Here is a 71,810-nt window from a genome sequence, read left to right as displayed (position 1 = left end):
TGTCTTCATGTTGATCAGGTGCTGAGATGATAAGTTCTTCTTCAGGATGAGCTTCAGAAGGTATAATCTTTCCAGTTCCCATAAGCTTGATTGATTCACTAGCTGGAACTTCATCTAGCACATTTGGCAGTTGCTCTCTTTGTGAACCATTTGTCTCATCAAACCACACATCCACTGTTTCAACCACTTTGTAATGGAAGAGATTGAAGACTCTGTAGGAGTGTGAATCCTTTCCATAACCAAGCATAAAGCCCTCATGTGCTTTTGGTGCAAACTTTGAGGTGTGGTGTGGGTCTTTGATCCAGCACCTTGCTCCAAATACTCTGAAGTAACTGACATTTGGCTTCTTGCCAGTTAGGAGTTCATAAGATGTCTTGTTCAGAAGCTTGTGAAGATAAACACGATTGATTGTATGGCATGCAGTATCAATGGCTTCAGTCCAGAATTTTCTTGGAGTCTTGTATTCATCTAGCATCGTTCTGGCCATCTCAATGAGTGTTCTATTCTTGCGTTCGACGACGCCATTCTGCTGTGGCGTGTACGGTGCTGAGAATTCATGTGTGATGCCCAAGGTATCAAGATATGTATCAAGGCCAGTGTTCTTGAATTCAGTGCCATTGTCACTTCTGATGTGCTTTATCTTGGCGCCAAAATTGTTCATAGCTCGATTGGCGAAGCGTCTGAAGACATCCTGCACTTCAGTCTTGTAAAGGATTATGTGCACCCAAGTATATCTAGAGTAATCATCAACAATCACGAAGCCATAGAGGCAAGCAGAAGTAGTAAAAGTTGAGTAGTGAGTGGCACCAAAAATATCCATGTGGAGCAGTTCGAAGGGTTGTGTAGTAGTCATGATTGTCTTCGAAGGATGTTTTGCCCTAGTCATCTTCCCTGCTTCACAGGCACCGCATAAGTGATCTTTCTTGAACTTGACGCCCTCGATGCCTATGACATGCTTCTTCTTCGCAAGGGTATGGAGGTTCCTCATGCCAGCATGCCCAAGCCTCTGATGCCAAAGCCAGCATTCTGAAGCTTTTGCAAGAAGACATACTGCAAGTTGTGGTCCTGTTGAGAAATCTACCACGTACAAATCACCTTTCCGATACCCTTCAAACACTAGAGACTTGTCAGATTCCATCAGTACCAGGCAACGATATTTTCCAAACATTACGATCATATTCAAATCGCACAGCATTGAGACAGACATTAAGTTGAAGCCAAGGGATTCAACAAGCATGACTTTATCCATGTGTTGATCCTTAGAGATTGCAACTCTACCTAGACCCAATACCTTACTTTTACCAGTGTCAGCAAATGTGATGTGGCTCTTGTCGGATGGACGTAAGGTTGAGTCCATAAGAAGGCTTCTTTTGCCAGTCATGTGATTTGTACACCCACTGTCAATAATCCATTCTGAAGACTTTGAAGTCGCTGGTGTCGTACCCTACAGTGCAGTTAGGGGGATAGGCTTCACGAAGAGAATTGTGAAGCATAAACATTTGACGAACCAGTGGGTTATGAAAACTTCGATCCAAATTAGGACTAATAGGGAGAGTAGCATGCGATTCAGGAACGAAGTACATAATGATGCCATTCGGGCATTTTATCTTGCGCCCTACAAGATTTTTAAGGTCCCCAGCAATAGCATCAGAAGATTTTGTTTTTCTGCTGGAGACCTTTCCCTGCAAAAGAGAGTTAAGCTTTCTTAACCACCCACATCTTCAAGGGTGGCTTAGAAGCGATAAGTCTAAGTGTAGCATCTGAGAATTTTGGCTTTGAAGCCTTAGCAAACAGTCTAGCAGGTGGACAATAATACTCATAGGAATAAGAAGAAATTTTTTTGCTCATATGAACATGACGATTCGAAGAACTACTCTCATATTCATATGCCTGAGTATGGTTTCCCTGCAAAACATTTGCGTTAGTGTGACTCAGGTGAGTCCTCTGTTTGTATGAAGCCTTTGGACCATATGAAGCCTTTGGTCTGAGGTTTGTCTTCTTCAAGTGAGGTGTCATGAAGACATTCACAGGAAGATTTTCCAGACATTTTTTCGGAACCCAGATCTTCTTCATAGGCGGTCCATTCCTGCAGTTAGTACCAATGTACCTGGCAAACACTTCACCGTTCTGATTCTTAAACAGTTTATAGTTTGCATCAAAGGATTCATCAATGATAATGGGGTTAGCACAAGTGAAGCCAGATAAATTGGATGGATCTGCTGAAAGTTCCTTTGCAGCAACCCATGTGGTTTTGGGGTACTGCTCAGGTTTCCAGTAAGAGCCATCTGCATTTATTTTCCTTACGAACCCAACACCCTCTTTCCTAGGGTTTCGGTTCAGAATCTGCTTCTTGAGGACATCACATAATGTCTGATGTCCTTTAAGACTTTTGTACATCCCTGTTTCAAGCAATGTCTTCAACCTAGCATTCTCATCAGCAATAGCAGTGGTATCCTCAGCTGAGGGGTTAGTTACCACATCAACAGTTGAAGATATTGGAACAGCAGTAGCAGTGGAACATTCAGCAACAGAAGTAGCATTATCATGCTCAATGCATTTAAGACATGGTGGTTCAAATCCTTCCTGAGCGGAACTGATCTGTTCGGTGCGAAGTGACTCGTTTTCCTTTTGAAGATCTTCATGAGCCGCTCTCAATTTCTCAAGTTCTTGCTTTCTTTGAAGATAATCATAGGAAAGCTTCTCATGAGTTGTTGAGAGAGTATCAAGACGATATTCAAGTTCCTGATACTTAACATGAAGATTTTTTATGTCTTCAATTAAGGATTCAGATCGAGTCATTTCAGCACCCAACAGATCATCGCTTCTGTCTAATAGTTTTTGAATATGTTCCATAGCCTTCTGTTGTTCAGTTGCAATTTTAGCAAGTGTTTTGTAGCTGGGTTTTGAATCACGGTCAGAGTCATCGTCACTAGATGTTTGATAGCGAGTAGTGCGTGTGTTTACCTTGGCACCGCGTGCCATGAAGCAGTAGGTAGGAGTGGAGTCGTTCTTGTCACTTGCATTGGTGTCGGTGATGAAGTCATTGTCTTCAGTGTTGAAGATGGACTTGGCGACGTATGCTGTAGCTAGACTCGCAATGCCAGAATCAGACTCCTCCTCAGACTCCACCTCTGCCTCCTCAGAAGCGGACTCCTCCTCTGAATCTATTTACTTGCCAACAAACGCACGTGCCTTGCCAGATGAGCTCTTCTTGTGTGATGAAGACTTTGAGGAAGACTTGGAAGAAGACTTTGAGTATTTCTCCTTCTTTTTGTCGTCAGAATCATATTCCTTGCTCTTCTTCTTCCTTCTGTTCTCATTGTCCCACTGTGGACACTCAGAGATGAAGTGTCCAGTTTTCTTGCACTTGTGACATGTTTTCTTCTTGTAGTCATGAGCAGAAGCTTCATCATTCCTTGAGCTTGATCGTGAAGATCTTCTGAAGCCTTTCTTCTTGGTGAATTTTTGGAACTTCTTCACTAGCATTGCAAGTTCCCTTCCAATGTCTTCAGGATCATCAGAACTGCTGTCAGATTCTTCTTCAAATGAGGAAACAGCTTTTGCCTTCAAGGCACGAGTTCGCCCATAGTTTGGACCGTAGATATCTCTTTTTTCAGAAAGCTGAAACTCATGTGTGTTGAGCCTCTCAAGTATGTCAGATGGATCGAGTGTCTTGAAATCAGGACGTTCTTGAATCATCAGGGCTAGGATGTCAAATGAACTATCAAGTGATCTCAGCAGCGTCTTGACGATTTCATGTTTGGTGATCTCAGTGGCGCCGAGGGCTTGAAGCTCATTTGTGATGTCAGTGAGCCGATCAAATGTGTGCTGGACATTCTCATTGTCATTTCGCTTGAAGCGGTTGAAGAGGTTGCGAAGGACACTGATTCTTTGATCTCTCTGGGTTGAGACGCCTTCATTGACCTTGGAGAGCCAGTCCCAGACCAGTTTGGATGTCTTCAAAGCACTCACACGGCCATATTGTCCTTTTGTCAGATGACCACAAATGATATTTTTGGCAGTAGAGTCCAGTTGAGTGAACTTCTTGACATCAGCAGCAGTGACACCTTCTCCAGCCTTGGGAACGCCGTTCTCGACGACATACCATAGGTCGACGTCAATGGCTTCAAGATGCATGCGCATCTTATTCTTCCAGTAGGGATATTCAGTTCCATCGAAGACGGGGCACGCAGCGAAGACCTTGATTATCCCTGCAGTCGACATAGCTAAAACTCCAGGTGGTTAAACCGAATCACACAGAACAAGGGAGCACCTTGCTCTGATACCAATTGAAAGTGCGTTATATCGACTAGAGGGGGGGTGAATAGGCGATTTTTATGAAAGTCTTCAAAACGTGAGAGTTATGAAGACAAACAGTGAAGATTATGCCTTTTTCTATGCAGCGGAAGTTAGATTACACTAGGCCAGCCATGGTCATGTATTCAAGTGAAAGTACAATGACAAACAACTGCAGTGTAATAAAGATCAGGTAGGAAGAAGTTATGAAGCCAAACAGTTCAAACATACACGTTGTGAAGACAAGAGATAAAGCAAGCATGCAATGGCTTCACAATGTGTAACAGTAAGAAAAGGAAGTGAAGATGAAACCAGTGACTCGTTGAAGACAATGATATGTTGGACCAGTTCCAGTTGCTGTGACAACTGTACGTCTGGTTGGAGCGGCTAGGTATTTAAACCTTAGGACACACAGTCCCGGACACCCAGTCCTGAACACACAGTCCAGGACACCAAGTCGTCACCGTATTCTCCTTGAGCTAAGGTCACTTAGTCCTCGCCCAATCACTCTGGTAAGTCTTCAAGGTAGACCCCCAAACCTTCACAAACTTCGTTCACTGGCAATCCACAATGTCTCTTGGATGCTCTGAACGCGACGCCTAACCGTCTGGAGGATTCACAGTCCTCAAGTGTAATAAGTCTTCAGATCACACAGACAAGAAGACTCAAGTGATGCCCAATTTGCTCTGGCTCTAGGTGGTTAGGGGTTTTCTCCTCACTAGGAATTTTCTCTCAAAGGCTTCAAGGTGGGTTGCTCTCAAACGACAAAAACCGTGCACTGAAATCTGAGCAGCCAACCATTTATGGTTGTAGGGGTGGGCTATTTATAGCCACTTGGCAACCCGACCTGATTTGTCCGAAATGACCCTGGGTCACTAAGGAACTGACACGTGTCTCAACGGTCAGATTCCGAACTCTCATGGCGACTTTACTTGGCCTACAGGCAAAGCTGACATGTCCGGCTCTGGACAAGATTCGCTCTCATTGTCTTCGCTCGAAGACATAGGTTTTTGATTTAGGCATCGCTTCAGTCATTCTGACTAGTTCTCCTGGACCCCACTTAACAGTACGGTGGTTCCTATGACTCAACACAAAAGAAAAAGGACTACGAAAGATCTAAATCTTCGAGCTCCATAGGCTTCATAACGTGTCTTCTTTTGTCATAGTCTTCAATGTGAATATCTTCATAAACCACTTTTGTCTTCAATGTCTTCATACATTTTTAGGGGTCATCTCTGGTAGTAAAACCGAATCAATGAGGGACTTCTACCTGTGTTTTCCTGCAATTCTCACAAACACATTAGTCCCTCAACTAGGTTTGTCGTCAATACTCCAAAACTAACTAGGGGTGGCACTAGATGCACTTACACTACTGCTATACCTTCTCCGGATATAACGTGTCCGAGAAATCCAACTTCCTTCAACCAAAACTCAGATTTGCTAAACATGGCATATAATTGATGTTCTCTGAGCTTTCCAAGAACCAAACGCAAATGCTTCATCAATGAACACTACGACGAACTTATCCAAAAACTCCATAAACACTTTGTTCGTCATGTTCATAAAATATGCAGGTGCGTTAGTCAGACCAAATGACATAACGGTATACTCGTACAGCCCATACCTTGTGGTAAAAGCCGTCTTAGGTATATCCTGTTCTCGAATCTTCAACTGGTGGTATCCTAATCGCAGATCAATCTTGGAAAACACCTTAGCTCCTTGCAATCGATCAAACAGATCATTGATCATCGGTAGTGGGTACTTGTTCTTGATGGTTACTTCATTCAAACCTCGATAATCAACAACCATCCTTAACGATCCATCCTTCTTTTCCACTAGAAGTACTGGCGATCCCCAAGGCGATGAACTTGGGCGAATATATCCCTTATCCAGTAACTCCTTAATCTGCTTCTTGATTTCCACCAAATCCTTTGCGGGCATCCTATATGGTCTCTTTGATATTGGCCCTGTTCCTGGCAAAAGCTCAATCAAAAACTCAATATCTCTATTCGGTGGCATTCCTGGCAATTCTTCTGGAAATACTTCGGGGAAATCCTTCACTACTGGTACTTCCTCCTGCACAACTCATGTTAAACAATTTACTTGAGTCCTCTTCGGCACATGCCGGGATACATACTTGATCCTTCTCCCTTCTGGGGTGGTAAGCAAGATTGACTTACTGGTGCAATCGATGTTTCCTCCATATATCGACAACCAATCCATACCCAGAATTGCATCCAAACCTTGTGATTCCAATATTATCAAATCTAAGGGAAACACATGCCTACCTATATTTAGTGGCACTTGAAAACATCCTTGACTAGCCATATACTCCGCTCCTGGTGAGCTTACTAACATAGGTGTTCTAAGAACTTTGGTGGGCAGGTTATACTTATCCACAAATCCCCTTGATATGTATGAATGCGATGCACCAGTATCAAAAAGAACGAGTGCAGTAAATGACTTAACCAAAAACTTACCGATTACTGCATCCGGCTGCTCTTCAACCTCCTCCACGTTAACGTGGTTCACCTGTCCCCTGTTGAAAGGGTTCGGCTTCTTCCCAGAGCTTCCATTGCCATTTCCATTCTATGATTCAGGACATTCATTGGCATAATGTCATGTCTTCTGGCACTTAAAACAAGTGACTTGGCTCAGGTCTCTCTTGGCTGGGGTCGATGGGTTGGTGTGGTTCTGGCCGTTACTTCCTCCATTCCCATTACCATTCTTGGTGCCATTGTGATTGTGCGAGCTACCTCCTCCATAGGTATGCTGAAAATGTCCTCCCGGTCTAGGGGTAAAACGTGGCTTCTGCTGAGCTCCTGAATTGTGCTTCCCTTGTCCATACTTCCTCTTGCGATTCTCAATCTGCTGTTGCTTCCCTTCAATCATGAGAGCACGATCTACCAACTCCTGGTAGTTGTTGAAGGTTGCCACCATCAACTGCATGCTCAACTCATCATTCAGTCCTTCCAGAAACTTCTCCTGCTTAGCTGCATCCTTAGCAACGTCATCTGGGGCATAATGTGCTAATTTAGTAAAGTTCTCCACATACTGGCCAACAGTCCGTCCTCCTTGGCACAAGTTGCGAAACTCTCGCTTCTTCATGGCCATAGCTCCTGCTGAAACATGGGCAGTTCAAAAAGCCTGCTGAAACTGGTCCCACGTGACAGTGTCGACAGGGAAAGTGGCTGTGAAATTCTCCCACCATGATGTTGCGTGTCCTTCAAGATGATGTGTGGCAAACTTCACCTTTTCCGCATCTGTGCATCCTGTCGTGGTCAACTCTCTAGCTATCTTGCGGAGCCAATCATCTGCTACTATCGGCTCCGTGCTACTGGAAAACACCGGCGGATTCAGCCTAAGAAAACGGGCTAAGTGATCAACAGGTGGTGGTGGTGGTGGGTTGTTGTTGTTGTTCCCCTGATTCTGATTCTGGACTAGCAACTGCATCAATGTGTTTTGCTGCTGGATCAAGTGGGTGAGCTCCGGCGGGAAGGTAAATCCAGGGTCACGTCTCGAAGGCATCTGAGGGTTTCAGAAAAGATGAGATTTAAGAATAGAGGGGGTCTAAAGAGAAAACACTACCCATATGCACATGAGGCAAAAGCAAACAATTCACTTCATTCAATCAATCAAACAAGGGCATACAATCGATCTAACTATCGCAAAAGTGCTCGGACTACTATTTTTACATGATGGACTACTACTACTGATGAGGTGGTCTACTAAAAATATTCTTTGGTTGCAGACTCCATGATATCTGCTCCAGCTTCATCAACATAGTCATCATCGCTATCATCTGGATCCGAGTCGGTGTCGTCAATGATGATGTAGTCTTCCGGGCAAATCTCCTTGGGTTCTTCGTCTTCTTCTACCGGTGTAGGGCCTCCCATAAATATTCCAATCTTCTTGATCAGATCGTCATTCTTCTCCACTAATACTTCAATTTCCTCTTCATAATCTTCACGAGTAGCCTTGAGTTCTTCCTCCAGTTCCTTGATTCTTGTCCTCGCCTTCTTCAGATCTATCATGTCGGCGCACATCTGGTTCTCCTGATGTCAAATGTGTTGGTTTAACTCCTGGATAAAAGCTGCAACTGATCTATCCTTCCTGGTGCTGATCATCTCCCAGTGCTCATCTCGGCGCCCACAAATCTGGTAGATAGTATCCTTAAGATCATTGCGGTAGACTTCTCCAATACGTCCCATGGCGATGTGAGCTGCCATGCTCTTTCCTAGACTCCAAGTTGGTGCATCAAAACAAAACTCTATGGGCTCGGTGACTATCATGAACGTTCTTCCTGGAACTTGAACTTGAATCATCTAGCGCTCTTCTTCAGGTAAAGTGGCGTTGTAGGTTCCGGTGAATCTTGGTACTCCTATGTTCAGGTATCTAGTGACTTCCTTCAAGTGATGTCCAAAGGGTGTATCTTCATCCGGTTGCGTGAACTTGTTCCTTGTATCTGCCATCCTAAAAGAGTAGAAAAGATGAGGAGTCAGAAAGAGAAGAGAGTGAGTAGTGATCTAGGTCTTTTAGCTTAGTGGTCGTGTCCTACAGTCAGTGTGTGCTCTAATATCATCTTGTAGCGACCAGACCTTAAACGGTCCAATCTCTGTGCTCAGGTGTCATCCCTGGATCAGTAATGCTGACACCACACAGTACTTGAAGGATTTATAACAGAGTAGCAATCACACACTTATTACATAGAGGGTCTCAAAAGAGAACTTATTACAATAAATATGGCTTAAGGCCATCTAATAACGATAACAGCGGAAGGCTTGGAAGATAAGTGAGTCCATCAACTCCAACGGCATCACTGAGTATAGAACCACGACCTAGAAACTCCTTAATCGTCGTTTGAAAAGTCTGCAACATTAACGTTGCAGCCCGAAAACGGGTCAGCACCTGGAATATGCTGGCAAAGTAACACATAGAGAGTAATGGAATGAAACAGGCTATTCTATATGCATATTTGGCTGGTGGAAAGGTCTATGGTTACAGTTTTGCGTAAAGCCAATTTTTCCCTACTGCAAAGGAATAAATTTTATTTAACTATCTTGGTAGTTGTTAAACATTTAGAATGGTTGACAGCATTCTCAATCCCAATTAAGCATCATCATTAAACAAAACCCAACAAAATTTATTTTTAGAGTAACATGTTGAGATTCACATGATAATCCAGGTACTAGATACTCAAGATGTCCATAACCGGGGACACGGCTAATCATGATTAGTTTATACACTCTGCAGAGGTTTGCGCACTTTTCCCCACAAGACTCGATCGCCTCTGTTTGGTTTCTCGCACTGCATGGTGTTTGAGAAGACGGATGACCGAGACATAGTCTTTCAGAAGCACTAGCACCTTACGATTGGGTAGACCGTTACACCTACTTTCCCCTACATCTGCTAATCTACCACTGTAAGAGTTCGCACAACTTAATCAACTATGCTAGATCCCATAATAGCTTGTGGCTGCACACGGAAGTTTCTAGCATGAATAATCTCATGATCCCTTTGAGCCTGGGTGGTGGTCCATAAAAAAACAGGCAATCCTGGAATACCCAGGTGCCTCAATCCACCCAGATGTGTGTTTAAGTTGCCACCTTAAATAAACCATTAATTAACAATCTCACATCTGTCATGAAATACTCTCAAACCCAATCCACGTCTACTAGCATAGCATGGCATAATAAGCAAACGTAGAAGTAACTCCCAAAGGTTTGATAATAAACAGGTAATAGGTACTACCTCAACTACTTCCCAAACCCACAATTTAATTAGATCCTAATCATGCAATGTGTGAGGATTGATCTAATGCAATAAAACTGGGTAGTGGGAAAACATGATCAAAGTGTTACTTGCCTTGCTGATGATCCGGGAAACCTAGCAATTCGAAGTAGCAAGCGGCGCACTCCGGGTACTCTATCGCAAACAAACAAGCATACAATAAGTACTCAACTAATGCATGGGTAAAACTCAAATAAGAGATGTAACCAGAAATTTCAACTTAAGAACTCCGGTTGGCAAAAAGAATCAAATCGAACGAAGCAACGGAAGACAAACGGCAAAAGAAACAGGTTTCGTTTACTATTCTGGATCTAGGGAAATTTTTACAATGGCAAAAACTTGTTTGAGTTGGTTAAACGGAAAGAGGGTCTCGAGACGAAACTCCAGGCGCTTGAATCGCCTGATTCGGATAAACGAGCGAAAAGTTAGACAAACGAAAATCGGATCAGAAATCGCGATCTGAAAAATCGCGGATTTAATCCGAGAAAAATAAAAACGACGAACGTTCGTTAAAACGAATGAACGGACGAACGCTCGCTAATTAAATAAACCAGAAAAACCGATCTATTTAAAAAACCGAAACTAAAAAATGAACAAAACCGTCAGAAAAACCGAACGGTTTTTCGAGAAAAACCAGAGGCAAAAAAAACTACCTCCGGCAACTCCGGCGAACGGCGGCGGCGGTCCGGCGGGGCGGCGGTGCTCCGGCGGCGGCGGCGCGGGCGGGTGGCGGCGCGGCGTCGGGGCGGCGGCGGCGGGGGCCAGCTAGGGTTAGGGTTTTCGGGTGGGGTGGCTTGGGCTTCGGCCGGGGCCTCGTGGCGCTATAAAAAGGCCCGGCCAGGAGGAGTCCTGGCCGGTTACGGCCCAAGGTCGGTTCAGACTTTTAAAAAAAATAATTACGCTCGAAAAAACAAAAGAAATACTAAACGGACTCCAAAAATCCCGAAATAAATTTTCCCTGGCTTCTAAAATTAAGCCGCACAGGATGAACATTTATTTGGGTCCTAAGTGCAATTTTGAAAAACGCGCATTTTTCCTAAATTCAAATAAAATAGCAAATAAAACCAAAATAAAATCTTATTTGATTTTTTTATTAAATCCTCAATATTTCTTTATTTTGGGAAAGTCATTTTATTCCCTCCCTCATATTTTTGTAATAGAAATAATTGAAGAGAAAATAAATAAAATCAAATGATCCTATTTTCCAAATTTGAGACAACTCAAATATGAAAATAACGAAATCCCCAACTCTCTCGAGGGTCCTTGAGTTGCGTGAAATTTCTAGGATCAACCAAAATGCAATAGAATATGATATGCAAAGATGATCTAGTGTATAACATTTCAAATTGAAAATTTGGGATGTTACAGGAAGAGAAGATTCACATGCAAATACACTATCTTGGACATATTTTTTGATTGTGAGCCCCCATCAAATATTGTATGCCAAAAAATTTGACGTTGGACAAGGAAGACAATGTAGTGATTTATGTTTGTTCATATTCACATAGAAGTTCTATTGTCATAGATCCTTTAACATGTGGTGCTTGCCTCCCATCTTTGCTAGCCAAAAAATTCCGCACTAAGTAGAGATACGACTTGTGCATCCAAAACCCTCAACCCAAATCTTATTTTGAGAGCCCATCATACCTACCTATGGATTGAATAAGATCCTTCAAGTAAGTTGTCATCGGTGCAATAAGGCAATAAAAATTGCTTCTAAATTTGTTAGATCATTTAGTGTAAGAGAAAATTGAGCGTTGTACAAACTTGTGATGGCAAAATAATAAAGGCGACAGACTGTATAATAATGGTTGCTATCATAAGGGGCAATATAACATGGCGTTCTTTTGCACTAAGGGATTGAGCATACAACCAAAAAAGCGCATGGAAACCTCTGCTCCCTCTATGAAGGGCCTATCTTTTACTTTTATGTATTTACTTTTATGCAAGAGTCAAAGTATTTATCTCTATTCATTTTTATTTTCTCTTTTGGCAAGCACCATATGATAAGGAAAGATCTAGGCACATATATCCAGTTGGATATGGGTGGGCATGAGTTATTATTGTTGACATCACCCTTGAGGTGAATATGTTGGGAGGCGAAACTATAAGCCCCTATCTTTTTATGTGTCCGGTTTAAACTTTTTGCTCATGTGTATGCGGTGAGTGTTAGCAATCATAGAAAACTATATGATGGTTGAGTATGTGGAGTTGCCAAAAGGCTCCGATACGTGACCCTTCCTGAAAAGATGATGAATTGTAGTTGCAAAATTGACTGAGAACATAGTTTGTTGATTTTCAATAGAGTTTATGCTTTGTACTTGGATGTTGTGATGAATTGTTACTTATTCATAAGAAGTCTGTGATAAAAGTTCTATGCTAAAGTTTGTTGATGTTATAATAATATATTTGATGTTTCTATGTCCGTATTTTGTTTTTATCGACACCTCTCTCTGTAAGCATGTGGACATGTTATTCGATTTCGGTTTTCGCTTGAGGACAAGCGAGGTCTAAGCTTGGGAGAGTTGATACGTCCATTTTGCGTCATGTTTTCCTACTGTTATTTATGATGTTTTCATGCATGGAATAATTCTAATGCCTTTTCTCTCATAATATGCAAGGTTCACACAAAGAGAGAGAATACCGACAGCTGGAATTTTGGACCTGAAGAAGCTATGTCAGGCCACCTATTCTGCACATCTCCAAATGAGCTGAAACTTCACGGAGTTTTATGGAATATATAAGAATTATTGGAGCAAATAACTACCAGAGGGGGCCCACCAAGTGGGCACAACCCACTTGGGCATGCCAGGGAGCCCAGGCGCGCCCTGGTGGGTTGTGCCCTCCTCGGCCCACCTCCGGTGCCCCTCTTCTGGTATATAAGTCATTTTGACCTAAAAAAAATGAGGAGAGGACTTTCGGGACGAAGCGCCGCCGTCTCGAGGCGGAACTTGGGAAGGAGCACTTTTGCCCTCCGGCGAAGCGATTCCGCCGAGGGAACATCCCTCCCGGTGGGGAAAATCATCGTTATCATCGTCACCAACAACTATCCCATCTTGGGGAGGGCAATCTCCATCAACATCTTCAATAGCACCATCTCCTCTCAAACCCTAGTTCATCTCTTGTATTCAATCTTTGCACAGGAACCTTAGATTGGTGCTTGTGGGTGAATGGTAGTGTTGATTACATCTTGTAGTTGATTATTATATGGTTTATTTGGTTGAAGATTATAAGTTCAGATCCATTATGCTATTTAATACCCCTCTGATCTTGATCATGAATATCATTTGTGAGTAGTTACTTTTGTTCTTGAGGTCACGGGAGAAATCTTGTTGCAAGTAATCATGTGAACTTGATATGTGTTCGATATTTTGATGGTATGTATGTTATGATTCCCTTAGTGGTGTCATGTGAAAGTTGACTACATGGCACTTCACCATATTTGGGCCTAAGGGAATGCATTGTGGAGTAGTTATTAGATGATGGGTCGCGAGAGTGACAGAATCTTAAACCCTAGTTTATGCGCTACTTCGCAAGGGACTGATTTGGATCCAAAAGTTTAATGCTATGGTTAGATTTTATCTTAATACTTTTCTCGTAGTTGCGGATGCTTGCGAGGGGGTTAATCATAAGTAGGAGGTTTGTTCAAGTAAGAACAACACCTAAGCACCGGTCCACCCACATATCAAATTATCAAAGTAGCGAACATAAATCAAACCAACATGATGAAAGTGACTAGATGAAATTCCCGTGTCCCCTCAAGAACGCTTTGCTTATTATAAGAAACTGTTTTGGCTTGTCCTTCGCCACAAAAAGATTGGGCTACCTTGCTGCACTTTATTTACCGTTAGTGTTACTTTCTTGTTACAGAATTTCTTGCTATCGAACTATCTGTTACCAACATTTTTAGTGCTTGCAGAGAATACCTTGCTGAAAATCGCTTGTCATTTCCTTCTGCTCCCCGTTGGGTTCGACACTCTTACTTATCGAAAGACTGATTGATCCCCTATACTTATGGGTCGTCAGGGGCCCGAATGAGGTAGATTATGTGAGACTTTTTATTCGTGTTCTAGATGCACCGAAACCTAGGGTAATGTTCCCATGACTACGAATCTGTGTACTTGTTCTAGTAGTGTTGTTAGGACTCGATGAAAAAACCCTCAATAACTAGCATCGACCGTGGGGTTCTAACAATATCAGATCAGATCTATGTCTTCATTTTCATATTCATCATCAGATAATGATTCACTAAGAACAATGGCACATTGCAAGGTCACCAAGGAGAAAAGCCATGGGTCACACCAGGCAAAGACGTGGTCGATGCGCTTTTTGTTTGGTAGAAATCCAGACTCGGGGAAGGAGTACCGCGATTCATGTATCCTATGCTAACTGGAACGATAACTTTTGCAGGAGTAGAAAGCCTCCAAGATCCATGAAGGGAGGATGTTACAATCGATGAAGGTTTCTAGGGTAAATTAGAATATCCGGCTTGGAAGTTTATCAACAGTTTGGAAAAGGGAGGTCTAAAGCAGGATTTGTGCTACCACAAAGCCATACACAAATCAATTATGTTGATTAATAGTACATTGCATACTATATACATGAACTACAAATACAAAAAGTACTGAATAACTTCAATGTAGGGACTACATGCACACTAGAGTTTAACGAGTATTTTTGGAGATCTAGCTACTCGAATAATCCTTATGAAATTAGTGTAGTGCAATCAATGGGAGTTTAATCTAGTTTTTATTTATCGAAATGACCTTTATAGATGATGAAAAATCTATGGGTTCATTCCACGAACATTCTGTAAGGTGTCGGGCCCAAGTAACGGGTAGGCCCGTGAAAACAACAGGCCCATGAACACATATTTTGATCAACTAGTTTTGAAACCCTAAATTTCAGTTATATAAACCCGAACATACACCAGAACATACAATTCATCCCAGCCCCCGCCGCCGCCGCCATCGACATCCTTCACTGCTGGTATCCATTATCTTCGTCGTGTTCCTCTTCTCCAGTTGTCTTGTTGTTATCGCACCTTAACACTTACCCGGGTTCATCGAACAATGACATCTCATTGCCTTATTCAATTCTGACCATCTTTTCTTTGTGGTTACAGCCGCACATGTGGATCTGAGACTCCCCTGAACAAAAAATCGGCGCTTTCTTCCATATCCGGCAAAGCATGTCAAACATACTATACATGTTTAGTGTCGTTGTCTAGACAACTATCTAGAAAACCCCACACAACTACACCTTAGGCATCTTATCAAGGCCCCTTAGTCCAACTACTTGCTACGGCATGAGCACCCCGAACAATGAGACGCCGCTGATGGGGTCCAATGGCAAGTAAGTGGTACACGAAAAATATTTTTACTCCAAACTTTTTTTTCTTACTAAATCAAAGTAAATTTTATTTTCAGATCTATGTTATATAGTTCCTTTGGTTCTCAATCTAGTTATGGTATGTGGTTTATTGTCATTGATAACACAAATAGTTTTAGTTTATTAGGTTATTTTCAAAAAAACATTTTTTTCTTTAGTATGAGTGATTTTCCTCACAGTGGGAAATTTGTTTACTCAACTTTTTAAGTGAAGTTGAAGCAAAATCCAGGTATATCAACTTGTTGAACAATTGTTCAGTTCTGTGAAAAAGAAAGATTTGGATGTAAATCTTTTTTTTTTGCTGCGAATGGATGTAAATCCGGTTGCAGAATGCAGTAGCCCCATCTGAGTTACAGTACAAATCCAGTTGTAACCTGTGTACGTATATAATTAAATTTTTGCTATTGATATACTCGTGTCCTTATTTGCAATTTGAAAACCCAATTACTGTACTGCGTTAAAGGTTTGCCAAAAATGGAAGATGTAAATCCAAGTGTAAACTGCAGGTGCCCGATTAATTGCTTTTATTGATACAGCAAAGTTTTGTAGTATCCACTTGATTCTTTCCTAATTTGATTTTCGCAAGAAGAAAATGTAAATCTCATTTCTGTGCGGTGTTTAAACCCCAAATCTCTCAACTCTGAAGCGCGACGACAACGCCTGAGGTCGACACGCGCCGGAGGTCACAGCGCCGCCCCATCCCACCCGCCCAAGCCACCGCCGCCGCTGCCACGAAAGCGCCGGCCGAGAGGAAGGGTAGGGGGAAGGGGAAGGGGAAGGCGGCGGTGGAGGAGGAGGAGGCGCCAGAGCCCCAGCCTCTCCCGGAGCCCATGGCGAGCCTGCGCCCGGTGCAGGGTTTAGGGTGCGAGGCGGCGGTGGGGTCGCTGGTGCCCAGCGGGAGCCCGGAGTTCAAGCTCTGCAGCAAGCACACTGAGGGTAAGCATCCGCTCTACGCCATCAGCTTCAACTTCATCGACGCCCGCTACTACGACATCTTCGCCACCGCCGGCGGCAATCGTGTAAGCCTTTTGTGGTTGCCCGCTCGCTCGATCTTTGCTCTGTCTTTAGATTTGGGAATGTTCTTAATCGTGTTGATCTTGCAGGTGACGACGTACCGTGGCCTCCCCGACGGTAACTTGGCTGTTCTGCAAGCATACATTGATGCGGACGTAAGCTCCATTACAATCTCTAGAATCTTCAGTTTATTATATTAGTTGTACTTTCTCTGAGGCTGATGAGGTCTGCATCTTATCTCAGGATGCTCAGTCATTCTACACTCTGAGCTGGGTTTCTGACCTTCGCAGCACACCACTGCTAGTGGCAGCAGGAACCAATATGGTCATTCGGGTCATCAACTGTGCCACCGGGAAGTTGTTTAAGGTATAATAGTGCCAGAGTTTTCTACTTCGTTATTGTGGCCAAGATGGATGAAGTTTCACTTGCATCAATCTACTATTCAGCTGCTTATTTGATGTCCTTTCTGAAAACAGTTACTTATTTGATAATTGTTGGTTTCCCTGTATTGTCATTCGAGATGATGATTTGGAATTTTAGGAAAAGTTGTGTTTCTGCTATGCAGTAGCTTATTTTTCTCCGAAAGAGATTGTAGATGTCAAATACTTTAGTATGTCTAGCATGGTGAAAACATGTACTCCCTCCATTCCAAAATAAGTGTCTCAACTTTACAAAGTTGAGACACTTATTTTAGGACGGATGGATACAACCTAGCAGATCTATTCTTCTGAGGTAGTAATGAAATTGGGCATATATATGATGATTCAATATCCTAAACTAATGATTACGAACGTGGAGTACGTTTCTTATTTCGTCTTACAAATCATGCAGAGTTTTATTGGCCATGGTGGTTCAATAAATGAGATCAGAACTCAACCATTGAATCCTTCGCTCTTCATTTCTGCAAGCAAGGTTGGCAGATAACCTGGTGTGATGCTGGATATACCTATGCCTTTTACCTTTCTGACGCAGTTTATATGGCCTTATAGGACGAGTCTGTTAGGCTATGGAATGTCCATACAGGGATCTGCATCTTGATTTTTGCTGGAGGAGGAGGTCACCGTCATGATGTATTGAGTGTTGTAAGTTACACCTACCTCCTATAGTGACATTGTTTTATATTACCACTCACTTCACTGCCCGAAGATATGTTTGGATTGTGTCCAAAAGCTACCCTACCAATATTTTGTTCATAATCAAAAACTTGATCTTTGTTAGGATCATGGCCAATTTTCTGGCATGCCAATGCTCGTTTGGCCACCCTAGTTCAGTTTTCTTACCAATGTTGGACAAATTATGGGCTAGCAAAATCTTCACCAAAATTATAGCTAGCCAAATATTTGTCAAGGCTAGCTTGGACTAAATCCGAACACACTCTAAATATAGTTAAAACATGTCTTCCAGCTACTGGCATTATTGAGTGGATCAAATTTTAGTTAGTATCACTGGAAAATAAAACATGTTATCTCGGCACTAACTGTCCTTTCATTCATACTTCCGTCATATCAGGACTTCCACCCTTCTGATGTGCACCGAATTGCCAGTTGTGGCATGGATAATACAGTTAAAATATGGTCAATGAAAGGTTAGAGAACCATTTCATCGATCTTGCTTCCTATTTACATTTTATTACTGCTGATCACTGACATGTTTTGTTAATGTTGTCATAGAATTTTCGCCATACGTGAAGAAATCCTTTACATGGACTGACCTTCCATCAAAATTTCCAACAAAAGTTGTCCAATTTCCGGTATGTTAAGTATCTCTCATCTTTGAACCTGTTATTATGCAAACTTTTAGTATTGTTCTTAACCCTCTCAGCATCGTGCTGATCTATCCCCTTTCAGCTTATGACTTGCGTGGTGCATTCTAACTATGTTGACTGTACTAGGTGGCTTGGTGACTTCATCCTGTCGAAGGTAAATTGCTCATTTTTGTAGGAGAGACGAATTAGTGTGAACACAGTGCTAGAATGCTTACTGGTGCAAACTTTCAGACTATACCTGAAACCTGTAATATCATACTTTACAGTCTCTTTTTATATCAAAGATTAGTGCTGCCACCTGTTTCTCAATGCTGGTTTAATTATTTCCTGAAGGATGAAAACATCTGATCTGCTTTGCCTTGAACTTGCAGAGTGTTGAAAATGAAATTGTTCTGTGGGAGCCAAAAACAAAAGAGCAGGGTCACGGCGAGGTGATGCAGTTTTACTTTTAAAGAACTATAGGGCTTAACAAATTATACTTTTGTACTAATCCAAACTAGTTCTGGTTGTGCTCCTTTGTTTATAAAAATGATGCCGGCCATACTATGTGCCTTCATCTGAAGTGATTCTTCATTCCATATGCAGGATAGCATTGATGTTCTTCAGAAGTACCCTGTGCCCGATTGTGACATTTGGTGTATCAAATTCTCATGTGATTTTCACTTCAATCAATTAGCAATAGGTAACACTTTATATTGAAATTATTATTTGCGGACATATTTCTGTATTGTATTGTACTTATGTGATTGTCAACAAGTTTCTGAGGATGGCCGTACTTGTAGACGTGAAAAAATGATATTTGTAGAAAACATGCTCGTGGCTAATCGTTTGCTCGTAAACGAACTCATCTACATGCACCCGATCAGGGTTAGATGAAATTCAAAATGTATAACTCTTGTGGTTAATCGTTTGCTCGTAAACAGGCAACCGTGAAGGCAAAATCTATGTGTGGGATGTGCAGACGTGCCCTCCTGAGCTAATTACCATGTAAGTTTAACCAAGCAAGTTCAGCTATTCCCAGTTTCTCCTCCTCTGCATGTTGTGGTGGTGCTAGCTATTAACTTGTATGTTCCTGCATGTACACACTGATAATTTCCAGGCTGAGTAGTCCGCAATGCAAAATGACAATAAGGCAGACTGCAGTGTCGTTTGATGGAAGGTACATCACCATGTTCCGTTCGCCACCTCTGATCCAGTAGTACCTCTAGCATTTATTTATCCTGTACTTTTATGGATATAGCCTCTCATGTGTGCTATGTGCATCCATCATAGTTTTTCTTCTTTCAAGTCTGGTTTTGGTGTTGACGCATAAGAATTGTGTGTCACTCTTCTTCTTTTCTTCCATTCTTCAGCACGATCGTTGCCTGCAGCAAGGATGGCAGCATATACCGCTGGGACGAAGTGGAACATGAAGCTGCGAAAAATTGAAGCAACCGAAAACCACCATGCTGTGCGGCCCCATGGCAATGCCAGCCAGTTTGAGCTTGAATTGGGGGGTTGTTGTGTGCTTACTTAGTCAATGGTACCCATCAGCCTTACTTAGTCGAAAAGCTAGGGTTTATGAGCTTATAATGTTGTAAGTTAGGATGTTGTTAATTCGATGATTTGCCGGATGTTTCAGTTTATTATGTTTGCTCTATCATGTACCGAATGTGGGAACTAAACTTAAGTCCTCGTTGCTACTTGTTTGTTGTGCATTCCAATTGAGCTGCCTGAGCCTGCTGTTGCTCGCGTAACACACCCAAACGAAACACTTTGTTGGGTGAAGAAGAACTTCATCATAATCCTGATGCTGGAATGGCCTGAATTTCTCCGGTCGGCTTGTTGTGTCGTCTTCGTGGTCTATTTGGAACACGTGAATTTTACAGTAACTCTGCTTGGGATGTAAATGGCGCCGCAAGGCCCGTTTAGTAGCTCGATAATTCATTTTCCCGGTAAAAACCTTTCTTGAACTGTTAGACCAATAAGTGGGCTTATAAATGGCACATTCCCTAAGCTCCGCGGAAATTTGTCAAGAATTGTCCATTTCTGCGTCAGTCGCGGGAGATTCATTCATGGGTCTCTACCGGTTCTTCGTTCTGTTCCTCAACCCTTTCTTTTGTACCCTGATAAGTGTTGTTCGGAAGTTGACCCGTCTCTCTCTCCCCCCTCCCTCCCGCGATGCTCCCGCGAGCATCCGGGGGGAAACCCTAGCCGCAACGGTGCTTGTGGGCGGAGCCCATGGCTCGGATGCTCGCCAGCTATCATGGCCATGAGGGCGGCGTGGTGGCTGGTGATCGACGGTAGGTGGTGGTGGTATGGCTGTGCCCATACCTATTTCGGGCTTGGATCATGCGAGCTGGGGTGAAAACCCGGTAACGACGCCCGTGGGCGTCGCCTCCTTCCTAAAGGCATCATCACGGCTACTCGATCCTCTCCGGGACACTCTAGGTGAAATCCCAAATCAATTCGATCGGGCTGTGATGGCACTCTTGTGTCGTGTCCTTCCTGAAGGCGCCACTTTGTAGGCCTCGGCTCATCGATGTTCGGCTATGCTTCATTTACCTCAAGTGGTGCTTTGTTGCTTATATTTTGTTTTCTTGGTGGTATTTGGATGTAGCTGAGCTTCAACATCTATGTTTCTACCCTAGAGTGTGGTGGTATAGTGTTTGTATCCGGATGGTTGTTGTGGTCAGTGCTTTATATATAAAGCGCGGTGCGAGCCTTTTTCGTGTGATAAGTGTTGTTCCTCAAGCCTTTCTATTCCCTTGTCAAACTTTTTCCTGAACCAGTAAGCTGTCGTTATAATCACCTAGTTACATATGACATTTGAGCAACCCCAAAGTCCATTGTACGGTACGAACTGACTAAGATACTCTCATGGTCTGAGAAACTAAAACACATGCTAACGCTCTATGTTATAACAATTGATTTCAGATGACATTATCTCAAAGTATAACAAACAAGATTGGGTTGATTCAATATGATCGTTCTTCTAATGTCATACTCTCAATGTTCTTTCATGACTATCTTTACACTTAACGATATCCTGAGATCGAGAAAAGATGATCACCAACAACACTAGAGCCAGTCTTAGAGGCAAGACCCGGAACCTATATTTTACCGTTTATCATCTCACGCATGCATATGAGTTTTTCACTCGATCACATATTCCAGAATCATAGCAGTTATAGCATGAAATATAAAGTCTTAATTATGAAAATAAAAATATAATAATACAATATTATAGCCTCTACGGCATATTTCCAACGGCAGCCTGGGGTGGGGTTTTTATACTGGGACCGCGTGTTGGAGATAACATGACGCATAGTACGGATAATCACATTTCTCTCCCACATATGGGATAGATTTGGGGGAGCCTAGACTGTGTAGACGGTTGAATTTTGGGGAACCCGCTGGACACCTATTTGACGTCCGAAGTAGCCTGAACATATGAGGGAGAAATGAGTCATGGACTTGAAAACGACCTTAATCATTTATTTGATTCATTTATTTGCATTGTAGCCCATAGCAACTTCTAGTATGCTTTGGTTGTGTGTCACTAGTATGGCTTGGTTGTGTGTCACTAGTATGGCTTGGTTGTGTGTCAGCTGTCTGGTTCGAGAGGAGGTGTTGCATTGAAAGTGAACGGATGACCATCAACTCAAAACTTTAGAAGTAGGAAAGAAATAGAAGAAAAACTCTAGTTGATTAGTGCAGAAGGTTCAACACAAAAGAATTAATGAGTTTTACGTGGACATGGTCAGATGGTAATGGACCTAATGACACCATGCAACCCAGAAACCCGACTGCACGGTACGATACCCTGAGAAAGTCCATCAAAATCACCAAACCAAAAAAAACGGAAACATCAAAAACAACAACAAAAAAGGAGGCATGGTCAAGAACAGAGCACAAACTCCACTGAAACTCAGTGATAAATGGCCGACAAGGCCGCTGTGGTGCACCACCACTTCACAGAGCTGCTGGACACGGTGCGTACAAGGGGACGAACTCTAAACTGGGATGCCATTGAGCTGCCACGAATACAGAACGAAGGATTGGACAACCCTTTCTCAGAAGCGGAGGTGTGGGAGGCGATCATGGCATCGCCGATGGACAAGGTGCCGGGCCCTGACGGCTTCTGGGGCACGTTCTTCTGGGCCTGCTAGGGCACAATCAAGACCGATGTCATGGCCGTCTTCGACCACTTCTACAGGCTTGCTAGGGGGGACTTCAGCGACCTGAACCTAGTGATGATCTTCCTGCTGCCCAAGAAGGAAGGGGCCACCACTGTTGGTGACTACCGACCCATCAACCTGATACACTCCGTCGCGAAGCTGATCGCTAAAGTGCTCTCTAGGCGCCAACTGCCTTCCAGAAGAACAAGTGCATTCAGGACAACTTCATGTACGTGCATAACACTATCAGAGCTCTGCACCGCAGCAAAACCCCAGTGCTCCTTCTGAAACTAAACATAGCCAAGGCCTTTGATAGCGTCTCATGGGAGTATCTACTCGATCTGATGCAGCGGCTGGGATTCAATGCGTGCTAGAGAAACTGGATCTCTTCCCTGTTGTAAACCTCTGCATCGGCCTGCCTGCTGAGCGGCACCCCCCGCGAGATCATCTTCCACGTTGTGGGTTGCAACAGGGGGACCCCCTCTCGCCCCTCCTCTTCATCATCGTGATCGACCCGCTGCATCGGCTACTAGTACGGGCGGCGCGTGCGGGGATCCTGCAGCCAATACCGGGCAGCGCGGCAAGGCTACGGGTCAGCTTGTACGCTGACGACGCCATTATCTTCGCGAACACACCCCGGGAGGAGATCGGCGCACTGATGGAGGTTCTCAAGCTCTTCGGTGAGGCCACGGGGTGCGTGTCAGCCCGCCAAAATCCTCTGTGGTCCCCATCTGCTACGACGACGTAGACCTTGGCGACGTCCTTTTGAATTGTGGCGGGCAGACAACAGGCTTCCCAATCAGATATCTTGGCCTCCCTGTCATGATAGGCAGGACTAGGGTGGTTCATACTTGACAGAATTCGCACGTAGTTGGCTGGGTGGAAGGGCAGGCTCATGCCACTAGCCAGACGGCGTGTCTTGGTGCGATGTGTCCTCTCGGCCATGCCAACCTTCGCACTCACTGTCCGTCGGGCGCCCAAGAAACTCTTCAAAGACATCGACAAGGCGCGTCGCCGTTTCCTCTGCGCGCAAGATGAGAAGGTATCGGGAGGGAAATGCAAGGTGGCTTGGAAGCTCATTACGGAGCCGGAAAGTAGTTGTGGCCTTGGCATCCATGACCTACCGCGCTTTCCACACGCTCTGCGGCTAAGATGGCTCTGGTGGAGCTTGCGGAAGCCGGCGAGACCATGGGTGGGCACCGGCATGCCCCGCAACAACGGCGATCGCGCCCTCTTCGCGGCATCAACGACGGTCACCATCAGCAACGGTGACGCGATGACCTTCTGGCACTGCAGCTGGCTCGAGGGACGCCCGATGTGCGACGCCTACCCCCTGATGTTCAACCACTCTACCAGGAAGAATAGAACGGTGCGGGTTGCACTACAGGGGGCAGGTCGATCCTCGACCTAAGGCACAGCGACGAGGAGGGCATCATACAATAGGCCACTATGCTGGCAAGGGAGTTCCGGGCAGCGGCGCCGGTGCTGGATCAGCACACTCGAGACACCATCTCGTGGAACCTCATCGGCTCGGGCCGCTACTCCAACAGCTCGGCATACAAGGTCTAGCTGGACGGAAATAACACTTGCTGCTTCAAGAAGATCATATGGAAGGGGTGGGCGTCGGGCAAGAACAAGATATTTCTGTGGCTGCTCCACCTGAATCGGCTGTGGAGCAATGACAGGCTACAATGGTGCGGATGGCCAAACGGATATTTCTGCCATGCATGCGCAACCTCGAGAGCTCGGTGCACCTCATCTAGGACTGCCCGACGATCATGCATGTGTGGAGCATAGCGGTGACATGGGTGGGATGCTCCGCGTTGCACCCCAGCGTATGGAAGGTGTTAGGTTGATCTCTATCCCGTTCGAACCCAATGGGTCGAACGGCCCCTGACTCGCGCCCTGATCGGGGGCGCCCAACCAAACCATGGTTGGTGGGCCCCTGTGACCCGCGCTATATAACAGAGGTGGGGGTCGGGGCACGACTCACGAGGTTGATCGCTGTCACAAACCCCACCGAACACTCCCTACCGATCTAGGGTTAGCGTTGTGCTCACGGGAAGCTCCACCACCGCCGCCATCCACTCTCTGTCGACATCGCCGCCGTCACCACATCACCATGGCCAGCGCTGGATCGAGCTCGTCTGGTCAGGCAGAAGGTAGGCCTACCAGAGAATTCCTAACCCTAACCGATCCAGTGATCTATCAATGGTATCAGACAGGTTGGGTATAGGATTTTTCGGTTGATATAGGTCACAAAGAAAAAAAGTTCCCCTCCCCAAAGAACCCTAACAGCAAAAAGAGGGCAAAGAAATCTCAAAGAAAAGTTGTGCCGCCACTCCGGCCGCGTCGTTCCTCTCGATCCCGAATAGCATCGGCACGCCGAGGATCCGGGATGAAGAACACTACCCCGCAAGGGGCAAAGGGCACCACCACCGAACCGCTTGACGGCGGCGCGCTCTCCTTCGGGAGCTCGCATGCACCGGCAAGGGGGGCGGGGGAGGCGTCGTTGTATCGCACAAAGGAGCAGAGCAGGGCTCTGTTGGCGTCGCTGATCTCTCTCTCTCTCACTTGCTTCGGTGGATAGAGAGAAGAAGGAAATAAAAATAAAAGAAGGGGAAGGGGAAAAGGGTGCTCGCGCGGCGCGGTGGCGCGCTGTCGCCGCCGCCGGCCGGCGGAGCCCCGACCCCGCTGCGAGGAGACAGATCGGAGGACGGGCTCCTCTCTCTCTGCCACAGGATCACGCAAAGAGAAAAAGGGGGAGGGAGAAGAGCTTGCGGGAGCGGTGGCTATCAGCCCCGTCTCCGGTGGCCGGCGGCCGGCCTGGTACCGCGGCACGGCGGCCCGGTGAGCGGGACAGCAACACCCGGAGAGAAAAAGGGAGGAGAGCGGCGCGCACGGGGGAAGTGCACGAGGGTTTTCCCCTCCGTTGTGTCGCATGCTGGTTTTGATCCAGCGAAAGCCACGAGGCACCGTCGGATTGCGATGGACGACAAAGATCTAAACCCTAGAGCATTGCGGGCCTTCTGGGCCAAAAGTGGACGAGGCCGGTGGCAGCAGCGCGCGCTGGCGCTGGGCCGAGGCCACAGCCACGGGCGGCACGCAGGCCAGGCTGTGGGCTGGCTTTTTCCTCTTAGGGCCACGCGCGCTGGGTTATGCTGCGGCTAATTTTTTATTTTCCAGAAAAAGAAAGGTCTCTGAAAAGTAAATAGAAAAGTTTCAAATATTTTTTGATTGTTCAAAAAATAGAGCGTTTCTGAAAAGTAAAATGCAAATTCTGAAAAGAAATGTTCATGAATTTTATATAGAGAATAATAAAGTTCATGATTTTTTATTCGGTCAAAGAAAGTTTCTGTAAATAATAAAAAGTTCATAGATTTTTTTATTCATGTTTTTCCGCTGCGTAAATAATTAGTGCTCTTTTACAAAGAAAATAAAAGTTTACATAGTATTATTTTTAAGAGCATGTTAAAGTGATTATTAAAATGAATATGATTATGTTATTTTTATGACCAACCTTGTTAATAACATGATCATGTTTTATTACTGAAATTTAAAGGTGCATTTATTTCTAATATTTTGCCCAACGGTAATATATATTTAATTACATAGACAATTGTATGTTTAATTTGACCAACGTTAGATTAATGCATATGATTGTTATACTGATGTCACTTAAAATTGTGATTTCAGGAGGCTTTCACTTGATAAGTTTCCTAAAAGATGTTCCGACACTCAGAGATGACAATCACACTGAGTAGAGGAAGAAAGTTGAACTGGCCTTTGTTTTTGTTGATCTGGACTGGGTTCTGGATGAACCACAGCCGGTCAGACCTACAGAGCCAGTAAGAGAGGCCACTGATGATGATGTTGCGTGGGCTAAAAAGAGGGGAGATTATGCTCCTTTGGAGATGTCATACATCATAGAAAACCAAAAGTGGGTCAATGCAAACAAAAAGTGCATGGCATTTATAAAGAATACAATTGAGAGCACCTTTGTGGGCTCCATTGCAGAGTGCACTTCCGCAGGGGAGTTGCTTTCACAGATAAAGAGCCAGTTCACTGGCTCTTCAAAGATATATGCCACCCAGGTGTTAGAGCAACTGGTGACAGAACGCTACACAGGTGGTAGTCATGGCATAAGAGAGCACATCCTCAGGATGAGCAATATGGCATCAAAGCTAAAGCCCATGGATGAGGATCTGGAAATCAAACCAAAGCTCCTGGTCCACCTGGTCATGGCTTCACTGCCAAAGGAGTTTGAAGCTTTTGTTGTGAACTACAATATGTCACCTGGAACATGGGACATTGAAAAGACAATAGCAATGTGTGTCCAAGAAGAGGACAGACTCAAAGCCTCACATGGTGGTACACTCAACTATGTGAAGGGTCACAAGAAAAAGAATTACAATCAAAACAACAAAAGGTCTCCTTCAAAGCCACAAGGGAAAGCTCCCTATAAGCATCAGCGTCAGCAACAGCCTTTACCAGTGGACAAAGACACTTGTCTCCACTGTAAGCAGACCGGGCATTACAAGAAAGACTACCCTGTTTGGCTGAAGTCCTTAATGGCAAAGCAAGATAACAACATTGTTTCTTAGTTAATGAATCCTTGTACACACAGTTTTCAAAATCTACTTGGTGGATTGATTCAGGAGCAATTGTTCATGTTGCAAATTGTTTACAGGGATTCCATTCGACCCGGGCTATGCTAAGAAGAGAAAGAGGCATTGAGGTAGCAAATGGAATTCAAGCGGAAGTTGAAGCTGTCGGCGACATCTCCTTGGAGTTAGCTGATGGATTCAAGCTTCTACTTAGAGATGTTCTTTATGTTCCTTCATGTAATAAAAACTTAATTAGCGTTTCATGTTTGGACAAAGAAAATTATCAGTGTTATTTTGGACATGGCAAGTGTGCCATATGGTATAATAATGCTTATGTGGGTGATGCTTTACTACACGATGAGCTTTATTTGTTATCACTTCGTGAAAAAGTGCATTCTATATGCAATGTGAATGAACATGTTTCCGCGTCCAACAAAGAATTAAAGAAAAGAAAGAGAACATTCGACTCATCGAAATTATGGCACTGTCACTTGGGCCATATTTCGAAGGGAGAATAGAAAGATTAGTCAAAAGTGAAATTCTTCCTGCGTTAGAATTCTCAGACTTAGAACAATGCATAGATTGCATTAAAGGAAAGTACATAAAACAAATCAAAAAAGGTGCAATCCATAGCACAAGAACACTAGAAATCATCCACACTGACATTTGTGGACCATTTCCGGTGAAAAGTGTGGAAGGATATGACTCGTTCATAACATTCATAGATGATTACTCTCGCTATGGTTATATTTATCCAATCAAAGAAAGATCTGAAGCGTTCGATAAATTTAAAATATTCAAAGCTAAAGTTGAAAATCAACATGATAAAAGAATAAATATAGTAAGGTCCGACCGTGGGGGAGAGTACTACGGTCGGCACACTCCATATGGCCAAGTCCCTGGACCTTTTGTGAAGTTCTTGCAAGATACTGGCATAGTAGCCCAGTATTCAATGCCGGGCGAGTCTCAACAAAATGGAGTAGCTGAAAGGCGCAACCGTACACTTATGGACATGGTGCGTGATACGTATCCATCGTATCTATAATTTTTGATTGTTCCATGCCAATATTCTACAACTTTCATATACTTTTGGCAACTTTTTATACAATTTTTGGGACTAACATATTGATCCAGTGCCCGGTGCCAGTTCCTGTTTGTTGCCTGTTTTTTGTTTCGCAGAAAATCCATATCAAACGGAGTCCAAACGGGGTAAAAATGGACGAAGATTTTTTTGGAATATATGTGATTTTTGGGAAGTGAAATCAACGCGAGACGATGGTCGAGGGGGCCACGAGGCAGGGGGCGCGCCCCAGGGGGGGCAGGCGCGCCCCTGACCCTCGTGGCCACCCCGTAAGGCGGTTGATGCCCTTCTTTCGCCGCAAGAAAGCTAATATCCGGATAGAGATCCTGTTAAAATTTCAGCCTAATCGGAGTTACGGATCTCCGAGAATATAAGAAACGGTGAAAAGGTAGAATCTGAGAAGCAGAAACAGAGAGACAGAGAGACAGATCCAATCTCGGAGGGGCTCTCGCCCATCCCACGCCATGGAGGCCATGGACCAGAGGGGAAACCCTTCTCCCATCTATGGAGGAGGTCAAGGAAGAATAAGAAGGAGGGGGCTCTCTCTCCCCCTCGCTTCCGGTGGCACCGGAGTGTCACCGGGGGCCATCATCATCATCGCAATCTTCACCAACAACTTCACCGCCTTCATCACCAACTCTTCCCCCCTTTATGCAGCGGTGTAACCTCTTTCTTATCCGATGTAATCTCTACTTAAACATGGTGCTCAACGCTATATATTATTTCCCAATGATGTATAGCTATCCTATGATGTTTGCGTAGATCCGTTTTGTCCTATGGGCTATTTGATGATCAAGATTGGTTTGAGTTGCATGTTTTATTATTGGTGCTGTCCTATGGTGCTCTCTGTGTCGCGCAAGTGTGAGGGATCCCCGCTGTAGGGTGTTGCAATACGTTCATGATTCGCTTATAGTGGGTTGCGTGAGTGACCGAAACACAAACCCGAGTAAGTAGGTTGTTTACGTATGGGATAAAGAGGACTTGATACTTTAATGCTATGGTTGGGTTTTACCTTAATGACCTTTAGTAGTTGCGGATGCTTGCTAGAGTTCCAATCATAAGTGCATATGATCCAACTAGAGAAAGTATGTTAGCTTATGCGTCTCCCTCAAATAAAATTGCAAAATAGTGATTACCGGTCTAGTTATCGATTGCCTAGGGACAAATAACTTTCTCGTAACAAAAAGCTCTTTACTAAAACTAACTTAGTTGTGTCTTTACCTAAACAGCCCCTACCTTTTATTTACGTGATCTTTATATTCTTGCAAACCTATCCAACAACACCTACAAAGTACTTCTAGTTTCATATTTGTTCTAGGTAAAGCGAACGACAAGCGTGCGTAGAGTTGTATTGGTGGTCGATAGAACTTGAGGGAATATTTGTTCTACCTTTAGCTCCTCGTTGGGTTCGACACTCTTACTTATTGAAAACTGTTGTGATCCCCTATACTTGTGGGTTATCAAGACCTTTTTCTGGCGCCGTTGCCGGGGAGCAATAGCGTGGGGTGAATATTCTCGTGTGTGCTTGTTTGCTTTATCACTAAGTAATTTTTATTTGATGTTCTTAGTTGTTTTTTATCTTTAGTTATGGATATGGAACACGAAATACCAAAAAAAATTAGGTGTACTAGTCGTCCACCGGTGCATTCGCACGGGCTAGTTAGAAATGGAGAGAGGTGCATATAACATTAAATGCATATTTTTTTGGTTAGTCAGTTGAAACATGGTCATCCTTTTTTATTAATAATTTAATATACATAGAAGAATTAATTGTATAATTGATGCAGACATGTCATGGTGTAGCGCATAGGATTTCCATTTCAATCCTTATAATATATTATTTAATATGTTTTGAACTTTTTTTAACTATTTCAATTTAACTATGGTATGGCCTTTATTTTGTACATTCGAAGTACATGTACAAATATATTTTGAAAAACTGATATTACTAAAAAATTAATTATATCAATATATGTGGTAGCTAATACAAAATTCGCATAACTATGATCGTGTTATAAATTCATGAATCATCATGCGTAACTAAAATTTGATACTATTATGCTTGCCAAATCCTATAGGCTTGGTCGTTGGTTCATCATCCTCTCATCCTCTGTCACTTCAATAGAAAATAAGATATTTAGAATATAGACAACTTCGTAGAAAAAAGTGAAGATTATACCATACAGGAAACATGCAGCAGTGTACGCCATACCTCAGGAGCATGGCAAAGTTCAGGTGGTTACCGAAGGGCTTCGGTCTGCTAACAGGCGGCAACTTAGGCTCCCCATGGACACTAAGCTAGTGACACCACTTAATATGTAACTGGGCAATTGTTTGTGTTAGCGCACAATTAATAACGATATATCCCGCAAAAAAAATGATATACTCTGGAACATGTTGCCCCATAGATTAAAATAAATCTGGTCTCGATGGACATTGCTACCACCGATTGAAGCACAAGAAAAAGAAACACGAAAGCATGAAAAATGTGCATACCTAGAGAACATAAGATTTGTCCTTCTTTTTCGCATGTCATTGGTAACTTATTTGAAATAAATGTAAATGAGTTGCCAAAAAAAGGGAAAATCCAGTCACCTTGCTGCCATGTTGTTTACTTCCATCAAGTCATTTTCCGTACGTACTCTCGAACATCAATTAGCCTGGTATATTGCCGAACACCATGATCCACCGATTAATCGTGTGACTATAATGTTCATTCTCATTTGCTCCTTCTTCATACATGAACCATATAAAAGCTCTTCAATGAAAGGCCTACTCATCCTTTATTAGATTACAGGAAAAATAATTTTTCTTGCCTTGTTTCCATGGCTCATGTTTTCAATATATATGGTATCTGCCATGTAATTCCTAGTGCCTCCTTCTCGGTTGACATGAAATCAACATACTGGGATAATGGAGGCAAGTGTGTATCTTACTATGTTATCCTCAATCTTAGTTAGTCTACCAAGAATAACACTAAGAAAGTTCTAAACCAAATAGGATTTCCCCCCTGACACGGCATGCCTGACCTCATTACATACGCTGCTCTCTGTGAAGTCGCGGCTTCTGGTTTTGTTGAATCAGACTTGCTGACATCTTTGTTGATCTTGGACTCCAGTAGGCATAGGAAATTGCCCAGACTCCAAGGGGTATGAAGAGCGCTGAGAGGATAATCACCATCGATGTAATCAAGAACATGGAAGCCACGGTAATGCCATCCCTATATAAGTTGTATAATGCGAGTTCATGGCTTTATGCATCTGGGTTGGAAGATGACCACAATCAGTTGGGAATCTAATCACTGTCCTTCGCTGCTGGCCAGTGTACATGGCCAGATCAATGGCCTAAACGGCTAAACCATAAGTAATATTCACCTCGCAGCGTCGCAAGATGATGTTGAGATATCTAGATAGACGAAACAGTGACAATTACGTACTTATGTTCGATTGACTATGGCCATGAAGGTTGTGTTTGTTTCGCAGATTTTGGCTCGTGGTCTGATTACAACCATATGGCAAACTGATACATGTGTTTCGCTATTCACAGTTGATTCTGAGGCCCATCAAAATCGATATCCCTTACCGCAGTGACCTGCAGCAGAATATGCCCAACGCCAGTTCTTCCTCCCCCATCCCATCCGCCTCAACCTCCTTCGTCGATCCTCCTACCCTCCTGCAGCAAGGAGCAACAACATCTTGTACCCAATCCTCTGTGCAATCTCGTCCCGCACCCTCTGCCCCAGATTTTCTCTGTTGACCTTCCTCAAGCGAGGAGAAGCACGAACTCACGCAATGTTCGCTGATCTTTCATTGGGTCCAGCCACGCGAGGAGCAGCCAGCCAGCGGCCGCCTCTTCCCTCCACAAAGCCATGGCCCTTGTCATGTCGCTGTCCTCCTCAACCTCCTCTAGATGTTCAATCGAGTTTTGTATTCATCCGCATCAATGTTTCCTGTTCAACATGTTTCTCTTTCATCAATACCATTAATAATAGTACAATTGCTCAGACAGCTTGGGGATAATCTCTTGTTCGCCGCTGCGGCCCTGGTAGTTCCAGCACAATAGGTCGTAATGGATAACTGCATCGAGAGGGGTGAAGAAGGGCTGGCTTCTATACCTATTAAATGTCAGGATCGATCGGAGACAGACTTCTTGGATAAGAAGAAGAATACATTGGAGGATCGAAGGGAGGGAGAAGGCATATAGGAAGAAAAATATTGCGTGAGGATTCCCTATGGATAGATCGATCCTGAAATTTTATAGTAGTATAGTACGATAGATTGGTTTTTGTTATGGCTAGCCTCAATTGTTTTTTTTACGTGAGCCTAGATTGGTTTTTTTTTACGTGAGCCTAGATTGGTTTTTTCTTAGATTGCAAGGATTATGTGGATGGATCTACACCGTTATAACTCGGTCCTATTAGATGAACGGCCGGTAATTTCTAATTAATGTGGTAATTTCCCTTGTTATGGCTAGCCTCAATTGTTTTTTTACATGAGCCTAGATTGGTATTTTTTACGTGAGCCTAGATTGGGTTTTTCTTAGATTGCAAGGATTATGTGGATGGATCTCCACCGTTATAACTCGGTCCCATTAGATGAACGGCCAGTAATTTCTAATTAACATGGTAATTTCTTGGGAGTCTGTAATTAGTATAGGTATATACTTGCTACTCATGGAGATGAAGAACCTTCTAAAACCCTCGATGCTCGTTATGTGATAGAAATTATGTACTACTTTGATAATCCTGAGAAAACCCCATTCAATTTGGTAATGGGAGTAACGTGGATCAACGTGAATATCTTAGGGATTATCGCTTGACACAAAAAGGGAAACTATTATGGGATCAAATTTATATATTGAAGTGGTATGCTCAGCAAGTATGCTTGATTTATGATTATACTTGTTGCTCCAGGATGAAGGCTCCACACCTTCCCTTTTCATGCAAATTTAATGATAATGAAACCTTAGCTTCTTATGCTAATGGTATATATGATTACTATGATGTGGAACAAATAGAAGAATTTGTTGCTTTTAAGGGTGCTTATGAAATTGAATCTTTGTTTGAAAAGTATAAAGCTTTTGATGATGATGTTTATAGGCCTGAAAATTTGGCTATATTGAAATATTGCTATAATAATTATGAATATAATTCCTATATTAATGCGCTTATTGAGAAAGTCTCCGCTGTCCAAGAAAAGACTAATATTTTGCAGGAGTCTATGGAAGAAGAAATTGATGAAAGTGTGAGCTCATTGGATGAAAAAGATGAGGAGGGGAGCGAAGAACAAAAGGAGGAAGAGTGGATTAGCTACCCGTGCCCACCTTCTAATGAGAGTAACTCTTCGACTCATCCATTATTTAATTTCCCTTCGTGCTTACCGAAGGATGATTGCTATGATCCCGTTGATTCTTTTGAAATATCCCTTCTTGATGATACTTGCTATGCTTGTGGCCAAGATGCCAATATGAATTATACTTATGGAGATGAACTTTCTATAGTTCCTTATGTAAACATGAAATTGTTGCTATTGCACCCACGCATGATAGTCCTGTTATATTTTTGAATTCTCCCGACTACACTATATCGAAGAAGTTTGCACTTATTAAGGATTATATTGATGGGTTGCCTTTTACCGTTACACATGATGATTTTGATAGATATAATATGCATGTGCTTGCTGCCCCTACTTGCAATTATTATAAGAGAGGAACTATATCTCCACATCTCTATGTTTCCCACACGATAAAATTGCAAGAAATTGTTTATACTATGCATTGGCCTTTACTTTGTGTGCATGAATTGTTCTATTATGACATGCCGATGCATAGAAAGAGAGTTAGACTTCGTTGTTGCATGATATATGTTATTTTGTGCTCACTACTAAATAACAAATCATTGTTAATTAAAATTGGCTTTGATATACCTTGGGATCCGGGTGGATTCGCCACTTGAGCACTATATGCCTAACTTAATGGCTTTAAAGAAAGCGCTGCCAGGGAGACAACCCAGAAGTTTTAGAGAGTCATTTATTTCTGTTAAGTGCTGTCATATAGTTTAAAAACAACAAAAATAAAGAAGGGAACCCAAAACTTTTTTAAAAAAGAAAATGAAAATGAGAAAGACAAGCATTGTTGAAGTGGGAGAGCTCATTGAACTTTGTTCATGCTCACTGAAACTTCATGAATCTTGATTACAGAAACTTTTCAACAAAAAATAATTATCCCCTTGTACAATTTAATTGTATTATAAAAATAATGTGCCAACGTTTGCCTTTAGGATGTTTACATTTGCTTGATGGTTTGTACGGTGCAGGACAGAAACTTTGGCTGTAGTGCGCAATTTTACATTTTTAGTTGGAACGTCAAACGGTTCTGATTCTTTTTGCACTGTCTTCCTATACAAACTTTTTATTTTTACTAATTTTAGTAGAATTTTTCAAGTATCAGAAGTATGGTCAATGTTTAGATTATTACAGACTGTTCTGTTTTAGACAGATTCTGTTTTTGATGCATAGTTTGCTTGTTTTGATAAAACTATCGATTCATATCAGTGGATTAAGCCATGAAAAAGTTATATTACAGTAGAAACAATGCAAAAACAAAATATGAACTTGTTTGCAACAGTACTTAAAATAGTGATTTTCTTTATTATACTAACAGATCTTACCGAGTTTTCTGTTGAAGTTTTGCGTGGATGAAGTGTTCGATGATCGAGAAAGTCTCGATGTGAGAAGAAGAAAGAGAGGCAAGAGCTTAAGCTCAGGGATGCCGAAGGCACCCCAAGTAAATATTTAAGGAGACTCAAGCGTCTAAGCTTGGGATGCCCCGGAAGGCATCCCCTCTTTCTTCAAAAATGGAAGATGTAAATCCAAGTGTAAACTGCAGATGCCCGATTAATTGCTTTTATTGATACAGCAAAGTTTTGTAATATCCACTTGATTCTTTCCTAATTTGATTTTCACAAGAAGAAAATGTAAATCTGATTTCTGCGCGGTGCTTAAACCCCAAATCTCTCAACTCTGAAGCGCGACGACAACGCCTGAGGTCGACACGCGCCGGAGGTCACAGCGCCGCCCCATCCCACCCGCCCAAGCCACCGCCGCCGCTGCCACGAAAGCGCTGGCCGAGAGGAAGGGTAGGGGGAAGGGGAAGGGGAAGGCGGCGGTGGAGGAGGAGGAGGCGCCAGAGCCCCAGCCTCTCCCGGCGCCCATGGCGAGCCTGCGCCCGGTGCAGGGTTTAGGGTGCGATGCGGCGGTGGGGTCGCTGGTGCCCAGCGGGAGCCGGGAGTTCAAGCTCTGCAGCAAGCACACTGAGGGCATGCATCCGCTCTACGCCATCAGCTTCAACTTCATCGACGCCCGCTACTACGACGTCTTCGCCACCGCCGGCGGCAATCGTGTAAGCCTTTTGTGGTTGCCCGCTCGCTCGATCTTTGCTCTGTCTTTAGATTTGGGAATGTTCTTAATCGTGTTGATCTTGCAGGTGACGACGTACCGTGGCCTCCCCGACGGTAACTTGGCTGTTCTGCAAGCATACATTGATGCGGACGTAAGCTCCATTACAATCTCTAGAATCTTCAGTTTATTATATTAGTTGTACTTTCTCTGAGGCTGATGAGGTCTGCATCTTATCTCAGGATGCTCAGTCATTCTACACTCTGAGCTGGGTTTCTGACCTTCGCAGCACACCACTGCTAGTGGCAGCAGGAACCAATATGGTCATTCGGGTCATCAACTGTGCCACCGGGAAGTTGTTTAAGGTATAATAGTGCCAGAGTTTTCTACTTCGTTATTGTGGCCAAGATGGATGAAGTTTCACTTGCATCAATCTACTATTCAGCTGCTTATTTGATGTCCTTTCTGAAAACAGTTACTTATTTGATAATTGTTGGTTTCCCTGTATTGTCATTCGAGATGATGATTTGGAATTTTAGGAAAAGTTGTGTTTCTGCTATGCAGTAGCTTATTTTTCTCCGAAAGAGATTGTAGATGTCAAATACTTTAGTATGTCTAGCATGGTGAAAACATGTACTCCCTCCATCCCAAAATAAGTGTCTCAACTTTACAAAGTTGAGACACTTATTTTAGGACGGATGGATACAACCTAGCAGATCTATTCTTCTGAGGTAGTAATGAAATTGGGCATATATATGATGATTCAATATCCTAAACTAATGATTACGAACGTGGAGTACGTTTCTTATTTCGTCTTATAAATCATGCAGAGTTTTATTGGCCATGGTGGTTCAATAAATGAGATCAGAACTCAACCATTGAATCCTTCGCTCTTCATTTCTGCAAGCAAGGTTGGCAGATAACCTGGTGTGATGCTGGATATACCTATGCCTTTTACCTTTCTGACGCAGTTTATATGGCCTTATAGGACGAGTCTGTTAGGCTATGGAATGTCCATACAGGGATCTGCATCTTGATTTTTGCTGGAGGAGGAGGTCACCGTCATGATGTATTGAGTGTTGTAAGTTACACCTACCTCCTATAGTGACATTGTTTTATATTACCACTCACTTCACTGCCCGAAGATATGTTTGGATTGTGTCCAAAAGCTACCCTACCAATATTTTGTTCATAATCAAAAACTTGGTCATTGTTAGGATCATGGCCAATTTTCTGGCATGCCAATGCTCGTTTGGCCACCCTAGTTCAGTTTTCTTACCAATGTTGGACAAATTATGGGCTAGCAAAATCTTCACCCAAATTATAGCTAGCCAAATATTTGTCAAGGATAGCTTGGACTAAATCCGAACACACTCTAAATATAGTTAAAACATGTCTTCCAGCTACTGGCATTATTGAGGGGATCAAATTTTAGTTAGTATCACTGAAAAATAAAACATGTTATCTCGGCACTAACTGTCCTTTCATTCATACTTCCGTCATATCAGGACTTCCACCCTTCTGATGTGCACCGAATTGCCAGTTGTGGCATGGATAATACAGTTAAAATATGGTCAATGAAAGGTTAGCGAACCATTTCATCAATCTTGCTTCCTATTTACATTTTATTACTGCTGATAACTGACATGGTTTGTTAATGTTGTCATAGAATTTTCGCCATACGTGAAGAAATCCTTTACATGGACTGACCTTCCATCAAAATTTCCAACAAAAGTTGTCCAATTTCCGGTATGTTAAGTATCTCTTATCTTTGAACCTGTTATTATGCAAACTTTTAGTATTGTTCTTAACCCTCTCAGCATCGTGCTGATCTATCCCCTTTCAGCTTATGACTTGCGTGGTGCATTCTAACTATGTTGACTGTACTAGGTGGCTTGGTGACTTCATCCTGTCGAAGGTAAATTGCTCATTTTTGTAGGAGAGACGAATTAGTGTGAACACAGTGCTAGAATGCTTACTGGTGCAAAATTTCAGACTATACCTGAAACCTGTAATATCATACTTTACAGTCTCTTTTTATATCAAAGATTAGTGCTGCCACCTGTTTCTCAATGCTGGTTTAATTATTTCCTGAAGGATGAGAACATCTGATCTGCTTCGCCTTGAACTTGCAGAGTGTCGAAAATGAAATTGTTCTGTGGGAGCCAAAAACAAAAGAGCAGGGTCACGGCGAGGTGATGCAGTTTTACTTTTAAAGAACTATAGGGCTTAACAAATTATACTTTTGTACTGATCCAAACTAGTTCTGGTTGTGCTCCTTTGTTTATAAAAATGATGCCGGCCATACTATGTGCCTTCATCTGAAGTGATTCTTCATTCCATATGCAGGACTAGCACACAAATGCCCGTGCATTGCAACGGGAGACAAAAAATGTCACTTCACTAACGCAATGGCTCAATACTTCCTCCTCCTACCCCTTTCCCCATGACCTATCACCAGACATGACGACATAAACAAGCTCCTTGAAATCCTCCACACTACCGCACGAGTAACAAAATAAATATTAGAAGTGTTGTCCAAAGATCTCCCACGCCACTTAATGTGTGAGACCGGCTGCGCATGTGATGATGATCCGATTGCTTGCTATTGTCATGTCCTCCCTGGGTGATGTTGTGTAAATCGTGTGTTAGTGCAGCCCATTAATTTTTTTGAACAACACAAAATCTTGATTGACCACGATCTAAGTTTCTTTTTCTAGTGCAAAGGCATCTAATTTTTTAAGTGCTCACGTAAGCTCAACTTGTATGCATGTTCCATAAAAAAACTTGTACGAATGTTTTTCTAAACAACTCAAAATGCGTCCATGAAGAACATGTTTTTATATATTCTTCCTCTTCTCTAATTTTTATGTGTCCAGATGTCTTGTTCTCGAGTCTGTCCCTCGTCTTGCGCATGGAAGCTTTCCTTCTCTCAACTTAATTCCCCTTTCTTTTTATTTATTGTTTCCTTCTATTTTTACGGGTTTCATTCTTTCATTTTATATCCTTCCTCATTTTATTCCTTATTTATTCTTTTGTTTCTTATTTTTCTTTGTCACACCCGAAATCCCTCTCTTTTCTTCCTTATTGTTTCAATCCCTCGCCGGTGGTGAGGCGAGGTGGAGGAGGTGTGGCTGGTGCGGTCGGGCGTAGGAGGGAGCTCGGGGAAGCGGTTGCGTACAGGCGCGGCTCGGATTGGCTTGGGCCTGGATGGGTTTCCCAGGGCCTGACCTGGGTCTCGGCGGGCCGCGGACTCGCCACGAAGCAGCAGTGCAAAACAATTTTTTTCTTATTTGCTGGACTGCGGGTTTCAGAACCGAAAAACACAAGGGCTTTAATGGAAAACTACCGTGACGGTGAACCCGGAGACTCAATCAATGTTTATTATTAGGGAGATAGCATTGATGTTCTTCAGAAGTACCCTGTGCCCGATTGTGACATTTGGTTTATCAAATTTTCATGTGATTTTCACTTCAATCAATTAGAAATAGGTAACACTTTATATTGAAATTATTATCTGCGGACATATTTATGTATTGTACTTATGTGATTGTCAACAAGTTTCTGAGGATGGCCGTACTTATACACGTGAAAAACTGATATTTGTAGAAAACATGCCTGTGGCTAATCGTTTGCTCGTAAACGAACTCATCTACATGCACCTGATCAGGGTTAGATGAAATTCAAAATGTATAACTCTTGTGGTTAATCGTTTGCTCGTAAACAGGCAACCGTGAAGGCAAAATCTATGTGTGGGATGTGCAGACGTGCCCTCCTGAGCTAATTACCATGTAAGTTTAACCAAGCAAGTTCAGCTATTCCCAGTTTCTCCTCCCCTGCATGTTGTGGTGGTGCTAGCTATTAACTTGTATGTTCCTGCATGTACACACTGATAATTTCCAGGCTGAGTAGTCCGCAATGCAAAATTACAATAAGGCAGACAGCAGTGTCGTTTGATGGAAGGTACATCACCATGTTCCGTTCGCCACCTCTGATCCTGTACTTTTATGGATATAGCCTCTCATGCGTGCTATGTGCATCCATCATAGTTTTTCTTCTTTCAAGTCTGGTTTTGGTGTTGGCGCATGAGAATTGTGTGTCACTCTTCTTCTTTTCTTCCATTCTTCAGCACGATCGTTGCCTGCAGCAAGGATGGCAGCATATACCGCTGGGACGAAGTGGAACATGAAGCTGCGAAAAATTGAAGCAACCGAAAACCACCGTGCCGTGCGGCCCCATGGCAATGCCAGCCAGTTTGAGCTTGAATTGGGGGGTTGTTGTGTGCTTACTTAGTCAATGGTACCCATCAGCCTTACTTAGTCGAAAAGCTGGGGTTTATGAGCTTATAATGTTGTAAGTTAGGATGTTGTTAATTCGATGATTTGCCGGATGTTTCAGTTCATTACGTTTGCTCTACCATGTGCCGAATGTGGGAACTAAACTTAAATCCTCGTTGCTACTAGTTTGTTGTGCATTCTCATTGAGTTGCCTAACCTGCTGTTGCTGGCGTAACACATACCCAAACAAAACACTTTGTTGGGTGAAGAAGAACTTCATCGTAATCCTGATGCTGGTATGGCCTAAATTTCTCCGGTCGGCTTGTTGTGTCGTCTTCATGGTCTGTTTGGAACACATGAATTTTACAGGAACTATGCTTGGGATGTAAATGGTGCCGCAAGGCCCGTTTAGTAGCTCCATAGTTCATTTTTCCGGTAAAAAACTTTCTTGAACTGTTAGACCAATAAGTGGGCTTATAAATGGCGCATTCCCTAAACTCCGTGGAAATTTGTCAAGAATTGTCCATTTCTGCATCAGTCGCGGGATTTTCATTCATGGGTCTGTACCAGTTCCTTGTTATGTTCCTTGAGCCTTTCTTTTGGACCCTGATAAGTGTTGTCTCTCAAGCCTTTCTTTTGGACCCTGATAAATGCCATACGTGTACGAGCATATGGCAACTATAAACGTTTTCGATGGCAAGTTTAATTATGCGAGGATGGCAAATTTAGTTGGCAAGCATGACAACTTTTGTTCTTCAATTTATTTTTGGTCGAAATCTGTTGCGTTTGACCGGAAAATTGCCATCTTTGTGTGGTTAGAATTGCCATCGAAAAACGTCTGGGTCGGAGTGCCATGCACCTGGCACTCCTAACGTGTAAGAAGAAATTGATGAAATTGTGATCTCATTGGATGAAAAAGATGATGAGGAGAGCGAAGAACAAAAGGAGAAAGATCGGATTAGCTACCCGTGCCCACCTTCTAATGAGAGTAACTCTCCAACTCATACATTATTTAATGTCCCTTCGCTCTTACCGAAGGATGATTGTTATGATCCTGTTGATTCTTTTGAAATATCCCCTTTTGATGATACTTGCTATGCTTGTGGCCAAGATGCCAATATGAACTATGCTAGATGAATTCGCTATAGTTCCTTATGTTAAACATGAAATTGTTGCTATTGCACCCACGCATGATAGTCCTATTATCTTTTTGAATTCTCACAACTACATTATACCAGAGAAGTTTACCCTTATTAAGGATTATATTGATGGGTTGCGCTTTACTATTGCACATGATGATTTTGATAGATATAATATGCATGTGCTTGCTGCTCCTACTTGCAATTATTATGAGAGAGGAACTACATCTCCGCCTCTTTATGTCTCCAACACGAAAAAATTGCAAGAAACTGTTTATACTATGCATTGGCCTTTACTTTGTGTGCATGAATTGTTCTTTTATGACATGCCGATGCATCGGAAGAGAGTTGGACTTCATCATTACATGATTTATATTACTTTGTGCTCACTAATAAATTACAAATCATTGTTGATTTAAATTGGCTTTGATATACCTCGGGATCCGGGTGGATCCATTACTTGAGCACTATATGCCTAACTTAATGGCTTTAAAGAAAGCGCTGCCAGGGAGACAACCCGGAAGTTTTAGAGAGTCATTTATTTCTGTTGTGTGCTTTTATAAGGTTTAAAAATAAAAATAATGTGCCAAGATTTGCCTTTAGGATGTTTACTTTGCTTGTTGGTTTGTACGATGCAGGACAGAAACTTTGGCTGTAGTGCGCGATTTTACATTTTTTTACTGGAATGTCAAATGGTTCTGAAACTTTTTGCACTGTCTTTCTATACACATTTTTTATTTTCCTAATTTTGGTAGAATTTTTGAAGTACCAGAGGTATGGTGAATGTTCAGATTATTACAGACTGTTCTGTTTTAGACAGATTCTGTTTTTTGATACATAGTTTGCTTGTTTTGATGAAACTATCGATTTATATCAGTGGATTAAGCCATGGAAAAGTTATATTATAGTAGCTACAATGCAAAAAAATATTAATTTGTTTTCAACAGTACTTAGAGTAGTGATTTGCTTTATTATACTAACGGATCTTACCGAGTTTTCTGTTGAGTTTTGTGTGGATGAAGTGTTCGAAGATCGAGGAGGTCTCGGTGTGAGGAGAAGAAGGAGAGGCAAGAGCTCAAGCTTGGGGATGCCCAAGGCACCCCAAGTAAATATTCAAGGAGACTCAGGTGTCTAAGTTTGGGGATGCCCCGGAAGGCATCCCATCTTTCTTCAACAAATATCGGTATGTTTTCGGATTTGTTTCGTTCATGCGATATGTGCAATCTTGGAGCGTCTTTTGCATTTAGTTTTCATTTTTCTTTTATGCATCATGCTGGTATGAGATAGTCCTTGGTTAATTTCTAGAATGCTCTTTGCACTTCACTTAAATCTTTTGAGTATGGCTTTATAGAATGCTTCATGTGCTTCACTTATATCATTTGAAGTTTGGATTGTCTGTTTCTCTTCACATAGAAAACCGCCATTTGTAGAATGCTCTTTTGCTTCACTTATATTTGTTAGAGTGTGGGCATATCTTTTGTAGAAAGAATTAAACTCTCTTGCTTCACTTATATCCATTCAGAGAGTTGACAGGAATTGGTCATTCACATGGTTAGTCATAAAATCCTACATAAAACTTGTAGATCGCTGAATATGATATGTGTGATTCCTTGCAATAGTTTTGCGATATAAAGGTGGTGATATTAGAGTCGTGCTAGTTGAGTAATTGTGAAATTGAGAAATACTTGTGTTGAGGTTTGCAAGTCCCGTAGCATGCACGTATGGTGAAACGTTATGTAACGAAGTTGGAGTATGAGGTATTTATTGATTGTCTTCCTTATGAACGGCGGTCGGGGACGAGCGATGGTCTTTTCCTACCAATCTATCCCCCTAGGGGCATGCGTAGTAGTATTTTGCTTCGAGGGCTAATAAATTTTTGCAATAAGTATATGAATTCTCTTATGACTAATGTGAGTCCATGGATTATACGCACTCTCACCCTTCCATCATTGCTAGCCTCTTTACTACCGTGTATTGCCCTTTCTCACCTCAAGAGTTGGTGCAATCTTCGCCGGTGCATCCAAACCCCGTGATATGATACGCTCTATCACACATAAACCTCCTTATATCTTCCTCAAAACAGCCATCATACCTACCTATCATGGCATTTCCATAGCCATTCCGAGATATATTGCCATGCAACTTCCATCATCATCATATACATGACTTGAGCATTTATTGTCATATTGCGTTGCATGATCGTAAGATAGCTAGCATGATGTTTTCATGGCTTGTCCGTTTTTTTATGTCATTGCTATGCTAGATCATTGCACATCCCGGTACACTGCCGGAGGCATTCATATAGAGTCATATCTTTGTTCTAGCATCGAGTTGTAATGTTGAGTTGTGAGTAAATAAAAGTGTGATGATCATCATTATTAGAGCATTGTCCCAGTGAGGAAAGGGTGATGGAGACTATGATTCCCCCATAAGTTGGGATGAGACTCCGGACGAAAAAAATAAAAAAAGAAAAAAAGAAAAAAAAGAGAAAGGCCAAAAAAAGAGAAGGCCCAAAAAATGAGAGAAAAAGAGAGAAGGGACAATGTTACTATCCTTTTACCACACTTGTGCTTCAGAGTAGCACCATGTTCTTCATATAGAGAGTCTCTTGAGTTATCACTTTTATATACTAGTGGGAATTTTCATTATAGAACTTGGCTTGTATATTTCGATGATGGGCTTCCTCAAATGCCCGAGGTCTTCATGAGCAAGCAAGTTGAATGCACACCCACTTAGTTTCCAGTTTGAGCTTTCATACACTTATAGCTCTTAGTGCATCCGTTGCATGGTAATCCCTACTCCTCACATTGACATCAATTGATGGGCATCTCCATAGCCCGTCGATTAGCCGCGTCGATGTGAGACTTTCTCCTTTTTGTCTTCTCCACACAACCTCCATCATCATATTCTATTCCATCCATAGTGCTATGTCCATGGCTTATGCTCATGTATTGCGTGAGGGTTGAAAAGGCTGAAGCGCGTTAAAAGGTATGAACCAATTGCTCGGCTTGTCATCGGGGTTGTGCATGATTTGAATGCTTTGTGTGGTGAAGATGGAGCATAGCCAGACTATATGATTTTGTAGGGATGAGCTATCTTTGGCTATGTTATTTTGATAAGACATAATTGCTTGGTTAGTATGCTTCAAGTATTATTGTCTTAATATCAAATGATAGATTATTGATTTCAATCACTCGTGTCCTAATATTCATGCCATGATTAGATATGTGATCAAGATTAAGCTAGGTAGCATTCCACATCAAAAATTATCTTTTTTATCATTTACCTACTCGAGGACGAGCAGGAATTAAGCTTGGGGATGCTGATACGCCTCCGTCGTATCTATAATTTTTGATTTTTCATGCCAATATTATACAACTTTCATATATTTTTGGCAACTGTTATACTATTTTTGGGGACTAACATATTGATCCAATGCCCAGTGCCAGTTCTTGTTTGTTGCATGTTTTTTGTTTCGCAGTAAATCCATATCAGACGGAGTCCAAACGGGATAAAAACTGTCGGAGATTTTTTTTGGAATATATGTGATTTTTGGGAAGAAAAATCAACGCGAGACGATGCCCGATGGGGCCACGAGGCAGGGGGGTGCGCCCCAGGGTGTCAGGTGTGCCCTGGGCCCTTGTGTCTACCCCGTAAGGAGGTTGATGCCCTTATTTCGCCGCAAGAAATCTAATATCCGGATAGAGATCGTTTTAAAATTTAAGCTCAATCGGAGTTACGGATCTCCGGGAATATAAGAAACGGTGAAAGGGCAGAATCCCAAAGCGCAGAAAGAGAGAGAGACAGAGAGACAGATCCAATCTCGGAGGGGCTCTCGCCCGTCCGCCTCCATGGAGGCCATGGACCAGAGGGGAAACCCTTCTTGCATCTAGGGAGAAGGTTAAGGAAGAAGAAGAAGGAGGGGGGCTCTCTCCCCCTCGCTTCCGGCGGCGCCGGAATGCCGTCGGGGGCCATCATCATCACCGCAATCTACACCAACACCTCCGCCATCTTCACCAACATCTCCATCACCTTCCCCCTGAAGCAAATATGCCCTAGAGGCAATAATAAAGTTATTATTTATTTCCTTATATCATGATAAATGTTTATTATTCACACTAGAATTGTATTAACCGGAAACATAATACATGTGTGAAGATGGTTAAGTTTCCTAGCCATAGACATGAGTTGTCATTTGATTAACGGGATCACATCATTAGGAGAATGATGTGATTGACTTGACCCATTTCGTTAGCTTAGCACTTGATCGTTTAGTTTGTTGTTATTGATTTCTTCATGACTTATACATGTTCCTATGACTATGAGATTATGCAACTCCCGTTTACCGGAGCAACACTTTGTGTCCTACCAAACGTCACAACGTAACTGGGTGATTATAAAGGTGCTCTACAGGTGTCTCCGAAGGTACTTGTTCGGTTGAAGTATTCCGAGATTAGGATTTGTCACTCCGATTGTCGGAGAGGTATCTCTGGGCCCTCTCGGTAATGCACATCACATAAGCCTTGCAAGCATTGCAACTAATAAGTTAGCTGCGGGATGATGTATTACGGAACAAGTAAAGAGACTTGCCGATAACGAGATTGAACTAGGTATTGAGATACCGACGATCAAATCTCGGGCAAGTAACATACCGATGACAAAGGGAACAACGTATGTTGTTATGCGGTCTGACCGATAAAAGATCTTCGTAGAATATGTAGGAGCCAATATGAGCATCCAGGTTCCGCTATTGGTTATTGACTGGAGACGTGTCTCGGTCATGTCTACATTATTCTCGAACCCGTAGGGTCCGCACGCTTAACGTTACGATGACAGTTTCATTATGTGTTTATATATTTCGATGTACCGAAGGTTGTTCGGAGTCCCGGATATGATCACGGACATGACGAGGAGTCTTGAAATGTTCGAGACATAAAGGTCGATATATTGGACGGCTATATTCGGACACCGGAAGTGTTTCGGGTGATTTTGGAGAAAACCGGAGTGCCGGAAGGGTTACCGGAACCCCCCGGGGATGTATTGGGCCTTAGTGGGCCTGAGGGGAGAGAGAGGGCAGCAGCCCAGGAGGTGGCATGCCCCCTCCCATGGGGAATCCGAATTGGACTAGGGGAGGGGGGCGCGGCCCCTCTTTCCCTCTCCCTCTCTTTCCTTCCCCCTTCTCTCTTCCTACTTGGACTTGGAAAGGGGAGTCCTACTCCTACAAGGAGGAGGACTCCCCCCTCCTTGGCGCGCCCCAAGGGCCGGCCGGCCTCTCCCCCTTGCTCCTTTATATACAGGGGCAGGGGGGCACCTCTAGACACACAAGTTGATCTTCGTGATCGTTCTCTTAGCCGTGTGCGGTGCCCCCCTCCACCATAATCCTCGATAATATTGTAGCGGTGCTTAGGCGAAGCCCTGAGACGGTAGAACATCAAGATCGTCACCACGCCGTCGTGCTGACGGAACTCTTCCCCGACACTTTGCTGGATCGGAGTCCGGGGATCGTCATCGAGCTGAACGTGTGCTAGAACTCAGAGGTGCCGTAGTTTCGGTGCTTGATCGGTCGGGCCGTGAAGACGTACGACTACATCAACCGCGTTGTGCTAACGCTTCCGCTTCCGGTGTACGAGGGTACGTAGACAACACTCTCTCCTCTCGTTGCTATGCATCACCATGATCTTGCGCGTGCGTAGGGAATTTTTTAAATTACTACGTTCTCCAACAGTGGTATCAGAGCCTAGGTTTTATGCGTTGATATTATGCACGAGTTGTGACGCCCGGGTAATTAAGCTACAGTGATCCTTTGTTAATGATGCCACGTCACCTCGTTTATAGTTGCTAATCTCGAGTTAGTTCGAAACCGATTCAAATTCAAATTCAAAAACAGAGAAACAATAAAAGTTTTCAAATATTAAAACCAAATTGTTCTTGTTGTGACAAACAATGCATAAGTAATAATGGTGGAGAAATGAACATCTTTAAAAGAGTGGAGTGACTTAAAATAAATAAAACAGTAGAAAAAGAATTTAATTGAACGCCTTTCATAATTAATAAAATGTTAAACTATTTTTTTGTTGGAGGTTTAAACTTTTTGCAGTAGAGGTATACTTAGTGATACAAATTTAGGCACAACTGTTGTGATTTATAAAACTAAATAAAATAAATAGTAAAAGAACAAAAACAGAAAACGAGACAAATAAAAAATAAACAAATGGGGCAAAGCCACCCCCTCTACCTGGGCCATTTAGACCAACCAGGCCAGCGGCCGGCCCACCCTCGCTTCCCCTTATCCCCCTGAAACCCTAACCCACCAACCGCAGCACCTCCCACTCCCCCTCCCACGATCCCCACACTCCTCTGCCTCCCTCCCTCAATCCAGATTGGATCGGGGCAATCGGGGCCCCATCCCAAGCGCGCCTCGCCGTGGCTCCCGTGGACGTCGCCGCCGTCGCTCACCGCACACAACCTTGATGGAGCCCTTCGCCGCCTCATCCACGCCGCCCCGCCCTCATCCCCTCCCCGACGGCCTCCCTGCGTCTCGCCGAACCCTCTTCTCACGGCGCACGTGAGATCCCTCTCCGTCCCTCCTTCCCACCTGCTCTGCCTGCGTCGCACGCCCCTGAGATGCGCTCGCAGCGCTCCACCGACCCACGGCCACGCGCCGCACGCGCCCGGTCGCGCTCCGTCGCCCCCGTGCATGTCCTGGACGCCCCCGTCCCCTAACCGTCTCCCTCACCGCCGCCCGCACCTTTTCCCCACCCGCCGCCGTGGCTGCGTGCTTTCTGCTCCGGCCTTCGCGTGCCGGCTGGCCGCTCATGGCTGCGTCGCCCGCCAGGACCTCGCCACGCCCCCTCGCTTCACCTGCCGCGTGCATGGACGCGTCCCTCGTCGCGCACGTGCACACCACCGCGCCCATCGCTGCCTCGCCGGCCCTGCCCGCTGCTCACAGCCGCTCTGCTGCTGCTGGCGTTGCCCTCGCCACGTGCGCCTAGACACTTTCGCCGTGGCCCGCAATAACGGCTGCTGACCGCGCCTCCCCACTCCGGCCACTGCCTCACCGCGGCTTCGCCGCCCCAATCCGACTGCTGCTTCGCTCCGCCGTGCCCGCGACCACCTCCGGCGTCCGCCGCTAGCGCCACACCGGCGCCCAGTAGCGCCCGCTCGGCCCTCGCCGGGTCGGGCGCCCGCAGCGTCCCTGCGCCCGTAGGCCGCCTGCCCACGCGCCTGTTAGGCCCTCTGGGCAGTTGACCAGTGGGACCCGCCCAAGAAAACGAACGCACAAAAATAATAATAATAATAATAATAATAAAAAGAATTAAGTGAATTAATTAGTTAATTAAGCTGCTTAATTAACCTAACTTTAGTTAACCTGCTAACTAACTATTTAAACTAGTCAAACTTTGTAGAAAATGACAGGGGCCCCACCCCAATTGACCAGTCAAACTTTGACTGGTCAACTGGGTTCCCCTGGCCCTCATGTCAGCCTTTGTGTACATTCTGTGTACACAGGGCTGGGTACCCATAGCATTTTGTCTACTAATTTCGAATTAATAATAATTTCAGAAAATGAATAAAACTTCAAAAGATCATATAAAATAATCTGTAGCTCGGATGGAAAAACTTTGTATATGAAAGTTGCTTAGAACGACGAGACGAATCCGGATACGTAGCCCGTTCGTCCACCACACATCTCTAACCTATCGAACTCACAAATTTCCCCCTCCGGTTCATCTGTCCAAAAACGCGAAACACCGGGAATACTTTCCCGGATGTTTTCTCCCTTCGCCGGTATCTCCTCCTACCGCATTAGGGCACACTTGGCACCGCTACTTGTTATCCGGTATCACCTCCTACCGCGTTAGGGCACACTTGGCACCGCTACTTGTTATGTCGTGCATCGATATGCATCTGTTTGCATTGTATTCATTGTTTCTTCCCCCTCTTCTCTTCGGTAGACTACGAGGCTGACGCTGCTGCTGGTACCCCGATCGACTACGGTGTTGACGACCCCTCCGTCTTGCCAGAGAAACCAGGCAAGCCCCCCCCCCCTTGATCACCAGATATCGCCTACCGTCCTCTATACTGCTTGCATTAGAGTAGTGTAGCATGTTACTGCTTTCCGTTAATCCTATCCTGATGCATAGCCTGTCATTGTTTCTACAACTGTTGATACCTTACCTGCAATCCTAAATGCTTAGTATAGGATGCTAGTTTATCATCAGTGGCCATAGATTCTTGTCCGTCTGCCATGCTATACTATCGGGCCGTGATCACTCGGGAGTTGATCACGGGTATATACCTATTCCTAATATATGATACTTGTGGTGACCAAAGACGGGTCGGCTCGTAGGAGTACCCGCGAGTGATTCACGGATTGGGTCCGAGAGGACGTTTGTCCTGATGGCCCTCTGAGTGGATCTTTGTGGCGAAGCGACAGGGTAGGTTGAGACCACCTAGGAGAGAGGTGGGCCTGGCCCTGGTCGGTGTTCGCGGTTATTTCAAGATAACACATTTAACGAGATCTTGGTATTTGATCTGAGTCTGGATACTGGCCTATACGCACTAATCATCTACGCGGGGATAGTTATGGGCACTCGACGTCGTGGTATCAGCCGAAGCCTTCGTGACGTCAGCGACTGAGCGGCGCGTGCCGGATTGGACTGGAACGCCTGCTAGGCTAGGTCTGCTTCCGGCCGCGTTCGCAACGTGCAGGTATGCAATGGGCGATGGGCCCAGACCCCTGCGCCATAGGATTTAGACTGGCGTGCTGACCTCTTTGTTGTGCCTAGGTAGGGCTGCGACATGTTGATCTTCCAAGGCTGGGCATGGCCCAGGAAAGTGTGTCCGGCCAAATGGGATCGAGCGCGTTGGGTTATGTGGTGCACCCCTGCAGGGAAGTTAATCTATTCGAATAGCTGTGATCTTCGGTAACAGGATGACTTGGAATTGTACCTTGACCTTATGACAACTAGAATCAGGTACTTAATGAAACCCACCCTTCCAAGTGCCAGATACAACCGGTGATCGCTCTCTCACAGGGCGACGAGGGGAGGATCATCGGTTAGGATTATGCTACACGATGCTACTTGGTGAACTTACCATCTACTCTCTTCTCCTGCTGCAAGATGGAGGTGGCCAGAAGCATAGTCTTCGAAAGGACTAGCTATCCCCCTCTTATTCCGGCATTCTGCAGTTCAGTCCACATATAATACCCCTTTTCCATTTGATACCAATGCATACATACGTAGTGTAGCTCCTTGCTTGCGAGTACTTTGGATGAGTACTCACGGTTGCTTTGTTCCCCCTTTTCTCCCTTCCTATACCCGATTGCTGCGACCAGACGATGGAGTCCAGGAGCGAGACGCCACCGTTGGCGACGACTCCTACTACACTGGAGGTGCCTACTACGATGTGCAGCCCGCTGACGACGACCAGGAGTAGCTTAGGAGGATCCCAGGCAGGAGGCTTGCGCCTCTTTCGATCTGTACCCAGTTTGTGCTAGCCTTCTTAAGGCAAACTTATTTAACTTATGTCTGTACTCAGATATTGTTGCTTCCGCTGACTCTTCTATGATCAAGCTCTTGTATTCGAGCCTTCGAGGCCCCTTGCTTGTAATATGATGCTTCTATGACTTATTTTATTTGTAGAGTTGTGTTGTGATATCTTCCCGTGAGTCCTTGATCTTGATCGTACACGTTTGCGTGTATGATTAGTGTACGATTGAATCGGGGGTGTCACACGAGTAGAACACAAGTGAGTTGTGGGCGATATAAGTCATAGTGCTTACCAGCATGTCATACTTTGCTTCGGCGGTATTGTTGGATGAAGCGGCCCGGACCGACATTACGCGTACGCTTATGCAAGACTGGTTCTACCGACGTGCTTTGCACACAGGTGGCTGGCGGGTGTCAGTTTCTCCACCTTTAGTTGAACCGAGTGTGGTCACGCCCGGTCCTTGCGAAGGTTAAAACAGCACCAATTTAACAAACTGTTGTTGTGGTTTTTTGATGCGTAGGTAAGAACGGTTCTTGCTAAAGCCCGTAGCAGCCACGTAAAACTTGCAACAACAAAGTAGAGGACGTCTAACTTGTTTTTGCAGGGCATGTTGTGATGTGATATGGTCAAGACATGATGCTAAATTTTATTGTATGAGATGATCATGTTTTGTAACCGTGTTATCGGGAACTGGCAGGAGCCATATGGTTGTCGCTTTATTGTATGCAATGCAATTGCGCTGTAATGCTTTACTTTATCACTAAGCGGTAGCGATAGTCGTGGAAGCATAAGTTTTGGCGAGACGACAACAATGCTACGATGGTGATCAAGGTGCTGCGCCGGTGACGATGGTGATCATGACGGTGCTTCGAAGATGGAGATCACAAGCACAAGATGATGATGGCCATACCATATCACTTATATTGATTGCATGTGATGTTTATCTTTTATGCATCTTATCTTGCTTTGATTGACGGTAGCATTATAAGATGATCCTTCACTAAATTATCAAAGTATAAGTGTTCTCCCTGAGTATGCACCGTTGCGAAAGTTCTTCGTGCTGAGACACCACATGATGATCGGGTGTGATAGGCTCTACGTTCAAATACAACGGGTGCAAAACAGTTGCACACGCGGAATACTCAGGTTTAACTTGACGAGCCTAGCATATAATAGATATGGCCTCAGAACACGGAGACCGAAAGGTCGAGCGTGAATCATATAGTAGATATGATCAACATATTGATGTTCACCATTGATACTACTCCATCTCACGTGATGATCGGACATGGTTTAGTTGATTTGAATCACGTGATCACTTAGAGGATTAGAGGGATATCTTTCTAAGTGGGAGTTCTTAAGTAATATGATTAATTGAACTTAAATTTATCATGAACTTAGTACCTGATAGTATCTTGCTTGTCTATGTTTGATTGTAGATAGATGGCTCGTGTTGTTCTTCCGTTGAATTTTAATGCGTTCCTTGAGAAAGCAAAGTTGAAAGATGATGGTAGCAATTACACGGACTAGGTCCGTAACTTGACGATTATCCTCATTGTTTCACAGAAGAATTACGTCCTGGAAGCACCGCTAAGTGCCAAGCCTGCTGCAGGAGCAAAACCAGATGTTATGAACGTCTGGCAGAGCAAAGCTGATGACTACTTGATAGTTCAGTGTGCCATGCTTTATGGCTTAGAACCGGGTCTTCAACGACGTTTTGAACGTCATGGAGCATATGAGATGTTTCGGGAGTTGAAGTTAATATTTCAAGCAAATGCCCGGATTGAGAGGTATGAAGTCTCCAAAAAGTTCTATAGCTGCAAGATGGAGGAGAATAGTTCTGTCAGTGAACATATACTCAAAATGTCTAGTTATCATAATCACTTGACTCAACTGGGAGTTAATCTTCCAGTTGATAGTGTCATTGACAGAGTTCTTCAATCACTGCCACCAAGCTACAAAAGCTTCGTGATGAACTATAATATGCAAGGGATGAATAAGACTATTCCTGAGCTCTTCGCAATGCTAAAAGCCGCGGAGGTAGAAATCAAGAAGGAGCATCAAGTGTTGATGGTCAATAAGACCACCAGTTTCAAGAAAAAGGGCAAAGGGAAGAAGAAAGGGAACTTCAATAAGAATAGAAAACAAGTTGCTGCTCTGGAGAAAAAACCCAAGTCTGGACCTAAGCCTGAAACTGAGTGCTTCTACTGCAAGCTAACTGGTCACTGGAAGCGGAGCTGCCCCAAGTATTTGACGGATAAGAAGGATGGCAAAGTGAACAAAGGTATATGTGATATACATGTTATTGATGTGTACCTTACTAATGCTCGCAGTAGCACCTGGGTATTTGATACTGGTTCTGTGCTAACATTTGCAACTCGAAACAAGGGCTACGGATCAAGCGAAGATTGTCTAAGGACGAGGTGACGATGCGCGTGGGAAATGGTTCCAAAGTCGATGTGATCGCGGTCGGCACTCTACCTCTACATCTACCTTCGGGATTAGTATTAGACCTAAATAATTGTTATTTAGTGCCAGCGTTGAGCATGAACATTATATCTGGATCTTGTTTGATGCGAGACGGTTATTCATTTAAATCAGAGAATAATGGTTGTTCTATTTATATGAGTAATATCTTTTATGGTCATGCACCCTTGAAGAGTGGTCTATTTTTGATGAATCTCAATAGTAGTGATACACATATTCATAATGTTGAAATCAAAAGATGCAGAGTTGATAATGATAATGCAACTTATTTGTGGCACTGCCGTTTAGGTCATATCGGTGTAAAGCGCATGAAGAAACTCCATACTGATGGACTTTTGGAACCACTTGATTATGAATCACTTGGTACTTGCGAACCGTGCCTCATGGGTAAGATGACTAAAACACCATTCTCCGGTACTATGGAGAGAGCTACGAATTTGTTGGAAATCATACATACAGATGTATGTGGTCCAATGAATGTTGAGGCTCGTGGCGGATATCGTTATTTTCTCACCTTCACAGATGATTTAAGCAGATATGGGTATATCTACTTAATGAAACATAAGTTTGAAACATTTGAAAAGTTTAAAGAATTTCAGAGTGAAGTTGAAAATCATCGTAACAAGAAAATAAAGTTTCTACGATCTGATCGTGGAGGAGAATATTTGAGTTACGAGTTTGGTCTACATTTGAAACAATGCGGAATAGTTTCACAACTCACGCCACCCGGAACACCATAGTGTAATGGTGTGTCCGAACGTCATAATCGTACTTTATTAGATATGGTGCGATCTATGATGTCTCTTACTGATTTACCGTTATCGTTTTGGGGTTATGCTTTAGAGACGGCTGCATTCACGTTAAATAGGACACCATCGAAATCTGTTGAGACGACGCCTTATGAACTGTGGTTTGGCAAAAACCAAAGTTGTCGTTTCTAAAAGTTTGGGGCTGCGATGCTTATGTGAAAAAGCTTCAACCTGATAAGCTCGAACCCAAATCGGAGAAATGTGTCTTCATAGGATACCCAAAGGAGATTGTTGGGTACACCTTCTATCACAGATCCGAAGGCAAGACTTTTGTTGCTAAATTCGGAGTTTTTTCTAGAGAAGGAGTTTCTCTCGAAAGAAGTGAGTGGGAGAAAAGTAGAACTTGATGAGTTGACTATACCTGCTCCCTTATTGGGAAGTAGTACATCACAGAAACCGGTTTCTGTGACACTTACACCAATTAGTGAGGAAGCTAATGATAATGATCATGAAACTTCAGATCAAGTTACTACCGAACCTCGTAGATCAACCAGAGTAAGATCCGCACCAGAGTGGTACGGTAATCCTGTTCTGGAAGTCATGCTACTAGATCATGATGAACCTACGAACTATGAAGAAGCAATGGTGAGCCCAGATTCCGCAAAATGGCTAGAAGCCATGAAATCTGAGATGGGATCCATCTATGAGAACAAAGTGTGGACTTTGGTTGACATGCCCGTTGATCGGTAAGCAATTGAGAATAAATGGATCTTCAAGAAGAAGACTGACACTGACGGTAATGTTACTGTCTATAAAGCTCGACTTGTTGCAAAAGGTTTTCGACAAGTTCAAGGGATTGACTACAATGAGACCTTCTCACCCATAGCGATGCTTAAGTCTGTCCGAATCATGTTAGCAATTGCCGCATTTTGTGATTATGAAATTTGGCAAATGGATGTCAAAACTGCATTCCTGAATGGATTTCTGGAAGAAGAGTTGTATATGATGCAACCAGAAGGTTTTGTCGATCCAAAGGGAGCTAACAAAGTGTGCAAGCTCCAGCGATCCATTTATGGACTGGTGCAAGCCTCTCGGAGTTGGAATAAACGCTTTGATCGTGTGATCAAAGCATTTGGTTTTATACGGACTTTTGGAGAAGCCTGTATTTACAAGAAAGTGAGTAGGAGCTCTGTAGCATTTCTGATATTATATGTGGATGACATATTATTGATTGGAAATAATATAGAATTTATGGATAGCATAAAGGGAAACTTGAATATGAGTTTTTCAATGAAAGACCTCGGTGAAGCTTCTTACATATTGGGCATTAAGATCTATAGAGATAGATCAAGACGCTTAATTGGACTTTCACAAAGCACATACCTTGACAAGGTTTTGAAGAAGTTCAAAATGGATCAAGCAAAGAAAGGGTTCTTGCCTGTGTTACAAGGTGTGAAGTTGAGTAAAACTCAATGTCCGACCACCGCAGAAGATAGAGAGAGAAAATGAAAGATGTTCCCTATTCTTCAACCATACGATCTATCATGTATGCAATGCTGTGTACCAGACCTGATGTGTGCCTTGCTATAAGTCTAGGAGGGAGGTACCAAAGTAATCCAGGAGTGGATCACTAGACATCGGTCAAGAACATCCTGAAATACCTGAAAAGGACTAAGGATATGTTTCTCGTATATGGAGGTGACAAAGAGCTCATCGTAAATGGTTACGTTGATGCAAGCTTTGACACTGATCCGGATGATTCTAAATCGCAAACCGGATATGTATTTTTACTAAACGGAGGAGCTGTCAGTTGGTGCAGTTCAAAACAAAGCGTCGTGGCGGGATCTACATGTGAAGCAGAGTACATAGCTGCTTCGGAAGCAGCAAATGAAGGAGTCTGGATGAAGGAGTTCATATCCGATCGAGGTATCATACCTAGTGCATCGGGTCCAATGAAAATCTTTTGTGACAATACTGGTGCAATTGCCTTGGCAAAGGAATCCAGATTTCACAAGAGAACCAAGCACATTAAGAGACGCTTCAATTCCATTCGGGATTTAGTCCAAGTGGGAGACATAGAAATTTGCAAGATACATACGGATCTGAATGTTGCAGACCCGCTGACTATGCCTCTTCCACGAGCAAAACATGATCAGCACCAAGGCTCAATGGGTGTTAGAATCATTACTGTGTAATCTAGATTATTGACTCTAGTGCAAGTGGGAGACTGAAGGAAATATGCCCTAGAGGCAATAATAAAGTTATTATTTATTTCCTTATATCATGATAAATTTCTATTATTCATGCTAGAATTGTATTAACCGGAAACATAATACATGTGTGAATACATAGACAAACATAGTGTCACTAGTATGCCTCTACTTGACTAGCTCGTTGATCGAAGATGGTTAAGTTTCCTAGCCATAGACATGAGTTTTCATTTGATTAACGGGATCACATCATTAGGAGAATGATGTGATTGACTTGACCCATTTTGTTAGCTTAGCACTTGATCGTTTAGTTTGTTGCTATTGCTTTCTTCATGACTTATACATGTTCCTATGACTATGAGATTATGCAACTCCCGTTTACCGGAGGAACACTTTGTGTGCTACCAAACGTCACAACGTAACTGGGTGATTATAAAGGTGCTCTACAGGTGTCTCCGAAGGTACTTGTCGGGTTGGCATATTTCGAGATTAGGATTTGTCACTCCGATTGTCGGAGAGGTATCTCTGGGCCCTCTCGGTAATGCACATCACATAAGCCTTGCAAGCATTGCAACTAATATGTTAGCTGCGGGATGATGTATTACAGAACGAGTAAAGAGACTTGCCGGTAAAGAGATTGAACCAGGTATTGAGATACCGACGATCAAATCTCGGGCAAGTAACATGCCGATGACAAAGGGAACAACGTATGTTGTTATGCGGTCTGACCGATAAAAGATCTTTGTAGAATATGTAGGAGCCAATATGAGCATCCAGGTTCCGCTATTGGTTATTGACCGGAGACGTGTCTCGGTCATGTCTACATTATTCTCGAACCCGTAGGGTTCGCACGCTTAACGTTATGATGACAGTTTCATTATGAGTTTATATATTTTGATGTATCGAAGGTTGTTCGGAGTCCCGGATATGATCATGGACATGACGAGGAGTCTCAAAATGGTCGAGACATAAATATCGATATATTGGACGGCTATATTCGGATACCGGAAGTGTTTCGGGTGATTTCGGAGAAAACCGGAGTGCAGGAAGGGTTACCGGAACCCCCCGGGGAAGTATTGGGCCTTAGTGGGCCTGAGGGGAGAGAGAGGGCAGCAGCCCAGGAGGTGGCGCGCCCCCTCCCATGGGGAGTCCGAATTGGATTGGGGAGGGGGCGCGGCCCCTCTTTCCCTCTCCCTCTCCCTCTCTTTCCTTCCCCCTTCTCTCTTCCTAGTTGGACTAGGAAAGGGGAGTACTACTCCTACTAGGAGGAGGACTCCCCCCTCCTTGGCGCGCCCCAAGGGCCGGCCGGCCTCTCCCCCTTGCTCCTTTATATACAGGGGCAGGGGGCACCTCTAGACACACAAGTTGATCTTCGTGATCGATCTCTTAGCCGTGTGCGGTGCCCCCCTCCACCATAATCCTCGATAATATTGTAGCGGTGCTTACGCGAAGCCCTGCGACGGTAGAACATCAAGATCGTCACCACGCCGTCGTGCTGATGGAACTGTTCCCCAACAGTTTGCTGGATCGGAGTCCGGGGATCGTCATCGAGCTGAACGTGTGCTAGAACTCGGAGTTGCCGTAGTTTCGGTGCTTGATCTGTCGGGCCGTGAAGACGTACGACTACATCAACCGCGTTGTGCTAACGCTTCCACTTCCGGTCTACAAGGGTACGTAGACAACACTCTCCCCTCTCGTTGCTATGCATCACCATGATCTTGCACGTGCGTAGGGAAATTTTTGAAATTACTACGTTCTCCAACCGTGGTATTAGAGCCTAGGTTTTATGCGTTGATGTTATGCACGAGTTGTGACACCCGGGTAATTAAGCTACAATGATCCTCTGTTAATGATGCCACGTCACCTCGTTTATAGTTGCTAATCTCGAGTTAGTTCCAAACCGATTCAAATTCAAATTCAAAAATAGACAAACAATAAAATTTTCAAATATTAAAACCAAATTGTTCTTGTTGTGACAAACAATGCATAAGTAATAATGGTGGAGAAACCAACATCTTTAAAAGAGTGGAGTGACTTAAAATAAATAAAATAGTAGCAAAAGAATTTAATTGACCGCCTTTCATAATTAATAAAATGTTAAACTATTTTTTTGTTGGAGGTTTAAACTTTTTGCAGTAGAGGTATACTTAGTGATACAAATTTAGGCACAACTGTTGTGATTTATAAAACTAAATAAAATAAATAGTAAAAGAACAAAAACAGAAAACGAGACAAATAAAAAAAATAAACAAATGGGGCAAAGCCACCCCCTCTACCTGGGCCAAATAGCCCATTTGGCCATTTAGACCAACCAGGCTAGCGGCTGGCCCACCCTCGCTTCCCCTTACCCCCCCGAAACCCTAACCCACCAACCGCAGCACCTCCCACGATCCCCACACTCCTCTGCCTCCCTCCCTCGATCCAGATCGGATCGGGGCAATCGGGGCCCCATCCCGAGCGCACCTCGCCATGGCTCCCGTGGACGTCGTCACCGTAGCTCACCGTGCACAACCTCGATGGAGCCCTTCGCCGCCTCATCCTTGCCGCCCCGCCCTCATCCCCTCCCTAACGGCTTCCCCGTGCCTCGCCGAACCCTCTTCTCACGACGCACGTGAGATCCCTCTCTGTCCCTCCTTCCCACCTGCTCTGCCTGCGTCGCACGCCCCTAAGATGCGCTCGCAGCGCTCCACCGACTCACGGCCACGCGCTGCACGCGCCCGGTCGCGCTCCGTCGCCCCCGCACAGGTCCTGGACGCCCCCGTCCCCTAACCGTCTCCCTCACCACCGCCTGCACCTTTTCCCCACCCGCCGCCGTGGCTGCGTGCTTTCTGCACTGGCCTTCGCGTGCCGGCTGACCGCTCGTGGCCGCGTCGCCCGCCAGGACCTCGCCACGCCCCCTCGCTTCACCTGCCGCGCGCATGGACGCGTCCCTCGTCGCGCGCGTGCACACCACCGCGCCCATCGCTGCCTCGCCGGTCCCGCCCGCTGCTCACAGCCGCTCTGCTGCTGCTGGCACTGCCCTTACTGTGTGCGCCTAGACACTTTCGTCGTGCCCTGCAATAACGGCTGCCGACCGCGCCTCCCCGCTCCGGCCACTGCCTCACCGCGGCTTCGCCGCCCCAACCCCACTTTTGCTTTGCTCCGCCGTGCCCGCGACTACCTCCGGCGTCCGCCGCTCGCGCCACACCGGCGCCCAGTAGCGCCCGCTTGGCCCTCGCCGGGTCGGGCGCCCGCAGCGTCCCTGCACCCGTAGGCCGCCTGCCCATGCGCCTGTTAGGCCCTTTGGGTAGTTGACCAGTGGGACCCGCCCCAGAAAACGAACGCACAATAATAATAATAATAATAATAATAGAATTAAATGAATTAATTAGTTAATTAAGTTGCTTAATTAACCTAACTTTAGTTGACCTGCTAACTAACTATTTAAACTATAGTTAGGTAAATCAGAGAATGACAGGGGGCCCCACCCCTATTGACCAGTCAAACTTTGACTGGTCAACTGGGTTCCCCTGGCCCTCATGTCAGCCTCTGTGTACATTCTGTGTACACAGGGCTGGGTACCCATAGCATTTTGTCTATTAATTTCGAATTAATAATAATTTCAGAAAATGAATAAAACTTCAGAAAATCATATAAAATAATCTGTAGCTCGAATGGAAAAACTTTGTACATGAAAGTTGCTCAGAACGACGAGACGAACCCGGATATGTAGCCCGTTCGTCCGCCACACATCCCTAACCTATCGAACTCGCAACTTTCCCCCTCCTGTTCATCTGTCCAAAAACGCGAAACACCGGGGATACTTTCGCGGATGTTTTCTCCCTTCGCCGGTATCACCTCCTACTGCGTTAGGGCACACTTGGCACCGCTACTTATTATCCGGTATCACCTCCTACCACGTTAGGGCACACTTGGCACCGCTACTTCTTATGTCGTGCATCGATATGCATCTGTTTGCATTGTATTCATTGTTTCTTCCCCCTCTTCTCTTCGGTAGACTACGAGACTAATGCGGCTGCTGGTACCCCAATCGACTACAGTGTTGACGACCCCTCCGTCTTGCCAGAGCAACCAGGCAAGCCCCCCCCCCTTGATCACCAGATATCCCCTACTCTCCTCTATACTGCTTGCATTAGAGTAGTGTAGCATGTTTCTGCTTTCCGTTAATCCTATCCTGATGCATAGCCTGTCATTGTTGCTACAACTGTTGATGCCTTACCTGCAATCCTAAATGCTTAGTATAGGATGCTAGTTTATCATCAGTGGCCATACATTCTTGTCCGTCTACCATGCTATACTATCGGGCCGTGATCACTCGGGAGTTGATCACGGGTATATACCTATTCATAATATATGATACTTGTGGTGACCAAAGACGGGTCGGCTCGTAGGAGTACCCGCGAGTGATTCACGGATTGGGTCCAAAAGGACATTTGTCCCGACGGCCCTCTGAGTGGATCTTTGTGGCGAAGCGACAGGGTAGGTTGAGACCACCTAGGAGAGAGGTGGGCCTGGCCCTGGTCGGCATTCGCGGTTATTTCAAGATAACACATTTAAAGAGATCTTGGTATTTGGTCTGAGTCTGGATACTGGCCTATATGCACTAACCATCTACGCGGGGACAGTTATGGGCACTCGACGTCGTGGTATCAGCCGAAGCCTTCGTGACGTCTTCGACTGAGTGGCGCGCGCCGGATTGGACTGGAATGCCTGCTAGGCTAGGTATGCTTCCGGCCGCGTTCGCAACGTGCAGGTGTGCAATGGGCGATGGGCCCAGACCCCTGCGCCATAGGATTTAGACTGGCGTGCTGACCTCTCTGTTGTGCCTAGGTAGGGTTGCGACGTGTTGATCTTCCGAGGCCGGGCATGACCCGGGAAAGTGTGTCCGGCCAAATGGGATCGAGCGTGTTGGGTTATGTGGTGCACTGCTGCAGGGGAGTTAATCTATTCGAATAGCCGTGATCTTCGGTAACAGGACGACTTGGAGTTGTACCTTGACCTTATGACAACTAGAACCGGATACTTAATAAAACCCACCCTTCCAAGTGCCAGATACAACTGGCGATCGCTCTCTCATAGGGCGACGAGGGGAGGATCATCGGTTAGGATTATGCTACACGATGCTACCTTGTGAACTTACCATCTACTCTCTTCTCCTGCTGCAAGATGGAGGTGGCCAGAAGCATAGTCTTCGAAAGGACTAGCTATCCCCCTCTTATTCCGGCATTCTGCAGTTCAGTCCACATATAATACCCCTTTTCCATTTGATACCAATGCATACATACGTAGTGTAGCTCCTTGCTTGCGAGTACTTTGGATGAGTACTCACGGTTGCTTTGTTCCCCCTTTTCCCCCTTCCTATACCCGATTGCTGCGACCAGACGATGGAGTCTAGGAGCCAAACACCACCATTGGCGATGACTCCTACTACACTGGAGGTGCCTACTACGATGTGCAGCCCGCTGACGACGACCAGGAGTAGCTTAGGAGGATCCCAGGCAGGAGGCATGTGCCTCTTTCGATCTATAACCCAGTTTGTGCTAGCCTTCTTAAGGCAAATTTATTTAACTTATGTCTATACTCAGATATTGTTGCTTCCGCTAACTTGTCTATGATCAAGCTCTTGTATTCGAGCCTTCGAGGCCCCTGGCTTGTAATATGATGCTTGTATGACTTATTTTATTTGTAGGGTTGTGTTGTGATATCTTCCCGTGAGTCCCTGATCTTGATCGTACACGTTTGCGTGTATGATTAGTGTACGATTGAATCAGGGGCGTCACAAGTTGGTACCAGAGTCGACTGCCTGTAGGAATCCCCCTTCCACATTCCTTGGCCGAAGTTGAGTCTAGACATTTCAAAAACTTTTACTAACATAGCTGTGTGCCTTACAGGCCCACATCGCCATCTGGGTGGTATTATGATCTTTTACTCCTCGATCCTTACTCTGGGACTCTGAACTCTCTTCTATTCGGGTTAAATGAGTTTTGCAAAATCTAACTCTAGGTTCTCGTTACCACTTCCTGCCGGAGAACCCTTTCATTACGGATGATCTACTGCTTCAACAGAAGATTCTGACAATACTCTCCGATATTTTCTCGAGACCTTGTGCATGTTGCTTTTGCAATTCCCTACCACCGAAAAATCCCTATGGATAAATACTTACACCTGTCGTTCTTACTTTTATTTCCAGTTGGTCTTGTTATTACAAGATTCCCCGAAATACTCGTCATTGTTTCGATAATCCTTTGAGCTTACTGCCTTGCTGTTCTTTGTCACCTGAATACCCCTATGGATAATTCTCGCACTTATCGAGTATCCGCTCATCCCCCAGTTGTTCATGTGTTTCACAATGGTCATCGAAATACTATTCGATCCTCCAAAAATCCTTAGTAGCTTATTGCTCTGCAATACTTGGCTGCTTGCATTATGGATGCTTTCCATATGTCTGGCAATATTCATCAGTATCCTTAGGCATCGTCTTTTTGATCCTATTGATTCAACATGAGTGCGAATGCACGCAATCATCAGTTGATCCTTTTAAATTATCTTTCCGGCTCAGACGTCATTTTAAACATGAGCTAGTTCTCAACAAATCCAATTGTTGTCGATTGTACCCCTAAGGCTATTCAACTTATCCATCCCTAATCAGAACATTGCTTCTGATCCCTTGATTTGAAAACCATAATTCATTTGCATTTGAGCTCTGGATTAGTCAGTTGTTTCCATAATCCAATGCCTTTGCATTGTTACTTCCTCTGGTTGTGTGCCGATGCTCACGTCAGCTCTGTTATGGACCAGCAGATCCTTTAATGGATTTTATCCAACAGTGTCCTTCATATTCAATAACCTTGTGAGCCTTCCCTCGGATACATAATGCCTTTGGTAAATTGTATCATCTACTTTCTCAACCTTGCTCTACTTTCGAGCTTGTGAAGCTTGTGGTATATGTTTCTAAGAAGCCCCTATGGGTTGAACATATGCCTTCTCTAAACTATGTGAACTCAAAAGTTTTCACGAGTCATACACTTCTGGTATTTTGCCAGATAAAATTTCAACGCTACAACTTCTTCAAAAGTGAGAAGTGAATGAAAGGTTATGCATTGGAGAAGTGGGAGTCGACCTTGAACTTTGTGTTCATGCCCATGGACACGATGTAGATCTTATCATTAAAGCTTCTATTAAATTAAATTATTCATTTGGTATAAGTTCATCTTATATCCGGGATCTGGCCTTTTGCAATCGTGGTTCCGACCATGTTCTCCTTTGAATACCATTTCGCGTGCAAGTTTAAGCGCTTGTCTTCTGTAGAGCAATACCCCAGTCCAACCTCTACTTTGATCTGTCATCGAGTATTACCCCCTCTGGTATCTCGAGATTATCACGGAATTGCATAACTTCTTATGAGTTCTTCTTCAAGTATTATTTGACTTTCGCCGCATCATCATTTGACTTGATGTCATCGCCGACCAATTACATCTTCATGAAATCTCTCGACAAATGTGTCGTGGTCATCAGCAACATCCTGAGCTCTTCCAGGATATCAATCAAATTCATGATGAGAATTACCATCCTTGCCCCTCGATGATTGTGTTATCATCGACAACATTCTTAACTTCCCACAACACAAACGTGTTCATGTTATGATTGCAACTTGATGTCCAGCTTGTATGATGTTCCACCTTGAAGTATTAAAGTCCTTTATGACAAGGATTTTGTGAGGATTCATCCGCCTTTTAAGAATTCTTGGTATATTGATGCTTCTCACCATCACCATTCTTTCTTGGTCTCCGTGTTGTTTCTAACCGGAATACTGACAAATGGTCTGTGATGTGTAAATTCTAAACTTCTAACAACCCTATTGCTTTGAGGTTATTGGTCTACAGTTTCATTCTAAGTCTATTGCTTATTGAATCATCATTCGACCATTGATCGTGCTACTTAGTCTAGATTCCTGGGTGCACCCTTCTACCATTGTTCAGTTGTGTATGTTTCCCTCGAGCATACATCATTATATCATTTGATCTGGCAAATGATATTTCCTTGTTCACATAATTGTGGAAATCAATCCTTTGGAAATCTCAATGATTTGTTGCTGAGCCTATCAGCCACCTCCTCATCCTCTCCTTGGTTTACTGATGAACTCTTGTGTCGGAACTCGCTCCCATAGTTCAATTCCCGAGAATCTTACAATGTCATCTCGACAATTTGTGTTGCACCTTTCTTCTCAGGTATCCTGAGTCTGAGTTATCCTGACACCCATCAGATTTGAATCTCGGTCAGATATGATGGTTGGAATATATTTCCAAGAGTTATAACATTGGTCTTTTATGACCCGGTAAGGTGATGTCATTCCTAGCACACTTGACCGAAGGGCCTAGTGTTATAGTTTCCTTTTTAACAAGGTTAACCATTTTTCCATGAGGAAATTGAATGCCTTGTTTAATAAGTTTATCCTGATGGATCCTTTGTGTATCCAAATTCTGACCTTTGCTTGAAGACCATGTCAATACTGTCTCAAAGCTTGTCTGGGGTACACCGATTTTCAACAAGAACATTGAATCCCAATGCCAAATGTTTCTTGCTCAATTATCCAAACACTGTTGTATGGGTAATGTCATGAAATTTCTTCCCCTTTCCTAAAGGGTTTTCTACATATATGTTGTCGTGGATATGATGCTCTGTTTGTCCTTGGGAAGGATATACCCCTGAAATATGTGTATAATCACATTTTCCTTTCCATTGTCTTGTTTAACCTTCTTGAGGTGTATATGATCTAAGCAGTAATAAGTCACTGCTTTTGTAAGCACCTCGGTGTACAACTCTGTCAGTAAGAACCTGTTACTATTGTTGATGACATTCCCATATCCACCGATGGACGAGAACTTTGCCTAATGGTCCGCCTCGCTCAACGAGCAGGAAAATGGTTCTCTTCGTCCCTCGCCCTTGGTACCGAAGTTGTTGCCGACATAACTAACATGCTATCCTCTGACATGCCTTGCTTACATGATCGTGCAAGACGTCACCGCCCTTCCTACTTTTAACCCATATGGTGGGCCCATAACCCATAGTTCCACAGGATCGAAACCTGACTCTCCTGTACATCCCTGCTTCAAAGTTATCCCTTATGCTTGGCTTCGTAGGTAATTCGCGAGCCACCTTCCTACTGCTCTATTCTGGTATCAGACGCAATGCTTACTCTCGCCGCTCTGAACCCCTTTCTTACTCTGGTTCAGACTTTGAGCAGCTATCTATCCGCTTGGACCCTTTCATTGTACCTTCGTATCGTACTCTCGATGTATTTTATATGTCCAACTCGAGAGATAATCTTATGCTCATTCATGGTTAACCCCAAATTGTTTCCCTCGTAAGCATGTTGTCGTAGCTGATCTGCCCCTTACCTATTCGTAATTACGTTGGAGGTCCCGAAGAAAAGGATGATGACTCCCTCATGATGACCTGAAGCAGAGGAATGAAGGCATCGATGTAATGGATCGACCTCTCCGAGAAGAGCAACCAAGACCGAGAAGACTCGATAGAATTTCGTAGCCACATCTTTCCCTTACTCCCCTCTTAAATCTCGAGACGAGATTTCTTGTAGTGGAGGAGAATTGTGACACCCGGGTAATTAAGCTACAGTGATCCTCTGTTAATGATGCCACGTCACCTCGTTTATAGTTGCTAATCTCGAGTTAGTTCGAAACCGATTCAAATTCAAATTCAAAAACAGACAAATAATAAAAGTTTTCAAATATTAAAACCAAATTGTTCTTGTTGTGACAAACAATGCATAAGTAATAATGGTGGAGAAACCAACATCTTTAAAAGAGTGGAGTGACTTAAAATAAATAAAATAGTAGCAAAAGAATTTAATTGAACGCCTTTCATAATTAATAAAATGTTAAATTATTTTTTTGTTGGAGGTTTAAACTTTTTGCAGTAGAGGAATACTTAGTGATACAAATTTAGGCACAACTGTTGTGATTTATAAAACTAAATAAAATAAATAGTAAAAGAACAAAAACAGAAAACGAGACAAATAAAAAAATAAACAAATGGGGCAAAGCCACCCCCTCTACCTGGGCCAAATGGCCCATTTGGCCATTTAGACCAACCAGGCCAGCGGCCGGCCCACCCTCGCTTCCCCTTATCCCCCTGAAACCCTAACCCACCAACCGCAGCACCTCCCACTCCCCCTCCCATGATCCCCACACTCCTCTGCCTCCCTCCCTCGATCCAGATCGGATCGGGGCAATCGGGGCCCCATCCCGAGCGCGCCTCCCCGTGGCTCCCGTGGATGTCGCCGCCGTCGCTCACCGCGCACAACCTCGATGGAGCCCTTCGCCGCCTCATCCACGCCGCCCCGCCCTCATCCCCTCCCCGACGGCCTCCCCGGGCCTCGCCGAGCCCTCTTCTCACGGCGCATGTGAGATCCCTCTTTGTCCCTCCTTCCCACCTACTCTACCTGTGTCGCACGCCCCTGAGATGCACTCGTAGCGGTCCACCGACTCACGGCCACGCGCCCAGTCGCGCTCCGTCGCCCCCGCGCAGGTCCTGGACGCCCCCGTCCCCTAACCGTCTCCCTCACTGCCGCCCGCACCTTTTCCCCACCCGCTACCGTGGCTGCGTGCTTTCTGCTCCGGCCTTCTCGTGCCGGCTGGCCGCTCGTGGCCGCGTCGCCCCCCACGACCTCGCCACGCCCCCTCGATTCACCTGCAGCGCGCATGGACGCGTCCCTCGCCACGCGCGTGCACACCACCGTGCCCATCGCTGCCTCGCCGGCCCTGCCCGCTGCTCACAGCCGCTTTGCTGCTCCTGGCGCTGCCCTCACCGCGTGCGCCTAGACACTTTCGCCGTGGCCTACAATAACGGTTGCCGACCGCGCCTCCCCGCTCCGGCCACTGCCTCACCGCGGCTTCGCCGCCCCAACCCCACTGCTGCTTCGCTCCGCCGTGCCCGCGACCACCTCCGGCGTCCGCCACTCGCGCCACACCGGCGCCCAGTAGCGCCCACTCGGCCCTTGCCGGGTCGGGCGCCCGCAGCGTCCCTGCGCTCGTAGGCCGCCTGCCCACGCGCCTGTTAGGTCCTCTGGGCAGTTGACCAGTGGGACCCGCCCCATGAAAGGAACACTCAAAAATAATAATAATAATAAAAAGAATTAAATGAATTAATTAGTTAATTCAGCTACTTAATTAATCTAACTTTAGTTAACCTGTTGAGTAACTATTTAAACTATAGTTAGGTAAATCAGAGAATGACAGGGGGCCCCACCCCAATTGACCAGTCAAACTTTGACTGGTCAACTGGGTTCCCCTGGCCCTCATGTCAGCCTTTGTGTACATTCTGTGTACACAGGGCTGGGTACCCATAGCATTTTGTCTATTAATTTCGAATTAATAATAATTTCAGAAAATTAATAAAACTTCAGAAAATCATATAAAATAATATGTAGCTCGGATGGAAAACTTTGTACATGAAAGTTGCTTAGAATGACGAGACAAATCCGGATACGTAGCCCGTTCGTCCGCCACACATCCCTAACCTATTGAACTCGCAACTTTCCCCCTCTGGTTCATCTGTCCGAAAACGCAAAACACCGGGAATACTTTCCCGGATGTTTTCTCCCTTCGCCGGTATCACCTCCTACCGCGTTAGGGCACACTTGGCACCGCTACTTGTTATCCGGTATGACCTCCTACCGCGTTAGGGCACACTTGGCACCGCTACTTGTTATGTCGTGCATCGATATGCATCTGTTTGCATTGTATTCATTGTTTCTTCCCCCTCTTCTCTTCGGTAGACTACGAGACTGACGCTGTTGCTGGTACCCCGATCGACTACGGTGTTGACGACCCCTCCGTCTTGCCAGAGCAACAAGGCAAGCCCCCCCCCCCTTGATCACCAGATATGCATACTCTCCTCTATACTGCTTGCATTACAGTAGTGTAGCATGTTACTGCTTTCCGTTAATCCTATCCTGATGCATAGCATGTCATTGTTGCTACAACTGTTGATACCTTACCTGCAATCCTAAATGCTTAGTATAGGATGCTAGTTTATACTCAGTGGCCATACATTCTTGTCCGTCTGCCATGCTATACTATCGGGCCGTGATCACTCGGGAGTTGATCACAGGTATATACCTATTCATAATATATGATACTTGTGGTGACCAAAGACGGGTCGGCTCGTAGGAGTACCCGCGAGTGATTCACGGATTGGGTCCAAAAGGACGTTTGTCCCGACGGCCCTCTGAGTGGATCTTTGTGGCGAAGCGACAGGGTAGGTTGAGACAACCTAGGAGAGAGGTGGGCCTGGCCCTGGTCGGCGTTCGCGGTTATTTCAAGATAACACATTTAACGAGATCTTGGTATTTGATCTGAGTCTGGCTACTGGCCTATACGCACTAACCATCTACGCGGGGACAGTTATGGGCACTCGAAGTCGTGGTATCAGCCGAAGCCTTCGTGACGTCAGCGACTGAGCGGCGCGCGCCGGATTGGACTGGAACGCCTGCTAGGCTAGGTCTGCTTCCGGCCGCGTTCGCAACGTGCAGGTGTGCAATGGGCGATGGGCCCAGACCCCTGCGCCATAGGATTTAGACCGGCGTGCTGACCTCTCTGTTGTGCCTAGGTAGGGCTGCGACGTGTTGATCTTTCAAGGCCGGGCATGACCCAGGAAAGTGTGTCCGGCCAAATGGGATCGAGCGTGTTGGGTTATGTGGTGCACCCCTGCAGGGAAGTTAATCTATTCGAATAGCCGTGATCTTCGGTAACAGGACGACTTGGAGTTGTACCTTGACCTTATGACAACTAGAACCGGATACTTAATAAAACCCACCCTTCCAAGTGCCAGATACAACCGGTGATCGCTCTCTCACAGGGCGACGAGGGGAGGATCATTGGTTAGGATTATGCTACACGATGCTACTTGGTGAACTTACCATCTACTCTCTTCTCCTGCTGCAAGATGGAGGTGTCCAGAAGCGTAGTCTTCGAAAGGACTAGCTATCCCCCTCTTATTCCGGCATTCTGCAGTTCAGTCCACGTATAATACCCCTTTTCCATTTGATACCAATGCATACATACGTAGTGTAGCTCCTTGCTTGCGAGTACTTTGGATGAGTACTCACGGTTGCTTTGTTCCCCCTTTTCCCCCTTCCTATACCCGATTGCTGCGACCAGACGATGGAGTCTAGGAGCCAAACACCACCATTGGCGATGACTCCTACTACACTGGAGGTGCCTACTATGATGTGCAGCCCGCTGACGATGACCAGGAGTAGCTTAGGAGGATCCCAGGCAGGAGGCTTGCGCCTCTTTCGATCTGTACCCAGTTTGTGCTAGCCTTCTTAAGGCAAACTTATTTAACTTATGTTTGTACTCAGATATTGTTGCCTCCGCTGACTCTTCTATGATCAAGCTCTTGTATTCGAGCCTTCGAGGCCCCTGGCTTGTAATATGATGCTTGTATGACTTATTTTATTTGTAGAGTTGTGTTGTGATATCTTGATCGTACACGTTTGCGTGTATGATTAGTGTACGATTGAATCAGGGGCATCACACGAGTAGAACACAAGTGAGTTGTGGGCGATATAAGTCATAGTGCTTACCAGCATGTCATACTTTGCTTCGGCGGTACTGTTGGATGAAGCAGCCCGGACCGACATTATGCGTACGCTAACGCGAGACTGGTTCTACCGACGTGCTTTGCACACAGGTGGCTGGCGGGTGTCAGTTTCTCAACCTTTTAGTTGAACCGAGTGTGGCTACGCCCGGTCCTTGCGAAGGTTAAAACAGCACCAACTTGACAAACTATTGTTGTGGTTTTTTGATGCGTAGGTAAGAACGGTTCTTGCTAAAGCCCGTAGCAGCCATGTAAAACTTGCAACAACAAAGTAGAGCACGTCTAACTTGTTTTTGCAAGGAATGTTGTGATGTGATATGGTTAAGACATGATGCTAAATTTTATTGTATGAGATGATCATGTTTTGTAACCGAGTTATCGGCAACTGGCAGGAGCCATATGGTTGTCGCTTTATTGTATGCAATGCAATTGCGCTGTAATGCTTTACTTTATCACTAAGCGGTAGCGATTGTCGTGGAAGCATAAGTTTCGGCGAGACGACAACAATGCTACGATGGTGATCAAGGTGCTGCGCCGGTGACGATGGTGATCATGACGGTGCTTCGAAGATGGAGATCACAAGCACAAGATGATGATGGCCATATTATATGACTTATATTGATTGCATGTGATGTTTATCTTTTATGCATCTTATCTTGCTTTGATTGACGGTAGCATTATAAGATGATCCCTCACTAAATTATCAAAGTATAAGTGTTCTCCCTGAGTATGCACCGTTGCGAAAGTTCTTCATGCTGAGACACCACGTGATGATCGGGTGTGATAGGCTCTACGTTCAAATACAACGGGTGCAAAACAGTTGCACACGCGGAATACTCAGGTTTAACTTGACGAGCCTATCATATAACAGATATGGCCTCGGAACACGGAGACCGAAAGGTCGAGCGTGAATCATATAGTAGATATGATCAACATATTGATGTTCACCATTGATACTACTCCATCTTACATGATGATCGGACATGGTTTAGTTGATTTGGATCACGTGATCACTTAGAGGATTAGAGGGATATCTTTCTAAGTGGGAGTTCTTAAGTAATATGATTTATTGAACTTAAATTTATCATGAACTTAGTACCTGATAGTATCTTGCTTGTCTATGTTTGATTGTAGATAGATGGCTCGTGCTGTTGTTCCGTTGAATTTTAATGCGTTCCTTGAGAAAGCAAAGTTGAAAGATGATGGTAGCAATTACATGGACTGGGTCCGTAACTTGAGGATTATCCTCATTGCTGCACAGAAGAATTACATCCTAGAAGCACCGCTAAGTGCCAAGCCTGCTGCAGGAGCAACACCAGATGTTATGAACGTCTGGCAGAGCAAAGCTGATGACTACTTGATAGTTCAGTGTGCCATGCTTTACGGCTTAGAACCGGGTCTTCAACGACGTTTTGAACGTCATGGAGCATATGAGATGTTTCAGGAGTTGAAGTTAATACTTCAAGCAAATGCCCGGATTGAGAGATATGAAGTCTCCAATAAGTTCTATAGCTGCAAGATGGAGGAGAATAGTTCTGTCAGTGAACATATACTCAAAATGTCTGGGTATCATAATCACTTGACTCAACTGGGGGTTAATCTTCCTATTGATAGTGTCATTGACAGAGTTCTTCAATCACTGCCACCAAGCTACAAAAGCTTCATGATGAACTATAATATGCAAGGGACGAATAAGACTATTCGTGAGCTCTTCGCAATGCTAAAAGCCGCGGAGGTAGAAATCAAGAAGAAGCATCAAGTGTTGATGGTCAATAAGACCACCAGTTTCAAGAAAAAGGGCAAAGGGAAGAAGAAAGGGAACTTCAATAAGAACAGTAAACAAGTTGCCGCTCAGAAGAAGAAACCCAAGTCTGGACCTAAGCCTGAAACTGAGTGCTTCTACTGCAAGCAGACTGGTCACTGGAAGCGGAGCTGCCCCAAGTATTTGACGGATAAGAAGGATGGAAAAGTGAACAAAGGTATGTGTGATATACATGTTATTGATGTGTACCTTACTAATGCTCGCAGTAGCACCTGGGTATTTGATACCGGTTCTGTTGCTAACATTTGCAACTCCAAACAGGGGCTACGGATCAAGCAAAGATTGGCTAAGGACGAGGTGACGATGTGTGTGGGAAATGGTTCCAAAGTCGATGTGATCGCGGTCGGCATGCTACCTCTACATCTACCATCGGGATTAGTATTAGACCTAAATAATTGTTATTTGGTGCCAGCGTTGAGCATGAACATTATATCTGGATCTTGTTTGATGCGAGACGGTTATTCATTTAAATTAGAGAATAATGGTTGTTCTATTTATATGAGTAATATC

The 71,810-nt window shown here is 44.4% G+C and overlaps 4 protein-coding genes across 4 annotated transcripts; all 4 read left to right on the top strand.

The window, feature by feature from the left end:
* Positions 1–15,014: 15,014 nt before the first annotated feature.
* LOC125548560 (polycomb group protein FIE1-like) lies at positions 15,015–19,959 on the top strand. The gene is made up of 15 exons (XM_087534993.1): positions 15,015–15,075; positions 15,212–15,441; positions 16,124–16,496; positions 16,581–16,646; positions 16,735–16,857; positions 17,323–17,403; positions 17,481–17,573; positions 18,001–18,076; positions 18,162–18,241; positions 18,339–18,410; positions 18,628–18,687; positions 18,842–18,938; positions 19,180–19,243; positions 19,356–19,415; positions 19,609–19,959. The coding sequence occupies exons 2-15, from the start codon at positions 15,395–15,397 to the stop codon at positions 19,682–19,684; spliced, it is 1,368 nt and encodes a 455-aa protein (XP_087391119.1). The 5' UTR covers positions 15,015–15,075; positions 15,212–15,394; the 3' UTR covers positions 19,685–19,959.
* Positions 19,960–22,428: 2,469 nt separating this feature from the next.
* Positions 22,429–23,164, top strand: LOC147957896 (uncharacterized). Its single transcript, XM_087531878.1, has 2 exons — positions 22,429–22,645; positions 22,767–23,164. Exons 1-2 carry the CDS (start codon positions 22,429–22,431, stop codon positions 23,162–23,164), a joined length of 615 nt encoding a protein of 204 aa, XP_087388004.1.
* A 3,166-nt stretch (positions 23,165–26,330) lies between these two features.
* LOC147957895 (uncharacterized) lies at positions 26,331–27,153 on the top strand. Its single transcript, XM_087532017.1, has 2 exons — positions 26,331–26,998; positions 27,105–27,153. The coding sequence occupies exons 1-2, from the start codon at positions 26,331–26,333 to the stop codon at positions 27,151–27,153; spliced, it is 717 nt and encodes a 238-aa protein (XP_087388143.1).
* An 8,145-nt stretch (positions 27,154–35,298) lies between these two features.
* On the top strand, positions 35,299–39,703 carry LOC125518295 (polycomb group protein FIE1-like). The gene is made up of 13 exons (XM_048683182.2): positions 35,299–35,502; positions 35,587–35,652; positions 35,741–35,863; positions 36,329–36,409; positions 36,487–36,579; positions 37,007–37,082; positions 37,168–37,247; positions 37,345–37,416; positions 37,634–37,693; positions 38,890–38,989; positions 39,226–39,289; positions 39,402–39,461; positions 39,628–39,703. Exons 1-13 carry the CDS (start codon positions 35,314–35,316, stop codon positions 39,701–39,703), a joined length of 1,140 nt encoding a protein of 379 aa, XP_048539139.2. The 5' UTR covers positions 35,299–35,313.
* Positions 39,704–71,810: the final 32,107 nt, after the last annotated feature.

The sequence above is a fragment of the Triticum urartu genome, chromosome 7A (assembly GCF_056163025.1).
Source record: "Triticum urartu cultivar PI428250 chromosome 7A, HENAU_Tu73, whole genome shotgun sequence".
NCBI lineage: Eukaryota > Viridiplantae > Streptophyta > Magnoliopsida > Poales > Poaceae > Triticum > Triticum urartu.
This window is presented reverse-complemented; position numbering and strand designations above follow the sequence as displayed.

Excerpts from the sequence above, each read along its gene's own strand:
- LOC125548560 (XM_087534993.1), top strand. The coding sequence starts at position 15,395 with ATGAGCACCCCGAACAATGAGACGCCGCTGATGGGGTCCAATGGCAA. Across the intron at positions 16,647-16,734 it reads AAGCATACATTGATGCGGAC|GATGCTCAGTCATTCTACAC; the intron begins GTAAGCTCCATT and ends ATCTTATCTCAG. Across the intron at positions 17,574-18,000 it reads GTCATGATGTATTGAGTGTT|GACTTCCACCCTTCTGATGT; the intron begins GTAAGTTACACC and ends CCGTCATATCAG.
- LOC147957896 (XM_087531878.1), top strand. The coding sequence starts at position 22,429 with ATGGCCGTCTTCGACCACTTCTACAGGCTTGCTAGGGGGGACTTCAGC. Across the intron at positions 22,646-22,766 it reads TGCATTCAGGACAACTTCAT|CGGCTGGGATTCAATGCGTG; the intron begins GTACGTGCATAA and ends GATCTGATGCAG.
- LOC147957895 (XM_087532017.1), top strand. The coding sequence starts at position 26,331 with ATGTCATACATCATAGAAAACCAAAAGTGGGTCAATGCAAACAAAAAG. Across the intron at positions 26,999-27,104 it reads AAGTCCTTAATGGCAAAGCA|AGGGATTCCATTCGACCCGG; the intron begins AGATAACAACAT and ends CAAATTGTTTAC.
- LOC125518295 (XM_048683182.2), top strand. The coding sequence starts at position 35,314 with ATGGCGAGCCTGCGCCCGGTGCAGGGTTTAGGGTGCGATGCGGCGGTG. Across the intron at positions 36,580-37,006 it reads GTCATGATGTATTGAGTGTT|GACTTCCACCCTTCTGATGT; the intron begins GTAAGTTACACC and ends CCGTCATATCAG. Across the intron at positions 37,417-37,633 it reads GTGACTTCATCCTGTCGAAG|AGTGTCGAAAATGAAATTGT; the intron begins GTAAATTGCTCA and ends TTGAACTTGCAG.